This window comes from Leiobunum rupestre, chromosome 11, assembly GCF_980474605.1.
Source record: "Leiobunum rupestre chromosome 11, qqLeiRupe1.1.hap1, whole genome shotgun sequence".
In the NCBI taxonomy this organism is placed as follows: domain Eukaryota; kingdom Metazoa; phylum Arthropoda; class Arachnida; order Opiliones; family Sclerosomatidae; genus Leiobunum; species Leiobunum rupestre.
The window spans coordinates 50527340-50596748 of NC_143394.1; the positions used below are offsets into that span (position 1 = coordinate 50527340).

At 39.4% G+C, this 69409-nt stretch overlaps 7 protein-coding genes across 13 annotated transcripts; 4 read left to right on the forward strand and 3 right to left on the reverse strand.

Annotated features, from left to right (window-relative positions):
* Positions 1-1942: 1942 nt before the first annotated feature.
* Positions 1943-5632, reverse strand: LOC149923212 (uncharacterized). Of its 3 annotated transcripts, XM_090163664.1 has the most exons (9): positions 5375-5450; positions 5006-5221; positions 4703-4946; positions 4389-4640; positions 4178-4323; positions 3990-4125; positions 2676-3887; positions 2587-2612; positions 1943-2526 (listed from the first exon to the last, which is right to left on the reverse strand). In XM_090163664.1, exons 1-9 carry the CDS (start codon positions 5381-5383, stop codon positions 2470-2472), a joined length of 2298 nt encoding a protein of 765 aa, XP_090019790.1. In that variant the 5' UTR covers positions 5384-5450; the 3' UTR covers positions 1943-2469. The 3 variants fall into 3 exon arrangements, with proteins under 3 accessions (XP_090019790.1, XP_090019789.1, XP_090019788.1); XM_090163663.1 differs by lacking the exon at positions 5375-5450 and adding an exon at positions 5526-5632 and having other exon boundaries at positions 2676-4125; XM_090163662.1 differs by having other exon boundaries at positions 2676-4125; positions 5375-5451.
* A 3600-nt stretch (positions 5633-9232) lies between these two features.
* Rpt5 (26S proteasome regulatory subunit Rpt5) lies at positions 9233-11362 on the forward strand. The gene is made up of 11 exons (XM_090164237.1): positions 9233-9408; positions 9502-9708; positions 9767-9937; positions 9998-10044; positions 10103-10193; positions 10258-10330; positions 10393-10602; positions 10660-10766; positions 10840-10985; positions 11057-11138; positions 11199-11362. Exons 1-11 carry the CDS (start codon positions 9367-9369, stop codon positions 11307-11309), a joined length of 1287 nt encoding a protein of 428 aa, XP_090020363.1. The 5' UTR covers positions 9233-9366; the 3' UTR covers positions 11310-11362.
* A 653-nt stretch (positions 11363-12015) lies between these two features.
* LOC149923214 (A disintegrin and metalloproteinase with thrombospondin motifs 12-like) lies at positions 12016-26937 on the reverse strand. 2 transcript variants are annotated; one of them, XM_090163134.1, is made up of 23 exons: positions 26266-26934; positions 24337-24722; positions 18301-18445; positions 17816-17982; positions 17528-17608; positions 17333-17460; positions 16992-17144; positions 16788-16934; positions 16586-16730; positions 16415-16507; positions 15626-15771; positions 15498-15561; positions 15335-15440; positions 15133-15260; positions 14703-15065; positions 14516-14645; positions 14319-14445; positions 14037-14253; positions 13483-13977; positions 13243-13413; positions 13038-13184; positions 12791-12941; positions 12016-12641 (listed from the first exon to the last, which is right to left on the reverse strand). In XM_090163134.1, the coding sequence occupies exons 1-23, from the start codon at positions 26354-26356 to the stop codon at positions 12478-12480; spliced, it is 3945 nt and encodes a 1314-aa protein (XP_090019260.1). In that variant the 5' UTR covers positions 26357-26934; the 3' UTR covers positions 12016-12477. The 2 variants fall into 2 exon arrangements, with proteins under 2 accessions (XP_090019260.1, XP_090019261.1); XM_090163135.1 differs by lacking the exon at positions 12016-12641 and having other exon boundaries at positions 12849-12941; positions 13043-13184; positions 26266-26937.
* A 3492-nt stretch (positions 26938-30429) lies between these two features.
* tos (Exonuclease tos) lies at positions 30430-32957 on the reverse strand. The gene is made up of 2 exons (XM_090163013.1): positions 32858-32957; positions 30430-32767 (listed from the first exon to the last, which is right to left on the reverse strand). The coding sequence occupies exon 2, from the start codon at positions 32762-32764 to the stop codon at positions 30533-30535; it is 2232 nt and encodes a 743-aa protein (XP_090019139.1). The 5' UTR covers positions 32765-32767; positions 32858-32957; the 3' UTR covers positions 30430-30532.
* Positions 32929-34023, forward strand: Pmvk (Phosphomevalonate kinase). Of its 2 annotated transcripts, none has more exons than XM_090163014.1 (4): positions 32929-33225; positions 33299-33377; positions 33446-33743; positions 33799-34023. In XM_090163014.1, exons 1-4 carry the CDS (start codon positions 33056-33058, stop codon positions 33933-33935), a joined length of 684 nt encoding a protein of 227 aa, XP_090019140.1. In that variant the 5' UTR covers positions 32929-33055; the 3' UTR covers positions 33936-34023. The 2 variants fall into 2 exon arrangements, with proteins under 2 accessions (XP_090019140.1, XP_090019141.1); XM_090163015.1 differs by having other exon boundaries at positions 32930-33225; positions 33299-33359.
* A 1821-nt stretch (positions 34024-35844) lies between these two features.
* Mau2 (Mau2 sister chromatid cohesion factor) lies at positions 35845-39230 on the forward strand. Its single transcript, XM_090163511.1, has 14 exons — positions 35845-36116; positions 36197-36214; positions 36410-36481; positions 36538-36636; positions 36699-36821; positions 36885-37116; positions 37173-37337; positions 37534-37637; positions 37699-37776; positions 37838-37903; positions 37967-38172; positions 38237-38348; positions 38406-38496; positions 38560-39230. The coding sequence occupies exons 1-14, from the start codon at positions 35868-35870 to the stop codon at positions 38751-38753; spliced, it is 1809 nt and encodes a 602-aa protein (XP_090019637.1). The 5' UTR covers positions 35845-35867; the 3' UTR covers positions 38754-39230.
* Positions 39231-40017: 787 nt separating this feature from the next.
* LOC149923218 (uncharacterized) lies at positions 40018-44321 on the forward strand. Of its 3 annotated transcripts, none has more exons than XM_090163065.1 (3): positions 40018-40098; positions 41483-43681; positions 43758-44321. In XM_090163065.1, the coding sequence occupies exons 2-3, from the start codon at positions 41589-41591 to the stop codon at positions 43966-43968; spliced, it is 2304 nt and encodes a 767-aa protein (XP_090019191.1). In that variant the 5' UTR covers positions 40018-40098; positions 41483-41588; the 3' UTR covers positions 43969-44321. The 3 variants fall into 3 exon arrangements, with proteins under 3 accessions (XP_090019191.1, XP_090019189.1, XP_090019190.1); XM_090163063.1 differs by lacking the exon at positions 40018-40098 and adding an exon at positions 40124-40268; XM_090163064.1 differs by lacking the exon at positions 40018-40098 and adding an exon at positions 40328-40527.
* The last annotated feature ends 25088 nt before the right edge of the window (positions 44322-69409 follow it).

A 69409-nucleotide genomic window follows, 5' to 3' on the forward strand; every position in this document is an offset into this window, starting at 1 on the left:
GCTTTCGATAATTTGGTTCCTAAATAAAGTTGATATATGATAGAAACTAAAATGCGACATTTTAAAAATAATTACAGGACTTTTGAAAAACGCTCACTTAAATCGTGGAGAGCGTGGCGCCATCTAAGAGCAGAGATCGGGACTAATTGGTATATCTACGATGTTGAAATAATAGATATAGCTACGAGCTTTTATTGTTTATTTTACAATTGATATAGTAATTATTAATTAAAATCAACCGTTATCGAAGGAAATAATGGTCAATATTTGACAGAGAGACTATTTGAAATAGCGAGGCGGTGTCATGGTTGCCAGGGAATAAAATTCAAAATTTTCATCTTGAGCGCGAACCGGAATACCACAAATGCACTACTTCGCACGTAATGTGCTATCCTTATTGTTTAGAAATATCACGTGATCACTAGCTCTTTAAAAAGGGTATCAAGCATGGTGGAAGGTAAAATCTGAAGGCAGTGATATACTTTCTCCCCCTATTTACTTTTGGTTTCGGTAACGGTGGTAGGTTTCGGGGTCGTTCCGATTTGAAAGTCCCGTGGCTCTCTCGGCGTATGCTACTCCCGTGGCCTTTATGCATCAGCCATTGGATAAAGGGGGTTTAAAGGGGGAGGTCGACTATGGGGTTAAGGGTACCATGGAAATTATCGCATGGGAAAAAAGAGAGTAGGTCTTACTGCGGTGGTTCGACTATGGGGAAAAGGGTTGCCCGGCGCTTCAGCCGCCCCTGGTCAGACTCAGAGGGGCAGTTGTTGCTCTGAAATGCATATGGTTGTGCTCCCTCCCCTTGAACCTGAATTATGACTACGCGAATAGTTTCCACCTAGTAATTATATAAACCATACAACCATAGCCGCTGAAATCTTGGGAGTCGCTGCGCTTATAGAGATGCAAAACTCTATATTCCCGCGTCAAACCCAGTTTTTTCCAATTTTCGCCGATCTCAGAGCCGCCTGTAAATTAATTGTTTTTGGCTAACGCTAACGAAGAAGAAACTAAGTTGAAACGGAAATTTATACAAATTTGTACATTTAACATACAGTAGGCGCTTAAATAAAACATCGTTAAGAAATAATATTTCCGAGAGCCAGGACTTGTAAGTTACTGTTTAGATAATGGAAATTTTTCACCTGAACAGTAAGCAACAAGTGTTTCCTTTTAACCAGGTAACTTTTTGATATATTACGGCTTAGCAAAATTACGACCTTCTTTTTATAGGTGAAAGGTTTCCATTATTATAAACAGTACCTTCCATCTAGGAGTAACAAACACAGCACCCCACCCAAGGAGAACGCAACCCGTCAAATATCGTGCATTTTCTTGTGTACAATTTTCATTTGTTAGACGCTTTAGAGAAAAATTCGGAAATTCTCTTCCCCCTTTCTGTAAAACGTTCAGCGTAAAGGTTTGTCCAATGAAATTTGTACACAACACGGCATTAGCGTGTTTAAAGGCTAGCTGCGTTCTCCTTGTGTTTGTTGCTCCTAGCTTCCATGTTCTGGCTCTCGGAAATATTACTTCTCTGCGATTTCCTTGAAGATGTTTTATTTCAGCGTCTATTCGGGCTCCATGAGTCAATTTGGTTGCGGTTAGCATGGTATGGTAACTATGGAGCTAATGTTTTGGAGACCCGACCGGAAGTGGGTAAACGCTGTTGATTACCCACAAGGCAGTGATTTCGAATATAGGGTACGATGTCTCTTGATTTAAACTAGGGGAATCGCTGATAGAGATAGTGGCGCTATCTCGTGGTGGTTGAAAATTAAATGAACTAAATTTATGAAAGGATATTCCTTTTTCAAAATCGACAACCAAATTTGTTTTTTTTCCCTTTATCACAGACGCTGCACACATGGAACTAATCAAGACTGATAAATCGCTGAAAATAACTAATTAAAACTGTTGCATCACATGATAAAAATGAAAGTTCTTTCAAAATTTATATTTTAATTAATCTTCACAGCTAAAAGGCCATAAACTAAAAAAAAAAATCGCTTATTTTTTTCTTTAAAATCTACACTATTCATCATGATCATTGAATGTTATCTCAAGAACGTTTTGTCATATTGAAAAATTATTGAAATGTTTGAAAAGGCTAAAAAAATATTAGTGTTCAATACAATAAAGAAAACTTATTCAAATACTAAACATTTAGTAAAGTTCAATAACATTAACTTCAATATTATCTTATATTTTTAAAATAAGGCAAAAACGTTTTCTTATGTTAAAAAATTTACATTTAAGTTCCTAAAAATTAGAAAAAGTCATGATTCGTTAGTATTCACTACAGTAAAAAAATGATTATAATACTAAACTTTTAGTATCATTCTAAAACAATAACATTACTTAAAAAGAAACTTTTACTTAGGGAATTATACCAAGTTTCCAGTGGTCTAAAAACAGAATCACAAATGACCTTAAAATTTTGTTTGGATAAAAAAATTGTATTTCTCTTCATTCATCTGAATCTTGTTTTCCCTTTTTCTTTTTCTTAACGTCATCATTCTTGGCCTAAATTCAAAATTAATTATTAATTTTACACTGAAAAATGATGTGGTATTTCAAACGTACCTTCTTTGGTTTCTTTTTGTTCTTCGCTAATAATGTAAAAGACAAATTTAATTAATACTGATATACTGGGTTAAAACTAATAAACTCACAGGTATTATGCATCTCTTCCCTTCCTTTGGCCCTTTTAAAAAGCCAACTATCGGGATGGTTTTCTGGAAAATTATCTTGAGATTCTCCTTTCAATGTACCAAATCGTTTTGTATACCAGTCGGACTTTGAATTAAACTCATTCAGAGTGTCTTTTATGTTATCCTTATTTTTAATATCATTTTCATCACAATCGGTTGAATCTTTGTCACAAGTGTCTTCTTCGTTCCAAGCCTTTTGCAATTTCTTCATTCGTTTGGCCAATTTTTTTGAGTTTTCTTCCCATTTTTTACGAAGATTATCACTAATGTCGCGGGCGTCACTCATTCTACCCTCAATCACTTTAGCCAGCTTTTTACGGAATTTCTCCAGATGAGGGTTCAAATTATTTGCAGTCTTCTTTAATTTCTTCCAAACTGAATCTGGAAATAAATTACCCATGCTGAGAAAATCAAAAGATTCTTCAGTTTCTTTTTCCTTTTCTTGCGCTGTTTCCTCTTGCTTTTGATCTTCAAAAACTTTCTTCAACTTCTCATTCTCAGTTCTTTCCAGATCATAAAGATTCCTTAATTCCTCCATTTGTTTTTTTAGAGATTCTACATTTAGCTTTTCATCGATTTCTGTTCCGTCATCACTCTCAATATCTTCATATTCATCATCCACTTCTATCTCATCATCAGATTCATCATCCACTTCTATCTCATCAGATTCATCTTCAATATCAGAATAAGGTTGTCTTATGTGATTGGGCATTTCCTGGTTTTGACGTAAAATTTCTTCCCTTAACTGCTTCTTGCTGGTTGAATCTGCATCAAATTCTGGGTTATTAATATATGCATTCTTTACCGGTAATATATCAGGCTCCAATTTCTTTAAAAATTCACTTAAATCAGCATTAATTTCACGGCTTTTATCTACTGTTTCAAGTGGCACCTTTTGTTCAGTGGATTTATCAGCGGAAGTTGATTGCTCATTTAGTAGAGGACTCTTCCGTCTCAATTCCTTTATCTCTTCAACAATCGATTTCATTTCATCAACCCAAGATAAGTCAGAAAGAATCTCTGGCTTTTTTTCTATCAATAAATTTAGTATTCTAAGCTGTTTATTTGCAGCCTCTAGTAACTCCAATGTAGAATATTTAGAATCAGGAAAATTTTCTTTGGCTTCATTTTTAACCTTTTCTAAGTTTTCTTCAATTGGATTATCAGGAAAAGGTATATTGACTATATTCTGACTTTCCAGTTCTGCATTCGAATCAGGAATAATTTCTATTGTTTCAATTGACACCTTTCCTTCGATAGGTTTATCAGGAAAAGGTATATTCTCATTATCTGTTTCAGCGTTTCCGTCAACTTGATTGAGCTTTTGTATTAATTTTGATATGCGCTGATTTTCATCCACAAGTAATTCAATTAACGACTTCTTCCAGAATTTCAAGTTTAGTTTACAATCCTAAATAGAAAGACGTGAGCGAATATTATAAAAGGAATTTAAACAACCTTACCATTTTAAACTGCCCTTTTGCCTTCAAATCAAAGCATTTAGTAAACTCTTTTTCCAATTCTTCTACATCAGTAAATAAAGGGGTTTTATCAGAAGGAATTGGTTCAACTTGATCAAAATATCTTGCAAAAAATGCAAAAACTAAACCTGTAAATTACATAAAATTAAAATTAGGGAAGTACCTTTATTTATAAAAATTATTTAAAACCTACAGGAAAAGGCAATAATGCACGAAATTAATATTAGGCAGAGTAAAATAGTTATAGTTCTTTCCATAGATATAAAGCTATCGTCTGAGATTTTATTCCTTTTGGAATTTTTGTTTGACTTCCTATAAGTTCTCCTCTGCTCTGAAAGGCTAGTTAGCCCATCATTAGTTGATTCAACACTTGAGTGACTCGAATAAGGAAATTGTTTTAAACGTAGCCTGAGTGTGCTGGTTTTTGATAATGACTTCTCCGATGCTGTCAAATTTAAAATTATACATTAGCTATCTCTATGTGTAATAGTTAGATCAAAGTTATACCTGTATCAACTTGGTTTTCATCACTAGTTTTGATAGATTCACTGAGCACATTGAGATGAGATCTATCTTTTAGAAGGGCCAAACTGGATATACGTGGAATTCCATCTATATCAAAAGTATCTTTCTGTGCCGTTTCATCTACATCAGATTCATTTATCACAGCTACATCACTGCTGGAGCAATTACTTGAACAGTCAGCAGGAATGTTAGAGATATTACTGCATGTACACACTAATTTCTCCACCTTTAAAAATAATACATCATTTAAATGTTTAAAGGAAATTTTTATCATTTTATCCATACACCAAGACTGCTTGGTTCATCTGACAAGGAACTTGGAGAACTGCAACATCTGCAAGTTACAACAGTCCATTCTCCAGACTGTCGAAGGTCCCCGTAAGAATGTGTCATGTTATCTGAAGATGACAATGATTCAACAATAGCTGCTCTATCATTTTGATAACCTACTGCCCCAACTGCACTAGTAAGCGGTGCTTCACTTGACATACTTATTTCTACCTATAACATTACAAAAAAAATTATGAATTTCTTTATAAAAACCAATATTACAATTTCTTCGTTAGCAAAGTAGCTTCATGCATTCCTAACTGCCCAAATTGCTATGTCCTTTGTTTACTCTTGGATTAAAAACGTTTTTAATCCAAGGTTTACTTTAGTCATGCTTGATTTCAGTTTGGGAAAAAATCCAGAAATCCAGGTACAAAAAATTTAGCTAAATAACATTAAACTCCGTTGCCTCATAACAAGTTTGCTTTTAAAGTGCAAGTTTGAAACCTTATGTTGAAAAAATAACACTTCTTACCATAGATTTTTATTGAATGATTTTTCAGCACAGGTAAAAAACACGTTGATCCACACTCCAAGAACCACGTACCTGCTTTGTTTATTTTCATTTTGCGTCAACCCAGACCAAAGATAATCTAGACTACGTAGACCAAAGACTATCTATCACAGCGTTGCCAGATCGAAAATCTGAAATTAGCGTATCGATTTCCCTGGAAAATTATAACACTTTTCTGTTTGGCGCTAAATTTTAATTCATACATAAATGCGTGGAATTTAGATAATTTTTTTTTAAAGCACTACAGGAGTTTTATTTTAGGAAAATAAACAAAATGCTTATTATCATTATTAACTGAACTTTAAATTGTTTAAATATGTAAAAAAATGCGGTAACAGCTAGGAGTAATAAACTCACACTCAGGACTACGATACACTAATAATAAAATTTAAATCGTTCGTAGGTTTTTCAAAAAATCTAAAAATTATCGTACATTATCGTACGTTAAGGCATAATTATCGAAATAATGGTACGATATCGTACACCATGAAAATTACAGTTTTTAAACTGGCGATTGGCCTGTGATAGAGTGATAGACTGATAGTGCCTTATTTCTCACACTGAGCCTGTCTCCCAAAACTATTCGTCGAGAGCAGAGTTGCCAGTTGGGGTATTTTCTCGCCCAATTGGGCTCCTTTCCAAAGCACTACGCGGGGGGAAATCATAGAAATCTCATAGGTAACTAGAATGCTGCCGTGTAACTGGCAAATGGGCCAAACGCCGTGGCAGACGATAGCCAGATCTCAGCCAATTAGGGCTCAAAGAGTGGTTCTGCCAAGAATTTATTGTCACCAGAGAGAATGACGTCACCTATCTCCCGCTATAGTAGCGGATCCAAGGAGGATTATTATCCTCCTTGGCGGAACCACTCTACGGCCTCTCATTGGCTGAAGGTTCAAGGCGAACTGGCGTCAAGCTCGGCCGTAGGCGGCAGCATTCTAGTTACCTATGAGATTTCTATGGGGAAAATGGCTTGGTGGGAGGCGGATTTTTGGGCGTGTTATCATGGTTTCGACCGTTTCCGCGAAATAGCGGCAACGCAGCGGTCCAGGGGGTAATTATATCAAAAAATGGTTAAAATGTGGGGAAAGTTGAAAGGAAAACGAAGTGAAAGCGGCATCACAGAAGTGATGGAAGTCCAGGCACTTCAGGTGGTAAAAATTATGTGTGACTAAAACCTCAACTCCGGCAAAAACGGAGTGAGAGTTAAAAGGGAGACTAGAGGATGAAGTTGAGAAAGGAAAATTTCATGGAAAGCACAGGAATGCCTTTATCGTCGAGACTCGAGCTATCATTTCCGCTGTCTCTTAAGTGCCATAAGCCCTAAGACCCAAAAGTGTGTCAGTACGGTATAATGTTTAGTGAGAGCTTGTCGCGAAGTAAAAAGAGGGAGTGGGAGAGGGGGTTGAAAATACGTCATTAAAATTTAAATTTCCTCCCCTTCAGCGCCGCCAAGTGAGGCGTTTTAGAACGTATGTCTACGGGAGAATAAATCGAATGGATAAAATCGCGCCAGACCATAGACTAAATATATCTTTGCTAATACTATTCCAACTAGTAGGTTTCGTAGTCTATTGTGAGACTAGCTCTCAGTAAATATTTTAACGGGTGCAAAGGTAGAGTTGACACACTTTTGGGTCTTATGTCACTTTTGCTAATAAGTAACTATCCATTGACCAAGGGGAAAACTGTTTCTTGGAAAAATATGGAGTTTTGAGTCAAAATATTATTATTATTAAAAAACTTATGAAAATACTTGTTCTTGTGTTGTTATTATTTATATACGGTAATTATTTGAAAAAACTTCGCGCTACTAGATAAAATTTGTCTATAAATTATGGGCGAGAAGTTGGGCTCTATTTTGAAAAACATTTTCAACGGTGGGCGGTTTTTGGGCTTGGTTAATTTCCTTTTGGGCTGCAGGACGTAAATTTTATCTGGCAACTCTGGTCGAGAGCATAGATATAGGAAACGTATATAAAGGTCTAGATAAAATATTTTAAAGGGAGTGAATACGGAGGTGACAGCTTGCAGAAACGCGTAATTTCTGTGGGCTATCCTTATAAGACGCTATCTATCGATAAGAAAGCTCGTGCTATCGTCGCGAGAGCCATTGTCTCCTGCTTAAAAATTATACTAAAAGTCACTAACAGATGGTGTCTAAAGACTACGGCCTGCAGAAAGGTCAAGCACTTAGTACTAAAATGCTCGCGCTCTTGGTCACGTGCCTTCCTCGGTGTCAGCTAGGTGTCAATTCCGTATTTTATGTTAGGCTTAGACGCCCCGAAATTTATCTAGACCTTTATATACATTTCTTATATCTATGGTCGAGAGAGGGCCAGGAGAGCATAGAAATCTCATAGATAACTAGAATGCTGCCGCCTACGGCCGAGCTTGACGCCAGTTCGCCTTGAACCTTCAGCCAATGAGAGGCAGTAGAGTGGTTCCGCCAAGGAGGATAATAATCCTCCTTGGTTCCGTTACTATAGCGGGAGATAGGTAACGTCATTACTAAATTTACAAAATTATTAAATTCTTGGCAGAACCGCTCTTTGAGCTCTGATTGGCTGAGATCTGGCGTCGTCTGCCACGGCGTTTGGGCCATTTGCCAGTTACACGGCAGCATTCTAGTTACCTATGAGATTTCTATGCAGGAGAGGGCATTCGGGGCTGCCAGTTGGGCTTCTTTAAAAGCTCACTCACGAGAAATTTGAGGTTGGGCTGTTGGGCGTTTTTTTGGGGTAGTATTGTTTCCTCTCTGTGGAATTACTATTTTTAGTAAAAAAAACAAGTTGGCAAGCCAAAATATACCTCTCCTCGGAAGAATTGACCCTAGTGGTATTAATTTCTCGAGATGACCCTTAAAGATATCTCCGCAATTCAGAGTTATTTACTAAAAACGTAATCCCAGTTCAATCCCGCCCGGTATAAAATTTTAATTTTAATTAACATAATTGAGACGAAACAACCGAGTTTAATTTATTCAGAATAATATAAATTAAGTAGTTACAACAGCGAGTTAGACGTACTAAAACAATGCACAATTGAATTTACCCTATTTACAGAACAAGTTTATCAGTTAAATATAATACGAAGCAAATTGTAATGAAAGAATAAATCTACAGAGGGTATTTATATTTTTCTCGCTTACGAAATACTTGCCGCATCTTTAACGCTCATTTTATTTCAACACTCGCCCTTGATGAAGATACCGTAGAATAGCTATATTCATCATCTGGTAGTGGACGACTCGTAGACTTCCTGTTGACGTTGTGAAACCTACCGCATGAAAAAGACCAATACCGTCCAATTTCCAATATCATATAATGACTGCATTAGGAATCGTAGATGTCCAAATATCCACACCAATAAAAAATGTATTAACAAGAAGCGAAACACTTACCATTCACAAAGCACAGAAAGCCACTTGACTAAACGACAGCTCGTATATCAATAAATGACCGTAGACGGAATAGTTAGGGCTCTTTATAAATAAAAACGAACGAACTCAATTGATGAACTGCATTAAACATCTTAATCAGTCGAGAAAATGTTTAAAATAAGGTTTTTCGTTGGGCTGGAAATTGGTCTGATCTTCCTTGATTTATATTACACGACAGCCCTGAGAGCATTCGATGAATCGAGCGCCATCTGGGAGCAATATTCGACGAAATTCGTCTGCTCTTCGGCTTGGAGTCACGGAGTGACAAGCAAAAATTTCACAACGTTTAGCTTCTTTCGAATTTAAATTAAAGTTAATTTAATCTAAGTTAGGTTTTAGGAAAAGGTAAAAATTATAGAAATGAGTACCCCTGCTGCTGTGGATAGTGTTGAAAACACTGAGGTAAAATTTCCATAAATGGACACTATATTTAGGCCCGAATTTCTCTCATGTCATATTAAAAAGTTAAATGGAGTAAAAAATTTGTAAATATAGGAATCTTTGGGTGAAGACGTTTTACGTATGTCAACTGACGAAATAGTCAGCAGAACCAGATTGCTTGATAATGAAATAAAAATAATGAGGAGTGAAATCCTCCGCATCACCCATGAGTTACAAACTCAGAAAGATAAAATCAAAGAAAACAATGAAAAAATTAAAGTTAATAAAACCTTACCATATTTGGTTTCAAATGTTATTGAGGTATATAAAATTATTGGATTTTTGTTTGTACCTGGTATTTAATGTTTACAAATTATAGTTGTTGGACGTTGATCCTCAAGAACTGGGTGAAGAAGATGGAGCAAATGTTGACTTGGATTCCCAAAGAAAGGGCAAATGTGCCGTAATCAAAACATCAACTCGACAAACTTATTTTCTCCCGGTAATTGGCCTTGTAGATGCTGAAAAACTCAAACCTGGAGATTTAGTTGTAAGAAATTATTAGAAACTTGATAGGAACTTGGTCATAAAAACCAATTAAACTTTGCAGGGAGTAAACAAAGATTCTTATTTGATCCTGGAAACTCTTCCTCAAGAGTATGAACCTACAGACTAACAAATTGTTATCAAATTATAATAAAATATTTAAATTTAGGTACGATTCGCGAGTTAAGGCTATGGAAGTAGATGAACGACCTACAGAACAATACAGCGATATTGGAGGATTAGACAAACAAATTCAAGAAGTAAAAATTGATGGGGGAAAATGATTTTTGTTCTACCTAATCTTAATTGTTACTTGAAATCTAGTTAATTGAGGCTGTAGTTTTGCCTATGACACATAAAGAAAAGTTTGAAAATCTTGGAATTCAACCTCCAAAGGGTATAAGAAAAATAATTTGCGAGTGTATGAATATTTACAATCTCTATCACTAAAAATTCTAGGTGTTCTTTTGTATGGACCTCCTGGAACCGGTAAAACTTTGTTAGCTAGAGCTTGTGCAGCTCAGACAAAGTCTACATTTTTAAAACTGGCTGGACCTCAGTTGGTTCAAATGTTCATTGGTGACGGAGCTAAACTTGTGAGAGATGCCTTTGCATTGGCCAAAGAAAAAGCTCCAGCAATTATATTCATAGATGAATTGGATGCCATTGGTTAGATAAAAAATTTCAATTTTTGGCATTTGTAAATTTTTTTTTTAACATTTTCAGGTACAAAAAGATTTGATAGTGAAAAGGCAGGTGATCGTGAAGTGCAAAGAACTATGTTAGAACTTCTGAATCAGTTGGATGGATTTAGTTCTAACTCAGATATTAAAGTATTTTAATAACTAATAGCTTTTTTAATTAGATATTAAATATTTACACAAATGGTTTCTGAAATATTCGTAGGTTATCGCTGCCACTAATCGCGTAGACATTTTGGACCCTGCTTTGTTGAGATCTGGGCGTTTGGATCGTAAGATAGAGTTTCCACACCCTAATGACGAAGCTAGGGCTAGAATTATGCAAATTCATTCCAGGAAAATGAATGTGGAGTAAGTTTCTTCTCGTATTAGAGTTGTCTCTAGATGCGGTAAATGTTGGGTTAATTTCCATTTTCCTTAAGCCCTGATGTAAATTTTGAAGAACTTGCTCGTTGCACAGATGACTTCAATGGGGCACAGTGCAAAGCAGTCTGTGTTGAGGCGGTAATTTGTCATGGGTGCTTTTTGGTATTACTCAATAATAATAATAAATGATTTCTTTAGGGTATGATTGCCTTGAGAAGAGGAGCCACAGTTGTTACGCATGAAGATTTTATGGATGCTATTTTGGAGGTACAAGCGAAAAAGAAGACCAATCTTAATTATTACGCATAGAATTTTCAGATTATTGTTTGTTTTGATGTCTTGGAATAAAAATAAAATGCTAAGTTGTTTTGAGGTCATTAAAATTAAATTAGAAAACTGGGAAATTTTGAATTTGACTAGCCATCACTTGGCTGGAACCAATGAACAAGAATCTGTAGGTGTTATCTCAGGGTCACTGAGAGCAGTAAAACAATTCCCGTTGCCAAGAAAGCGTTTATTACAAGAAATAACTAAACGTTGTCAGGGTAAAACTTGGTGTAGTGCTTTAACCTGAACTCTGGTAATTTGTATTGGCTTTCTCTTATCTCATCAGGTGTGTAAGCAAGGCAGACTAGACCAAGTGCGCAGGGCCTACGAAAATTTTAGGATAAATTATGGCCTACAAAGTTCCGAAAAGACGTTAAATTAAATTTTTGCCTAAAGACTACTGAACGGTTAAAACGGCAGTGTTTGAAAGTCCTATATCTGTTGTTCACCTTAAGCATAGGCATTGATAGACTTATGGTAATAGTAATAGTCTGACGTCATAGATAAAAAATGGCGGCTACGGCGAAAGTTATCGCTCGATAGTGCTAGTATACATCCTGCTGCATTTGTCTATAGTAAAACGCCGGTTAAATGAGCAGTAGCGCTTTATAGGCATGTCCCCTATTTTGGAATTGATGGAAAAAGCATAATAGTGCCTACACTGTATAGATAAATATTAAAAAAGGCATTTGTAAGACGACCCCACATCATCAAATATTTATTAATTTGTCAAGGAATTGATCAACACCAAAAAACACTACCAATAAATATAAACAAAATAGAGTGGGGATAGAAAAGGTTTTCAAAAATTCCAGGCAATAATTATTTAATCCCAGAACCAGTCTGGTAAATCCATCTAGCAAGTCTGGAGTCGACTGCGCGTCACTCAAAACTACAACTACAACGACCGTATAAGAGGATAATACAAGAGTATATATTATCGCTGATGACCTTATATTGGGGCTATATCTTCGTACGAATTTTAATACTGTGACACTAAAGTATGGTATATGCAATTAATAAAACCCTATCTTATCTTCTAAAGACTGATGTTTCAATAAATAATATAATAATTAATATTTCCGAGTGGAGCCCATCAGATCAAACCTAATTGGCGGAGTAATATTATCAAATCAGATCACCGAAAATTTTACGCTATTTGTCTGCCTATATTTTTCAGCAAAGTCTGTCTATTTCTACTAATGGATCTTTTGCAAGTTTCGCAACATTTAGCTTGAAAATAAAACGTGTGACACATGTGTTTTAAACTTTTACAAGTTTTTTGGTCCATTTTGTCCCTGCATTGGCTGAGAGCTGTACGCGTTAAAGAAAAAAAAAAACAGAGAACATAAATCAGAAAAACGTTTTACACCCACTGGCTAATGCCGACAAGGGTAATGACTAGGGAAGGGGATATTCATGCGATTAATAGCGCAGAGGGAGGGAGATTTAAAGAGCTTTACCAGCTTTTTCCTCGGGGCAGTCGGGCATATTGCAGACCATATGATGAGTGGGCTTGCTATCTAGGGGGCATCCTGTTGCTGGAATTTGAGAAGTTACGTTGATGCATTTGATGTGCCTCATTTGATACCCTTTCCCGCAACTAACGGAACACTTAATGGGAAAAGAGGGCGGGTGGAATTGGCAGTGATTAACAACTCTTGTTTATTTTAAAAGCTCTTGACCTATTTAAATTGTTGAGTAAGTTACCGTACTCCACGACCCGGCGATCCATTTTAGGCAAGGTTGCGCAGTGCAAGGTGCTGTTTCTTTCGGTTTCTGATTCAAACCGCATTTGTTAGGCTCGGGACACCACACTTTCCGACGGGTCAGACCATCGCCACACTGAGCCAAGCACTAGCCCAAAGAAATGTTAGTATAAAAGACCTTAAAAAGTCTTCAATTTTCGGCTTACTTTCCCCCAATCGGAGTACTTCCAGTCTAAACAGGGCTCTATATTGCAAAACTCTTCCGTTGGTTTCATGCGGAAAGGGTCGCATAGTTCCGTCGTCACTTGATGTTCCGTTACGGTATGGATGCACAAAGAATCCCTGGTGTGAACGCCTCCACCACAAGCTTTGGTACACTAGAAAATCATTCAAATTCGACGTGATAAGATTTAAAAGCCACCCCTCCCCGAGTTTCGAGAGCTCACCGCCGACCAATCACCCATCCTCCACTCGTATTTTTCCTTCTGTGTGACCTTGATTCGTTCACCGTCCGCGGCCACTACGGGTGGTTCTTTCTCGACGGACTCCCCTTCGTAATCATCGGAGGAGCCGACTGTCCAGTCGACATCCTTTCCGCGGTCAGCGAGCAGCGCCGGGTATGGTATTTGTAGGGCTACAGTGTGTACCACGTCTTTTACAAAACCATTCGGTCTTTCTTTGTTGTTGATCTGCTTGGAATTTTTGAACCGCTTTCTGGTTTTTCCGTTATCTCCATCGTGATGTCGATGTTTCGGATTCCTCTTCAAACTCTTGCTATCTTCGTCGGCGTAGTCGTTCGGGTGAGGATCGTTCTCCGTAGCTGGACAAGGGTTCAAATTGCACGCCCGGACGTTAATCGGTCTCGACGGTTGATGACACGACTGGCCGACTTTGCAGGAGACGTTCCTTTTTTGCTGTCCACCTCCGCACGTTTTGGTGCACTGTTAAATATTATTGAAACTTTCGCGCTAAAGGGGTATTTTTACTTTGGAAGACTTACCGGGCTCCATTCCTCGACGGACCATTCAGCTTCACCCGGGCAGAGATGCTTATGATGGCAAGGTTCGGTGTCGTCGGGTCGGTCAAGCCCCTCACAATCGCTGTCCATCAGGGCTAGTTCGTCAGGACCCAAAGAACGCACGCAGATGACGGTTCGTTTTCGGACGCCCGATTTTCCGCAAGAAGCGGAGCAATGTTGCCACGGACCCGACCACCATCTTCGAAGATCATATTGTTAATCGATGATGATAAACGATGAAAATTTGGAAACAACGCGGCGTACTTAGCGGGACAGACGTGTTTGTTACAAGTTCTGCTTCGATCGGAAGGTTTTTTCTTAGAGCCACAGTATTTGTCTTCCACGTGGCCAGCTTCCTTCTCCATACATCTCGATTTGGATACTTGCAGCCCTTCGCGAAATTGATTAATGATAATTGTACGATAATGAATATTGGAAAAATTAACCAACGATATCTATACCTCCACCGCAAGTGGCGGAACAAACGCTCCAGTCCGAATATTCCCATTGGAATTCCGGTACTCTGGTGGCATTCTCGTAAGGTACCGTATATTCGTACGTCAACCCCGGATTGGTAGACTGATAAAGAAGCTGAAAACGAGGCTGCTTTAGTAAAAATGGCGAATAAACGAACTGATATAATCGTACCAGGATTTGCAAATCTTCGTGTATGGGTCCCGGTGCGTGAAGCGATTCTTTCTCGCCCTCCCGATGGTAGTAGAGAGTGGTCCCGGCCACTTGGTACTCCCCGCTCCACTGAATGAACCATTCGCCGTTCAAAATGAATTCCCCTGCTGAATTTCGAACAGCGATGTAGTTGCTGGCGTTACCCATCTCGTCGACGCGGATGTTCCGAGCGAGCTTGGGAATTTTGACGACCTCCACGTAACCCGCGCCATTCTTCACCGTGAAGTTTTCCTTCTCGGTGCGACACTGCGTCCCGTCGCCGTGACAAATGCCGCAGCGGTCTTCTTGGGCGTCCGAATCGATGGTCCAGTCGCAAGTTACTCTCTACGAAAGGCAAAATATGTGATATAGTACCCGAAAACAGGCCAAACCACTTTCGTAGAAATAATACCCTGCATTTTCCGTTTATGCACATATCTCTGGTGCCTGGGTTACAAGGTGTTCCGTTTTCTACCGTGTCTGACAACATAACGGAGAAGAAACGTCCATCGGGCTTACAATGAAGTTGACAAGGCGTCACTAAATGGCAGTTAATTACCAATTACTTAGATACGGAACAGTTGAGCGTCTTATCAACGATGATTTGAACTTACACGGCGTTGAAACGGGAACCCATTTATAAATCTCGTTCTTGTAGGGAACGTCATTATAGGCGCTACATTGAATAGCCCGGAAACTTTGTCTATTTTCGAGGCAATCCTAATAATAACAATCGATTAATGGTTAAAACCGTACCGCGAATGAATTGATACGTACTTCCGTGTTGCAAACCCTATAACGTTTTCGTTCCCCTATGCAATATCTTCCTCCGTTTCCTGGTCTAAACACGAGGCGATACATTGAAAGATAGGTCTACGAACGGGGGCTTGTTAAAGAAAACATACGGAGGATTATCGCAGTGTCTTTGAGAGGAACTAACTCCGGCTCCGCAAGGACGGGAACAAGAACTCCAGGGGCTCCAAGCGCCCCACTCGCCGTTGATGGCTTCGGACCTCTCCCTTATCGTGGTGCATTGGCCCATATAGCACCACTTCGGGGGAAAGAAAATGTAGATATCATCGTAAGGGTGGGAAAAATAGTAAAAGCCTCTCCGTTTCGCTAAAGCTTTTAATTCCGAGAAAAAATGGGGTAAAAATAAACTCGACTATTTACGCCAGCTGGATTTTCTCATTGCCAGCTCTCTTTTAATTGCCGATGACCTTTCCCCGATTAACCTCGAAATTTGGCCAACTGAATCTCGGTGATTCCATTACGGTCGTTATCGAAGGAAATTATCTTCGCGTATTGCCAAATTATTTAGCTAAATAGCGCGCCGACCTTTCGCGGAAGGGTGCGAGGCTTATTTACGAAAAAAAAAAGTCCGTCATCAATTTCAATTTGAAACACTTTAACACTCCACAGTTGATAAAAGTTTTTACACGCGAGTCTCAGAGTGTCAAAAAAATGACGTAGACCTAAGTGTCGAAACAGTTTGGAGTTGGTCCAAGAACCATTCGCGTAGGTATATTTTCCCCTTCTTCTACAGTTTCTTTCGCGGGTTTCTGTTTTATTCTCGAGTCTTAATGAGTTTAGCCGCGCGTATCGGCTGAAACTTAGCGCTCATTATATGTGAGCCCACACGCCGCTATTGTTTTCTCGCGAGATTTTCTAGAAAATGCATCATCCCCGCTCACCTTATTTTTCTCGCAACGGGTTCCCTCGGCCGCCGGATCGAGTCTGGTGATGCATTTGCCGTCTACGCGGCACCACAGTGTCTGGCAAACGTCCTAAACAATGATGCCATAATATAAGGGTTTTTTTTTTAACAAAACGTTTATTGTTGGATGTGAAAATTCGTTTCGCACCTCGATGCCGTCGCAAAATTCGGCGTTGGATCCGTACTGGAGTCGACATTGATGGTTGACGTCGTACATGGCACCCGGGGGCAGCAACGGGAACGCAAAGTCGTGCTGCGATGGCGTGTCGTCTAAACAGCTTCCCCAATCGCGACTAAATTGATCGAATTACGATTACTTTAAGTAATTATTCCATAAACGACGGACGTACTCGAGGAATTTCGTAATTTCGACGCGGCTACAATTAGACCAGACTAAAGGACTGGTATCGGAGTTGAGTTGCGGCGCCATGACGTGTTGTCTTTGTCCAACGAACGTCTGACAACCATTCTGGGGTCCATCGTGGCTCATACCGAAACTAATAATTAAGCGATATTATTCGATATTGTTAAGTCTTTTTTTAATCAGACTGTACTTGTGTCCCATTTCGTGCGCTATCGTGTAGGCCAGCGTCAAACCGGTGTCTTCGTTGACGTTGCAGCTTCTAGACGGTTGACACATCCCGGCCACTTCCGCCAAGCCCAAGGTGTTGCAGCTGGACTCGTTCTGTTTGTTGCATATGTTATGCCTGTTCGCGACGCGAATTCGCCCCATCAAAATTGCGTTTATTTTAAAGCGCGCTACAAATAGGTGGCGCGAAATAATTGGTCGAGATTGACGAGAAGCTGACGACGCGTTTTAGAAATCGTAAGGACAAATTGGCGTCTCTCGTAAACCTCGCTTCGATATGAAAAATTGCGCTTACCACTATCGTACCTGGTGAGAAGTATAGCGACGTCGTGGTGGTAGGGATCGTTTTCGTCGATGGGGTTGATGGCCTTTTGCCACTGACAGAAACTTTTCAGCGTGTGATCGGCTTGTTGATTGATCTCCAAATCGTTGTGCTTCAAAGAAAATTCTATCTTCAAATACCGACGGGAAATCCTATTGGGGAGAAATTGGCTGTCTTACCTCGTCCTCCAATAACATGATTCGCACCAGAACGACGTTGATGGCATTTCCAATGCTGGCGTCGTGGTATAAAGAGGACACCTAATCCCCGGAAATAAAAAGGTCGATTTCTTGAGACGCCAAACAGCCCAGTCCTAAACTAATGGCTACGAACGCTACGGGGAATACTGCTAAATCGCTTTCACCCGATATATTGGGTTCATAAATCGCTATTTAGTCATTTACGCGTCTTGCACGTCGGAAAACCTATACTGAAAAATATCCGCTAAAAAAGAGAAGTATAATTACCATATTCATAATGGTCAGAATGTAGGTCCGTATATCCTCGTCCGAATAATAATCCAGCATCATTTTATCGGCCACAACCAGGGTTTCCACGTTTCTCTCGACACTGACCGACCTTTTAGACCTGCTGTTCAACGTAGAAACTGGCGGAACCTTTTCAAACTCTCGGGCTAGTAATTTAAAAATAATTCTACGTAAGTCTTTTACGTACGACCAAAGATAATTTAAACTTGTACCCTAGATTCGAATACTGAGAGCTTTCCCATTGACGGTTTTGTTACGAAGCGTTTACCCTTTTCCGGCACGTGACCTCAGAAAAATCGGGCTCCATCGGTTGCGGTAAGGCGCAAACCATGGAGCGAATTTTATCTGAGTTCCAGCGGGAAGTGGGTAAGCGCTATCGGCAACGCGCGAGAGAGTGACTTCGAATCTAGGGTACGAGTTTAAATTATCTTTGGTACGACTCAATCCGGGCATCGAGCTGTTACCTTGGTTTCCGCACGTGGAGGGTGCCTTAAAAGAAGAGGGACTCTTTGGCCTTTGATACACCACGTGCGGATGCGGCTTGGTAGGGTCTGGACTCTTCAAGGGCTCGATGAAATACTCCCCTTCCGTCGAAGCAATCACTCCTCTCTGTTAATTAGAGAAGTTTGCGCTAAATGCTGATATACCGAGTAATGGATAACGTTCGGAATAGGCCTGATTCATACGCAGACCTAGGCGTCATTTATACCCTATGCTTCTATACGTACGCTATATATACAAAACTGGATGGAAGTTTTTCGGCGAGCGGCGCATTTGAAGCCCCGTAAAACAGGATATCACGAAAATGGCCAGAATGAAGTGTTAATTAAGGCGCTATTAAAGGAGAGAGGGAGCCTCATCTTGTTATTTCGCAATTGCTTTGGAAGCGATATACGGCATTGCGTGAAAAAATCGACAGGAAGGGGCAGTCAAAAATGAATGTAATTAATGCGTTTAGTTTTGTCGCGGAGAAACGATAAGGAGACGTATTGATGCCAGCCGGTGAACGGAGTTCGCGAAAAAGGAAACATATCGGGTCTTATTACGCGCGTGTAGCGTTAACACCCCGTTTGGTCAGGCTCGTTCTCTCTCTGACATCACAGGGACGTAATAAAATTATTGTACAGCACGACTCCTTACCTTTGCTCCATTTGGGATTTTCTTAATAAATTTGCCGGCGTATAAGAAAAACCAATAGCTATTAGGATGCGAATAATTAAATCCTTGGAAAGAAAGTTTATTTTTTTGGGGTGGCCAACAAGCAAATCCCGCGAGACACGCGAAACGCGGAGATATCTAGTGTGGCAGGTAAGATGGGCGGAGGGGGTGGTCTGGATGATTCACCATCCAAAAACGCGCGCTCCAAAAGCGTCTTTTACGGAACTGTAGAAACAGGGGTAAGCGATGAAAGAAGTTTAATCAACTCGGCGGGTTGTTCTCTCCGCGCTTTTCTGATTATTTCGCTCGGTTTGTTATCAGTCGGTTTTTCGGCTCTAATAGAATCCGCGGCTGTCTCTCATTAACTCCGCTATCATTTCCGCTCGTTCGCCTTCTTCTCTTTTTGGACAGTCGAAACGGATGTTGTATTCTTTCGCTTCTTACACCCACTACGATCATAAGTCTATTATTATTTCAAAGGCGTATCAGCTAGTCGAAATATTTACTGACAGCTTTGTGTGGAGTGACGGAAATTGACGTCATACCTCATATGATAAGCTTATAGCGTATGTAACGTAATTACTCATAAGTATACCCCTAGCTCTTATTTCTTCACTAACGGTTTGTTTCGCAGATATTGCGTCATCCGTACCCTACGTAATATTTGACATCATCGAATCTCAAATGCTGATTATGCCGACGCGCAATTAGCTCTAGGTCTGAGAAACCGACGGCCATTATTTTAGTAAACAAACCGGTTTTAGGAGCTAAAATGAACTACAATATAGTGTCAAGTGCTGTTAAATGCAATTAATTTGCAAATTAATGAAGTTCTCGGAGACTAGGGTTCTAAAATAAATTTGCATTGTCAAATAAAAAAAGCAGGTTTATTGGGAAAAAGTAGTTAAAATTCAGGTTGAGCTTTTCTGGGACATCTACAAGGTTGGAGTCTTTGAAGATACTTTTGAGCCTAGGCCTAAATCTTCTAGGCTTGATATGGGTTTTAATAACGCTGGTGGAATATTTTCGGAAAGCGATCACTGAACCGCATTGGTCATTTTCCACAACCTTTTCTTTTTCTAAACTACTCATTATTTAACTTCATCCGCACAAACCGAACGAGTTTATAAATTTCAATCAAGCTACATTGGGCTGACTAAAATTCCGACACCAAAAATTCCTTCTCAATTTAGAGGTTTTCCATTGGCTTAAATACATATGTTAGTAGCCAATAGTGTGACTCCCAAAATTACTAGGTTAAAATCTAACGTAGTCCCCCTTTTTAATGGTTCGTGGTGAAACAAACCGTTAGTGAAGATTTTTGAATGGAATAAAGGTACAGTGGCATACTTATGAGTAATTATTTTGCATATGCTTATAGTTATAACGCGTCGTCAAGGCTCCACTGCAAGCGCTCACTATGTCGACGAAGCCTAATGACTTAATCCGCACTTATTAGAAAATATGAAGCCTAAAAAATGACGAGATCCACCGTTGACAAAAAAGAACATTAAACTACGCGAAAAAGTAAAAAAGATCAAAGATTAGTTTAACTTTTTCGCGAAGTTTCACGATTTAAGCTTTGGAACTTCGAGATACATTTTTAAGCCTTGTCAAAGCTAGAGTGGCTATTCTTGTACGTATGGTCATTCTAGAAATTAATATCGACAAAGATTTAACACGCCGAAGATAAGGAACTGACACACTTATGTGGAAAGTAACTATAAACTTCTGGTACGCGCTATCTCCGAGAGCGCGATAACAACCAGAATATCAGGGCGTAAACAAGTAGCTGCCGACTAACGGGCTCCAAAGACCAGCCCATTCATCTCGCACTAGATTGCGTACAACAAGATCGATAATAATTTTGAAATGTTACCCGTATTCTATTGAATAAAATAGGCCCAGAAGCGTCGAATTAATAGCCTTTAAAATAACCACAAAATTATTTTGAAATTTTGACCAAAGGTTGATAAAAAATTTAAAACAGAATGTATTCGTGGCTTCTCTTCGGGCTTATTACAATCATAAGTAACATATTATCATTAAGTATGACACTTCCTATTGCTTTAATGCTAATTTTCTAACCGAACCTTTTTTCGGCTGTGACTTGGACTCGCGACTTACAGTTTTGGGTGACTACTTTTTGATAAAAATTTAAGCCTAATATCGGAGAGCACGTTCTGGAGTCGCGAGGGGCTTTGGCTTTGTTTGGAAGCGCGCGTGCGAATCACGCGTGATAAAAAACATGAGCTCGTGGCGCCGAGAAAAACTATTTTAATTTTTATAATTTTAGCCTAATATTCCGCCTATCGATCGGAAACCAGATATTTCGGCTTAGCGGAAGTCTCGCGTATCTTAGACATTAGAGGGCTCTGTGCTGAGAAAACATCTTGATTACGCAATAACTATGAAAATCAGTTTGGTTGTAAATCTCGTTAATTGTCATACTTATTGTAATTATGTTACTTATGTTACAACGCAATGAATAATACAATAATTTTCTTTGGATACTTTTTCTTTTCTTATTTTTTAAAAACTAACATATTTTTTGCTTGCTGTATAATTTTATTATATTTTTAAAGTAAACTACACTTAAAACTACGAAGTATCCGTCACTTTTAGTCAATTTTATTTATAACCTTTACTGTGGTTACCCATGGAATCTCAAATTTCAAGTTTATGATTAATAATAATAATAATAATCAGCTAGGCTAATACCCACCTTCGGCCCAAGTCATCGACTCATCGAGCGACTTATTATGCCTTTAAACAGGTGGCCGGGTTACAACGCGAGCCAACAGCTCCCTACACCAGTGGCGTCGCCTGGGATTTCATTTTGAGGGGGCCAATCTGGGCCAACTATTACTAGTAGAACTTAGATAGGATGAAATGCCGATTATATATTTTTCCTTTCGGTTTTACAAAACACCAATGAAAAAAAAGTAAAAAAATAAAAATATTTGTACGTACGACCATACAACTGCAAAACAAACTTAAGCAACCTGATTCCCTAAGATCAGCAGTGGCGTACCTATGGGCGGCATTGTTTATTCAATTACAAAAAATTGCGATTTTTTGTCATTCTTGCGTTGCACAATAATACGTTTATTTAGAAACGCTACAGCTGTTTCGGGACGTGCGAGTCGTCCTTAAATAAACGTATTATAGGTCGGTTTACAGTTCGTTCGACGCAGAGTTTGCTTTACAGGGGTACGCAAAAACTCGGATTTTTTAGCTTCTTTCAATCGAGAGATGGCGTCAAGAGTTCCTAAATTGTAGCGAAAACGTACTAGTGGCGCCATCTCAAGAACTTCTGAAATTAAAAACAAAATTCTTACATCGCCCTGCCCCTGTGACTTACTACCCAGTTATACATCAGTAAACCCACCTATTGTGCAACAGTGGTGTGATTATTTGTTAATTGAGTACTAAGCACGAGTTAGCCAGTAAATAGTTTAAAATAGTATTATAGTTTTTACTGCTTTAACTATTAAACGATTCGGAGGGGCGGTAAATTCGTGATCCGCCCCGAGCGTCAAAGGGTCAAGGTACGCCACTGAAGATGTGCTGTTAGATCGATAGTAGTAGTTCAGTAGTCTATACATTCTTTTGCAGTTGAGGGAGCTACGGCATACGGCCAATTTTGAATTTGGTGGGGCCATGGGAAACCGAAGAACTCGGGGGAAAACACCTTAAACCAGTGGGGTAGAGAACTTGCAAACTCAACGCGGAAGGAGTTGTTCCGAGTTTTCACCCAGTTAGGATCGAACCCGGCTCCTCTTGCTGCGAGGCGAAAGTGCTAACCACTCCGCCACCCCAAATCAAATCAATTTGTTCAAAGTGATATTAATTACCGTTATGTAATTATGCCACTTTTGGTCTCTCTATCATTGGTTCTCTAACACTGACATCTTTCGAAGAGATTGAAGCGAATGCCGGTGACGTATTTGCCCCCCCCCCCTTTCTCGTGCCAGTAGGGAAATTGGACGCGCGTGCAAAATCTACTAATATATCAAGAGCGCGCGCCCAAAAAATTAACTCTTATGTCGATATTATATTTCAGAATCACCTATTCTACGAGGGAAAGATACGGAAGCGACAACTAGCAGACAGCGTGTATTTTCTAGATGCGCCATCTTCCCACCAAAAGCCAACAAAACAAACCAACTCCACGTTACTCCAGGGCTATCAACATTATTAGGTCTAAGTTACCGAGTTCTTTTTTTCCAAATACTAATTTTGGTCACCGATAGATGGCACTATTACGTAGCGCATCTAGAAAATAAGGGTCTTCCGCTATAGCTGTCTCTTACGTGTTTTTCCCACGGGCCCGTGCGCAGCGTAAGGTATCTATGCTATTTCATATATCTATGATTCGACCTTGATGCCCACGGATCGTCTCAAAATAGTCATTCTCCATTAATATAAACATATGTAAAATAGTCACTCAAAAGTATGCCATAAGAGCATTTTCTTTTATGAGCCCTTGTTCACGGGATATGACCTAAATTACGTCACTTCCAATTCAGTGACGAAATACGCGTCATCAACTATATAGATGAGAAACGGAAATTACAGAAGTGGATTTTGAAATCGCGCGGAATTCCTCGCGTGATTCTGGCTTAGCTTAGCTCCCGCCCCGCCATAGCGCGATAATTAATCGAATTTTCCCTTTTCGGGGTACTTATGAGTAATTATGTTACATATAATATCATAAGACTATCAAGGCTTGGATTAACAATAGTAGTGCCTACCTGGATATATCACATGGAAAAAACCTGACTACAAATGACTTTTGCGACAGCAGCGCTTCTTCGGCGAAGTTAACGGTGAATTTTCACAATGCGTAGGAGGGTGGTGGCAAGCCCTGCAAGCCACGCGATCCAACAGCTCCCTACACTAACTATTACCGTTAACCTCAACAAGTTTTTATAGAAGGGGAAACCGAAGAGCTCGGGGAAAAACCCCTTTAACCAGTGGGGAGATAACTTGCAAACTCAACGCGGAAGGAGTTAATCCGAGTTTTCACCCAGTGCCACAAGCTGGGATCGAACCCGGCTCCTCTCGCTGCGAGGCGGAAGTGCTAACCACTCCGCCACCCCACAATTGGCGAGGGAAGGCAATTTCCGAATTTCCCCCTTCCGACGGCAGCAGGCGCTAAAGCGTCTAACCAATGAAAAATGTACGCGAAAAAATGCACGACTTTTGACGGGTTGCGTTCTCCTTGCGTAGGGTGCTGCGTTGGTGGCTCCGAGGGGGAAAAGGTCTTTGAAGGTCAGCTTAAGACGTACTAGGGGTCTCCAAACTAGAAAACGTATGCTTAGGAAACGTGCACCCACCAATCCGTAGCAGTTGCTCAGAACAACGTTGGACTTGGTATCGTTGAGCACTTTTCCTTTGTAAAAGCAAAGGCGGTCGCTCTTGGAAATGGCCGCGGCTTCTTTGGGTTTCGCCGCCAAGCTGGCCGACCGTTTCTCGACGATCAAGCCAGGCCCGAAGAAAGCGTGGTTAGGCGTCAACTCCACCAGATACTCTTTGTCAGCTATCCTGACTTGATAGTGAAGCGTTGGATCTGTCCTCTCCGCGTCCCTCCGTCGCCGCTTTTTCGAGGATCCATCCTCAACGTCACGATCTTTTCGGAGGCTGTAGGATACGAATCTGCCCTGTGCGCTCACCGTCACCGGATAGACGACCTCTCCGTCGTACCCTTTCGACGAAATACTACCTAAACAATGGTAAAAGATTCAAGTCCACACTATACGAATTCGAGAAATATCAAGGACATTTTCGCGAGAAATCCGCGGTTAAGAATCCAGTTTGTAACAAGTATTTTCAGAAGAAAATAGGGGAAGTACGTATCTGTAGCTTTGAGCTGTAGAAGGCGTCGTGTGACCCACGAAAACACCTTTTTACGCATAATTAACCAAAATGAAAAAGTAGTTCCACTTTTGTTTTGTTTCAACACGGCGATAAACGACGAGAGTAAAGACGCCTTAGCTCATTTAGCAGATAATGAAAAGGACAATATGTTACGATTGTTCAATTTGATAAAAATTTATTATTTAAACGATGTATTCATCCGCGATTCCCCGCCAAACCGTTCTGGCGCGAAAATTCGTGAAAAGTGACGCCTTTCCAATGCTGACTAGAAGCGTACTTCCCCCTATTTTCTTCTGGTATTTTGTAAAAAATGTCGCGAATATCATTCCAGGAAAAATAAGCGAGTACATTTCCCACTATCTCTCACTTTTAGCGTATTTTCGCTCAATTGTTTGATGAAGTTTTGTTTGGAATTTTCATCCGTAAATGATATTCTTTGATCGCGAGTTGAGCTAGCGCGATTAAAAACGGCGAAACTTATTAAAATTGCCTCAAGCTCTTCGCGGATAATCGCTCAATCTTTCGAAATAAACGCTTTGCGGTTTTCGCGAAGTATATACGCGTATATAATGATCTTGGAGTCTTTTTAAGCGCATTTTTTCTCCTCATTTGTCAGTAATGGTTCCGCGGTTTTTCTACCTAAAACGCCGGCTAGATTTGTACGCTTCGATAAGGAAACAACTATATTTCGAACGTTAATAGTTAAGGGCTCGTCAAATTACGCATTCAAAACAGGATCCGCTTCCCCCAAAAAAACCCACGGATAGAAAATTATAACGCGTCTCAACTTTCAGCCAGGGAAATACGCGTAATCATCGCGTTCGGGGCTAATCACGATTGTACGTCGAAAGAGGTGTAAATCAAATTGTATATACGTAATGATATAATAATATTTGCCCCGGCTTATGTAATGATTAGATTTGGAGATATTATATCGGCTAAAGTTTGGGAAATAAAAAAACCGCTTAGGATTAGGAAACGCGGATAAAGTTGGAAATCGTCAAACTTTGCGCAACGAAGTGCCAGTTTTATACTAATAGCGTTTAATTTTAGTTTCCGCCCCTGTAACGAGAGAAGGCGCCACACGCCTTTTTACAATTAATTGAAAAAACAGACGCGAAAAATAGCCGACTAATTGCCAGGACGAATCGACCATGACGCTTTCCAATTTAAAAATTCCTCGGTAATTTGACGATGTTGATGAAATACGAGCCCTAACTCGGAGACTTTCCTCTATAATTACGGTAACAACGATTAATTATTTAAAAATAACATTCCGTTTCCCCGTTTTAGGATGAACAATTCAGCGATTTCGTGGAAGAGACCGAGGAAGACGCGAAATAAAATAAAATAAAACAGGCGTATCAATGTATTAATTTAAGACTTACTTTGTCGCGGGTTATCCAACAAGACGCGACAGTAATAACATCGGATACTTAAGAACAAAGTTAAGATACCAACGACTGGAGCTTTCCTCATCGTATTCTTGGTTAGCTTTTCATTCAAACAAATTTTCTTGTTTTGCCAATTTCTCGTTCTACTACTATTCGAGCGCCAACGAAAAAAAATTGTTTTTATTTTTAGCGAAGAAAACGCTCCAAGGATGTTTTCTTTTTTCCGTCTTTTAAAGCGAAATAAATTTTTGTTTAGCGTCGGGGGAGAAGAGCGCGACTTTGCTTTCAACGACCAAATAGTTTCAGTTCGCGCCAGGAGCCTCTCGGTCTGTAGTAAAGAAAGTGTACTCTAACTTTAGCTGGATGGAAAGGCTAAGCGAAGGAACGTCTTCCTCCTCGCGTTTCCCGCCAAAGTATCCCTTTCTACAGGGGGACAGACGCCCTCTCGCGTTCCTAACTAGAACTATCATCTCGCTTCGTTCTCCGGCAGCGACGACACCCAGTCTTTGGGGGAGAAGCCCGTTTTCTCTCTCTTTGCATTCGCACCTTTTCGTCTCAATGGGTCGGTAGCTTATTTCGAAGGGCGACCGCTCGACGCCACGCGTCTTTCCGCGGCCATCTAAATACGCGAGAACTCTTCGGGGGCGTAGCGAAGGGTTGTCTTGTACTGCAACTTGCGAGTTCCAAGTTTTATCAACATCTGTCCCCTTCTACCCGACTACTCTCATGGTATTATCATAGAGGAACTATTTTGAATTTATTAAGCGAATAAATAAATATTTTGTCTATAACGCAATTTACGCAAAATGAAATCTTTTAAAAAAGGCGGTGTTTATCACGGACATTTCAGTCGGAGGACGCGCTAACGCCATCTGTGGCGAAGCTAGTGTGCACGAGGGTAGTCGCCCTAATTTTAATATTTTCATTAAATTTTTCAATTTAGTCATAAAAAATATTTATCGTCATTATGATTAAAAGTCTTTATAATAACGAATTTATTAAAAACCCTAGCTTGACTTAGAAAAGGTGATAAACAGAATAAATCCATTGTGCAAACGCTATTTGGTAATTTAGAGCTTAGTTCAATCGATGGTTCTTTTACGAATTGTAACCCGCGGGCTACCTGAATTAATGGCTTTTTAAAGTCGCTTGATGACTTAGGCGTAAGGTGGTGCCTAGCTGATTATTGTTATTATTGATTTTGATTATAACCTCTAATATTTCCCACCGCCCTCCCGAGCGTAGAACAAATAACGCCACCTGTTTTACTACTTTTCAACTAAATGTATGAGAAAAGAGCCGACGACTTTTGGATTTGAATGTTTCTAGGCTGTTGTACAGATTAGAATATTGAATGAAACTACGCACAAAGCCTATATTGGCGGTTCCCTCAAAGCGCTTTTCACATTTTCGGTGCTGCTTTCATTGCGCCTTCCGCAATTAGTGATTAAATTTCCTATAACATACTTTAAAGTTTCAGACGGGATTTCTGGTGTCTTGATCTTTTTGGCTTTTCTTTCAAATCTATTTCCCGATACTAGCGACATACTAGCAATTCTATGGTACTATTGATTATATTGAAATTGAAATTTTAGGTATAATAATTACAGTACCAATTTAACCCAGCCACCTGAATTAAAGGCAATAAAAGTCGCTAGATGACAACAAGGGCCTAGGGTGGTTCCTTGGGTATTAGCCTAGCTGATATTATTATTATTAGGGTTCATAATCAAGTATATATCGCTACGCAACCAAGGTTCGTAAAAACACTTCGTACAATGCTACGCCCCCTTTGGTTCTCCATTGAAACCTAGATAGGTAGTGGCATAAGTGTATAATATTATTACATAAGTGTGACACATCCTATTCTTCACATGCATAATTTTACTAATTGCTATTCACAAAACAGATTGCATTACGGTCTTCGTCGCCGTTTTGCGTCCGCTCGCTAATGCGGCACACGTAGCCATTTACAGCGCGCCTCGCTAGGGGTAGATTTTCTTCTTGTGATGTCGTCACTCCGTTACTAGCTCTCAGTAAAATATTCCCCAAATTGACAAACTTATGGAACAATATTATAGACTTATGGTAGTTTGATAATTTTATTTAAGAAAAAACATTCTTGTGACTTTTTAATTTGTCTGTAGCACACGCTAGATCTTAGGCGCAACCTCGGAGAAGCTAGCGCCGTTACGTCATCTAGACTCGTTTCAGTTAGTGAAGGGAGCTGTTGGCTCGCGTGGCATGAAGGGCTTGCCAGCACCCTCCCACGCATTGTAACCCGGCCACCTGTTTAACGGCATTAAAAGTCGCTAGATACCAGACGGGTCTTTTTCACTCAACGTATTATAAACCACTGGAATGAGCTCCCCTCTGCCGTCAAAACTAAATCCTCGGTTGGTTCTTTTAAATCACGTTTGGACAAGTTTCGGGGCTGGACCTTCTAGTCATTCCACATTTCCCCCTTGTAAATATCTGATTTAGTTTTATATTATTGTATAGTGTGTTGTATTATGTACCGCTTAATCTATTTAGCTTCCCCAATTCACCTGTTCTTGTCTGTACAAAATTTTTATACTGTTCCGCTTAGTTTTCATATTATCCCCTTTGTTTGTTTTTATCTATATCTCTGTCTTGTGTTGGTAATCTTGTCTTGTATTATTTTGTTTTATGTTAATATTGTTTTTGAATGCTTGGTGTACGTAATATAAGTGCGTATTCAGGAGCCCAATAAGTGTATTTCACTTTCTCTATCCTGACAATAAAGTATTATTATTATTCTCCTGATGGTGGGCGGCATCCACTCTTTAACTTAGGATGGCACTTTATATATCAAACGATAAGAAATCCCGTAGCCTCAACAGCTTTTGTATTAGTTTGCCTACCTGTGTCTACTAAGGGTGTATGGGTTTGCCCACTCGAATACACTGATGTGGAACTAATATTACGGCCTGGGCCGACTTGTTTCCCAATTTAATACGATTTTGATTTTGTGCTCGGAGGTTACCAATGGAAAACGCTATAAAAGGAACACGCAAAAATTTGCTCCGATCTCGATCCGTTGAAATCGGCAGATCGGTTTAGTGCGATCTCGGAGCAGCCGAGAGCGGGAAATGGAACACGCGAAACTTGCTCGGAGCAGATCCGAGCACGCGAAAGATGCTTCAATAAATCATCCTCCCAGGAAATCGCCAAGAAGTAATATTTCAGAGAGTCACCTTTACAAAGCAATAAGCGTTCCCTATGGCGTTCCTTTTAACCAGGTAGCTTTTTTGACATATTAACGAGATATAAGGTCCTAACTAAAGGGTAGTTTGGGGGCTTGCCCAACTTGTTTAGCTCCGGGGGTCCAAATTAAAACGTAATAACTTAATTACTTTTAAATTTAAAATTGTCAAAATTATTTTAGTCACTAAACAAGATGTTGTTAAAATACAAAATTAAAAGAGTTCAGCTGGGTGAAAACTCGGAACAACTCCTTCTGCGTTGAGTTTGCAAGTTCTCTCCCCACTGGTTTAAGGGGTTTTCCCCCGAGTTCTTCGGTTTCCCCTTCCATAAAAACTTGTCTAGGTTAACGGTAATAGTTAGTGTAGGCAGCTGTTGGCTCGATTTCGTGGCATGCAGGGCTTGCCACCACCCTCCTACGCATTGTAATCCGGCCACCTGAATTAAGGGCTTCAAAAGTCGCATGATGACTTAGGCCTAAGGTGGTGCCTTGGGTATTAGCCTAGCTGATTATTATTATTATTATTATTTTCTGGAAATTCTTCCGGAAAATTAACAACACTAGTTTATATCTATAAGATATGGTCCCCTCTGCATCACGACTTGCGTTGCCCTTTAATAAAACCGTTTTTACGTTTGACAAAAAAATCATTAAGCCATAAGCCCATGTTTTTCTCCATAGCGTGAATAGTTCATTCGTAGCCTCCGTTATTATTATTATTTTGATAATAACGGAGGCTACGGTTCATTTTAATGTTTGGCAGCATGACGTAGGTAATACGTCACCCACGCTTTTTCCGGCCATAGCCAAAGCTATGGCGTGACGTCACGCTGCCAAGTCCCTGTAAAGTTGCGTAGCCAGCAATAATAATCATAGTTATTATGTCAGCGAACGAAAGAGCAAATTATTGAAGTTATTCAAAGAGTTTCTGATTTAAACTATAAAAATTTATTCGGAAATCATTAGTTGTAATGCAATTATTTAAAATTATACAGTTCGACGTTAAAACAATAGACGTAAAAATACAATCGGTTTTTACGGTTTCTTATACCTGTAATGATCCAACATTTCTTTTACGGACAGTTGTCCCGTCGATAGTCCGAAGGATTTACCATTTTTCGGCCTTCTCTTGGAAAGACCAGGTACGCGACACGTTTTCTTGACACTCGCGAAACTACTTCGCGTTTTGACTACTAACTTTGGATCGACTACGACATCATCGTCCGATATCACGTGAATTTCCCGCGGTACCTGAACTTCCGGAGAACTCTTGACGTGGTCCGACCCAGTTGAGTTCAAAGAACAATTGCCAACGTCGCTTTTCTGAATAAGGATCGGTTTGAAGGAACTTCTGGTCGCGATCGTAGAAAACAAGATTGGCCCATCGGTTTTGGTCTCCGTCTTCGACGTCCACGCAAACTCTTTTAGTTTGGTGAATGTGTTTTCTTTGGCACTTTTATCAGACCCCTTTCGTTCGAATTCCAAGTGTTCCGGTTCTTGAATTGTGGGTTTAAAAGTGTTTTTGTCTTCTACAACGTTTGTCTTCCCATTCGCGTCTTGTTTTCGGCATTCCTGCTCGAGTTGGTCCAAAAGGGAAGGACCGTGGATGCTGGGGATAGGGACGTTGGAAGTCCTTTTATTGAAAAATCTACTGGAAACGGCCCGTTTTTCGCTACTCTTACTCTTTAAACTGAATTTGTTTCGGATTGGCGTAATGGAGTCGGTTGTGACGGGTTCTGGTCGCGTGGGTAAAGACTCAATCTTTTCTCCGCTCCAGTCGACACTGTTCTCTATCTTTTGTCGCTTGCGAGGCGTTTCCCCCGCTGAAGCCGAATACAGCTCCATCAGGGCGTTATCTCCAGGATAAAACGCTTGTCCACCATCTCCAGATTCGTCTTTTACATTGATAATACGTTTTTTTGGGCTAAGTCTCCTGGACTCATCGACTGGCTCGTTTTGGGGTTTATACAAGTTTAATAAAACGTCGTCGTCCGCAAGTTCTGATGGGGTCTCCTTTGAAACCAGCTCTTTGGCCTTTTTCTCCGGAGTTTTCTTTTTGGGTTGGAGAAAGCCATAATCTACAACTAGTACTTTCCCGGCTGTACTGGTATCAATTGGTTGATCTTCGATGGCAATTGTGGTTCTAGGTCGATAAGTTTGGTCCCATATACTTTGATACTTTTTACTTTTTACCCCTTTGTGACATTTATTTTCGCCAAAACTGGAAAATGAAGAGCTGAACGGCTTCTTCGTGTGGTAATTTAAATTCCCCATAGATATCGCCAGTGCTATTTCATCAGAGAAGTACTTTCCAGCATATTCCATCGAGTCTGGGTTCGTGATGTCGTTTGGGTATGGATTTAAAGGTAAAAGTTTTCTTTTCAAAGGGCAAAATACAAGCTGGTAGAGGAATGTATTGTTGGCACGAATGAAGCCTGCTTTATAATCGCTGGTGACCTTATCCACTAATTGGGGCATTTTCAAATATATGGGAATTTTTGATAAGACGAATGAAATATCTGGGTTTGTTACTTGGCTGAAAAACTTGACAGCTTTTACTAAACCAATACCAGGTAGAGAAGCTAAGTAATCACAACCGGACAAAATGCAGGAGTAACGGAACTTTTCAAATGTAAAATGTCCACCTTTACAACCCAAAGATTGATTTAGCTGGTTTTTCTCAATAAGTAGACCTCCACCTTCAGAATCCATTTTGAAAAACACTTTCTCGCAACCAAATAATATCAAGTCTGAATCTTCGGTTATTATTATATCTGCTATTCCGCATAAATTTAGATACGCTAGTTGTGCATCCGCTTCATAGGGAGCAACTATACAATCCACTCCCATATCTTTGCATGCCATATAAACCTGATGAGCCATTTCTGGTGTTACATCAACGCAGCGCTGAAAGCATTCTCTAGCTTCTCTAAATTTCCCCTCTTGTAGAAATAATCTTGCTTTTTTACGATTTATTTCTCGGTTTTCTCTTCTTTTTGCTTCAGTTTCTGATTTTGAAGGTAGACATTGGCCGTCGAATACTAGTATTGGTTTTATTCCAAAACTTAGAAGCAAATTTATTCTTTTAACACAATACAACACAAAACCATTTGTTGGTTCGCCCTTTACCAATTTATCAGCACAGGAGAAGGCGCCTTTATGTAACCAACAATATGCATCAATAGCCACAGTACAGCCAGAAAATGCACCGATATTTACCGTTTTCGAAGACTTTTTTAAAAATGGTATTAAACCAGTTATTCCCATAGCCTATAAAAGTGTAAATACAATTAGGCCTTTGTCTGTCAATTAAAATTATATTAGGAACTAAGTATGCAGAAGTATTTAAACTTTACTTACGATTTTTAAAGATCAAATATTCTTTCTTAGTAAAATAAAATTACAAAAGAAAAATTTAAATTAATTTTTTTTAAATCGTTCTTTATTCTAGAAAACAGCAAGAGTACCAAAAACAACTAACTCATTTTTGGCGGGAAAACCAGATGAAATTAGTGATTAGCCAATAAGGAACGCGCTCCTAAAACACATTACACATGTATGAACGATAGGGAAAAGGTGCACGAGGAAATGATGGAAGAAGCTGCTCAAGAAACAAATAGCCTTAAATTATTTACTCATGGTGAACTTTTACAACCAAAATTAATATTAGTATTAAGTGGGAAACGAAAGTGTGGGAAGGATTTTATTTGCGATTTGCTAGAAGAAAAGTAAGTTTTTTACATTACTATTGATAAGCCTTGGGCTGTCCTGAATGATGTAAATGATATATTTGTTTTGTAGATTTCATTCTTCAGTTTGTGTTATTCGTTTGTCTGGTCCTTTAAAAGAACGTTTTGCAATGGTATTACAAGCTTCTTATGTACACAAATGTGTAAAAATGTTTATTAAATTTAAATTGTTTCGTTTACTAATTCCACTTTATTTTAGGAAAATGGCCTCAATTACTCTCAGCTCTTAGATTCAAGTGATTATAAAGAAATATTCAGAGCGGAAATGATATTATGGGGAGAAGAGAGAAGGAAGAGAGATCCGTATTATTTTTGTAATCATGCTTTGATTCAAACCAGAGATGTAGCAAAAAAAACTCCAATTTGGATTATAAGTGATGCCAGAAGAAAAACTGATTTGAAGTTTTTTAAGGAGTTTTACAATTCCGTTACCAAAACTGTCCGAATAGTAGCTAGTCCAGAAACACGCAGAAAGAGGGGCTTCCAATATACCCAAAGTATGATGTTCTTCCCATAAAATGTTTTGTAAATGATTTGTATTATGTATTTTAGGTATAGATGATGCTGAATCTGAATGTGGATTGGATGATATTATTAATTGGGACTATATAATAACGAATAATGGCAATAGAGATGAACTTAACACATCATTACAGCCAATTTATAACCTTGTACACTCCGCCCAGTAATGATATGGAACATTATTTTATTATGGAATTATAGAAATGGCTAGTTCGGAATGTATTTTTATATTTAAAATGTATAAAAAATTTTATTTTTAAGGAATTTCTTTTGTCTTAAGTCCAATATTTGGCAGCATAGACCATGTTGGCAGTGAATGGCAAACCTCCCTAATTACCAGTCATTGAAAGCTGGGTGCTCATAGTCTTGTGTTTTTTTTTGTTTCTTTTTAGCTCCTATTTCAGTAAGAGCTAGGGCTATATAGCCATAACAGCTCTGATCACATAACAGTGAGTGAAGTCACGATCAGGGTTTACATTAAATAACAATGATACAATAAAATAAAATCTTGAATTCCAGATGCACCGAAGGGAGGGGCCTATGGTCTCCAAGCAGCGTTGCCAGACGTACGATAATTATCGCACAGTGCGATAATTTAATCAAAAATTTTAGGGCGTACTATAATTTTCATGGCGTACGATATCGTACCATTATTTCGATAATTCTGCCTCAACGTACTATAATGTACGATAATCTTTAGATTTTTTTAAAAACCTTCGAACGATTTATATTTTATTATAAATTTATATAACTTTTCTACTTAAAATGAATGATATACATTTTCTGTACGCGTAGTCCAGAGTGTGAGTTTATTACTCCTAGCTATTACCGCATTTTTTAAAACATTTTTAAACATTAAGCTCAGTTAATAATGATAAGACATTTTGTTTATTTCCCTGAATTAAAATTCCTGTAGTGCTTTAAAAAATCATCTAAATTCAACGCATTTATGTATGAATTAAAATTTATCGCCAAAAAGAAATATACGATAATTTTCCAGGAAAATCGAAATTTTTTTGGCCTAGATACGATAATTTCAGATTTTTGATCTGGCAACGCTGTCTCTAAGGAAACTGGGAGGGCGATCAAAAATTCAAACCATTTCGCGCGTAGCTACTAAATTGGTAGCCATTTTGTTGGTAATATCGTCAAAGCTACAAAACGTATTAGATTTATGCTTTAAAATTTTAAATGGGCCCTAAACAAAGCCAGATAAGATTCTAAGGCCGGGTTATTTAAATAAAAAATCAAATTACGACAGAAATATCTACGAAAAGAAGTTAACAAAGCTTATCAAAGTTAGGCCTTTGCGGTCATCCTTTTTACAATTACCTTCACTATCGAATAAAATAAACAATTTTCGCTCTCCCTTGGTAATTGAACTACTCGAACAATTTTTAACCAGGCAGATAACCATTTTTAACGTGAAAATAAATCCTTAATCATTTGAAAATAATTAAAATCTGCAAACAGACGATTGAAACTGTTAACCCTCCCGTTTTACTAAGAAATCTACACCTTCAAAATGGCGGCAAAGAACCATTTATTCTTGCTCAAATTAAATATTTATTCTTGGTTCTTATATCTATACTTGGAACTGCGTCATTGATGACGTAGGGATGCAAACTTATAACCGCCATGCAATAATTGGTGAAGAATTTCACTATAAATTGCAATGGACTGCTCACATATATATTAATTAATATAATATATATTAATATGTTTATTAATTTTAAGCTTTTCTGATAACATTGCCTGTTGCAGTTATATTAAGAGTCACAGATGTAAAAAATATTTTTAATACGTTTCTAAAATGCTGGTCATTTTGATAGTAATGAATGTCATGATCTAAATATCCATTTGGGCAAAATTATTCAAATGTAAGTAGTTTTGTAATAAATTAAACCTTATATTTGGAATTATTTTCAGAATTAAACTGAATATTTATATAAATTAGTATTATAGTGAGGGATAAAAATGGGAATTTCGAAGTCAAAAAAGGGGAAAAAGGGATTTTCATTTAATTAAATTATCGCAAACGGAAAATTTTATATATCAAATGTGGAAGCCCTGTTGAAACAGAACTTAAGTCCCTCAACATGGAGGCGAACGTTATGGCGGCCATCCCGACGAATCAAGATTCTTGCTATTTAGCATTATTAGGGCTTGCGGAAGAATTTAAAACGATGAGTCCACCGAATATTAGATGTTGTGTGCAGTGTTTAGCTGCAATCTTCAATCTTAAACCACATCAAAGAATCGAAGCGAGAACTCATTTGCAAATTGGTAACATCCTGCTTCAATACACTAAGAACACAGATCTGGCACAATCGCATCTCGAAAAAGCAGTAAGATCCATATAATATTTTATAATTGATATATTTCTAATTCGATATATACCATTTTCATAAATGTCCTTGCAACACAGTGGTTTTTGTCACAAAATGTATCCTTTTTTTCATCAATTGACTAATTAGATTATTAGTATATATGTCTCTTAGAGCAAAGTGTTAATTATCGTGGTTTGGCAGTAAAATTGCATCATTCCCTAGTTGGGTATATCTCTCTTAACAGATATATTATAAATGCGGTTATAGTTAATGCCTCCCAATGATAAAATTTCTTTAACTATCTGACAAAGATGGAGATGGTTGGTTATGAAGATATAAAATTTGAGTCAGCCAGTGTTCTTTCTGAAATCTACGAGAAAAAGGTAATATTCTGAAGAAACTTTTGTATGACAGTAACATAGCGGTTGTTGTTTTTCAGAATCAATCGCAATTGGCTAAGCAACTGCTCCGTAAAGCTATTGAAATTTCTCAACGAACATCTGTATTTTGGCATTGCCGACTTCTTTTCCAGTTAGCCGTAAGTGTAACATTGTAACAGCTACTTTTAAGAGAACTATCCAATTAATAATTTTTTATTAGCACATCTATGCCAATGAATGTGACTTCACATCATCGTGTAGTGCATTAGGAGTAGGTGCGGAATATGCTTACCTTTCCGGAGCCCATTATACCAGGATATTATTTTTGCTGTGTAAAGGAATGGTACACATTTCCAATCTAAGGGAATTGCTAATAATGTAGAACTAACTTTCATTATTTTTGTAGCTCTTAATGATTGATCGTAAACTTCAAGAAGTACATCAAGTTTTGACTCTCGCTGGGCAGTTAGTTGAAGCTTGGCAGGGAGGAACAACCCAGAAGGAGGCTTTAAAAGTTTTCTTTCTTGTACTACAAGTTTGTCACTATTTAACTGCTGGCCAAGTGAAAAGTGTTAAACCCTGTTTGAAGCAATTGCAACAAGGAATCCAAACTATAACGTCAATGCACGCTGAAGATGGTAATATGAAAAGTAACAATGAGTGTAGATTATGTTTAAGATTGTGTGATTTTTAGAAATTTTACCATCAAATCCCGGTGATATGTTTCAATGGATGCCCAAAGAACATATGTGTGTTCTTGTATATTTGGTGACGGTTTTACATTCAATGCAAGCTGGATATATGGACAAAGCTCAGAAATATACTGAAAAGGCTCTTATGCAAATTGAAAAACTAAAAAGTAATAACTAGAGTTAGTTTTTTATAGTTTTTGCAAGGTGGTGATAACCCAAACAAATTTGATTACTGATTTTTTAAAACATTGTGATTTATTACAATTTTTTGCGGATTACCTATGATTTGTACACCTGATTATTTAAGCGCCTACCTCGACGGTTTTTTGCAGAGCAAGTTATAATTAATTTATTAAATTTCAGTTTTAGATTCGCACCCAATATTGTACTCGTTTCAGCTGCTTTTGCTGGAACATATTGCCATGTGTCGACTCGTAATGGGGAACAAAACTTTGGCAATTCGAGAAGTACTTAGACACTATGATATTTATACTAGGCCTTTGTTTTATTATGGCTCTTTTTGTGTAGGCTTCGCAAGCACTTCAAATCTGTCGTCAAGAGCCCAGATTATTGAAACGTCATAGTTCGCAATTACACGCGCTTTTGGTAATTTTAAATAAGTAAAAAGAAACTTTACTGAAAAAATAATTTGGTATTCATTACTTAGGGACTATATGCCATGTCCATGAACTGTATGGAGGCTGCTGAAGCACAGTTTGGGGCAGTTCTGAGAGTAAATAAAATTTATAATTTATCATTCATAATATATAATTCAATTTTTTTTTGTACATATTAGTGCAGCACATCCACAGAGTTGTGGATTTTAAGTAGCTTGAACCTGGCAATCGTTTATTTAAGAAGTAAAAGAGACAAGGAACTGGGAGATATACTTTCGAGGCTAAATCCTGAAGTTTTGCCTTCATCATCTCACAGTTTAAGAGCTGGTGCATACTATGTACATGGCTTAAATGCTTTTTTCCAAGCGCGATACAATGATGCTAAGTAAAGTTTTTAACCATAATAGCTAAGTTAAGGCAATTCATTTTACTATTATTATGGCTCTTAGACGCTATCTGAGAGAGACGTTGAAGATGGCTAATGCGGAAGATCTTAATCGGTTGACTTCCTGTTCTTTAGTTCTTCTGGGACATATATTCTTTTCCCTTGGGAATAGCAGGGTATATTTCTTAAGTTTTTAGTGTATTACGTAATTTAATTATTTCCATAACCTTCAGGAAAGTATGAATATGGTCACTCCAGCATTTCAATTAGCTAGTAAAATTCCTGATGTTCATGTACAACTTTGGGCATCAGCTTTACTAAAAGGTGTGCTTGTTATGAATAATGTTACTTTACTTTTTCAATGTTTACTAAAATATTTACTGTCAGATTTGTATCGGCTGTTTAATGACCCTATGAGAGAGCAAGATGCGGTTAAAACTCACAGCAGTTTTTCACAGCTGTTGTTAAATGATCATTTTCAAGCTTCACAACTTGTAGAACACAAATTAATTCAGTGGATTGATGGAGAGCCTCCGATTATGCCAATTCAAGTTCCTCCTCCAGCCACTACAATTCTTTAAAATTTAATTTATAAATAATTTGGACATACTGAGCAGTAATCTGCGTTAATTTTTTAAAACTAATCATTATTTATTTTTCCATATGTATTGGAAGTTTTTATTTTAAAACGTGCAATCAGGAGTATATAATATATCTTTAGAGAAAAGTATTCATCTCCCTATTTATTTGCTTGAAGTTAGGCAGGCTCCCTCAAACTTTTCAAACTAGGTTTCTAAAGAAAAAATTGTGCAGGGGAAAGTACATCCTGATAGTAACTTAGTAAAACTATTGTGGAGGGGAAAATAGGATTTATTAATAGTAAACAAAACTTAAACAATCCTATGCAGTTATAATTTTATGTTTTACACCAATTTTTGGAGTACTATATATGGCATATTTTTGCCAATTTTTTTATCATAATGTCATGTATACTAATAAATAATCTTATAATTATATTTCATACATTATTATGTGCCACAGTTTCTTATCTTCCATGCATTCATGGACTTTTTATACAAAGAATATCTATGGTGCATTAATTTTTTACTGAGGCCTTTTTTTTTGTGAGAAAACTGAGGCCATTTTAGAATGACTGATCATTTTTGGTGACTCTCAGAATACGTCATTAAGCCAAATACATGCTCTTTGTTTTTTTTGGCAATTAAGCCCCATTTTCATGCTCGCTGGTAGCGGGTAAAAATCGACAAAACCCGCTTCAGCTATACACTTTTTCACTTTCCGCGTTGATCTGTTTCAAACAGATATTTTAGCTTCATTTTCACGCTTGCGAGTGGCGGGAGCGAATTTTGGCAATTTTTATCTGCTACCAGCGAGCATGAAAATGGGGCTTTAGTGTGTGGAAAGGAAGCTGTTCCAAGGCTTTAGGATTGGTAGGATTTTGCTCACTAGAGGCGCTTTTCTTTTTGTTATAACATCAATTCTACTTTACTCTACTATTTTTACTAATAACTGATACTCTTAGGAAATAATTATAGACATGGATATATTATATACTTCTATGCAATTTTTTGTAATTAATTTTCAGTTTTTGTACAAAATTTGTATGACTTTTAATAATAAATTTTAAAATCAATAAAATGTCTTGGAATTTTAGCTATTTCTAAATTTGACTTTTTTATTTATCGAATACTTCTTACCCCCCCTTGGCTATGGTGTTGGTGTAGCACCAGACAGCTTAGGGCAACGAAAGGTGTTCTAATTTTCTAACTAAACCGTCGCCATAAACAGATTTTATCACTTACCAAATATGTAGCTCAAAATTGGTCATAAACTGCTTGGGGGTAGTCCAAAAGTATTCGCATAATAGAGCTGCTAAGTCATAACTAGAGGACGCCACGTTCTTGGGTACTTTTTTACTTAAAATAAAGTAAAAAAAATTGTTACGGCTAAACTACATTAGGCCTAACGTATGAAAGTTTAGAAGACATGATTGTCGGTATTATTTATAGCTAACTATTATTTTTATATATTAATAAACAGTTTATAATACCCCTTTGCCAAAAAGCGAAGCTGTGGTAAGCATTGAGTTAATATATGGTTAAGTTATAGTTATACAATTTTGACCAAGGCTTAACGTGAGTTGAACCACCGCGAATCCAATCCCTTTAATATATAATGAATATGATATGATTGGCTTCTATTACTTGGCCCTAAAATCCAAGGCTTATATTTATGTTTTGAAGAGCCTGCGCGTCGAAAAAGAATAACAAAAAAGAGGGTTTTTAATTGCTAGTTTAACAAAGAATATTATCCAAGATGTATGATGAACATAATGTAGGCGTTTATTTTAGTTAAGGGCTTGGCCTTTGAAACTGTTGGAATGATAGTACTAGTACAGGATTGTAATCCAAGATCTCAAGGCTTACTAATCGCTTGGTAATTATAGGCCTACAAATACTTCTTAACAGTTGACTTTTTTGTTTGATATAGTCTATAATTTTGTAAAATATCCATTTGCATATTAATATGTAATTTACTTAAACACTTTTAATGTGTTGTAAATCCTAAGCGAGTTGTTAAGTAGTTAACACGCTCATGTACGAGCAGTTTTAGCTCTGGTTCTCTACCAGCTTAGAACCTCTCCTGCTCAGAGTATGCAAGTTCTCACAACATTTTTTAAAAGGGGTATTCCTCTTCAGGTTAAAGCAATAGTTAAGTGTAGAGACATAAGTGGTTAGTTGACTGTCCTCGACTCTCCCAAATGGCTCAGACCACTCCTCTGTTTTATATTCTTATAAAGAATAGAAAAATTATTGTAACTCGCGTTATTGAAATATGAAATAGTTTTGTTTAATCTAAACATTTGAGTTTTACAAATGTTATAAGTGACTATTTAAGTCTTTAGTAAGTTTTATTTAGGTGACCTGATGTCCTTGTTGGGAATTTTTATTTTTAACGAATCAAATTATTTCAATTATTCAATACAGAGAGCAAAACGTAGATGTACTTAGGGTTTTTTATAAAGGCTTGTACATAAAATTAACCATTTTGGGTTTAATTCTTTAATTTTACATTTTGTGTAGATTTCTTAAGTAAAGTCAATGCAAAATCTACAAATCAATTACCTGAAAGTGATCAAACCCAATTTTTTTATTAGTTTAAGTAATATTTAGTATTTGGTTTTTATTATACCCACACTTTAGTTAAAATGTGTAGTACCACGAACTAAAGGTATAAGGTGCTGGGGAATTTGTTATATTAACTTTAATTTTATTATCATGATTTAAAGTTGCAGAAATGCTGAAACCAAACTTCCTAAGCTGTCTTTTAAACAAGAATCAAAAGAGCACTGAAATAGTCGTATTATTGTTGCTTCAATAAGACATGGAAATAAGATGGCGGACAACCTTCTGCTCAAGTACCTGAAAAGGACTCCAAGAGTTCAAGTGGAGAAGCTTTCGGATGCAAATAACTTGAGCCAAGTGAAAGTCAAACAAGAAAAGAAGGATAATGAACCTTCTAAATCTGAACCTACGAAAGTCATTCAGTCCAATTCGAGCAACAAAAACTCAAGTTCCTCCTCGAAGGATAATGCAAGCATATCACAGAACAAAACGCCCGTGGCAAAGCCTCCGGAAATCGCGCCGGCTCAAGATGAATCGCAAGAAATTGATTTCTCCAGCATCATGGGAAAATTTGGATGGGTTGTTATTGGAGATAATAACCTGCCCTTTATCCTCAGAGGTGATGAGAAATTTGTGGCCGTCCGTATTGTGGAAAGCGAAATTATATCCAAGTATACCAAACTATTACCATGGCACGTTTTTACATCAACGAATATCAAAAGCTATTACGTGACAGAAAATGAAGCCAAGCTACTCAATGAAATCAATGATTTTCATTCTGATCACCGCTTTGGCCTAGCCCAAATCTCGATAAAAGACGTTGTGGTCTCAGTTTCTGATGCTGTCAAATTTGAAGCCTATTTAGAGGTCTGTAAGGCTAAGCTTTTTCCTGAAAGAACTTCAAGATCAGAGAGGTACAGAGGGAAATGTGGCATATTGCAAATCAATGAGAAAATTTTAAGCCCGTATCTGGTGAATAATGGAGTAAAGCTAGTACCTCAGGATTTTCTATCCGAGGGAATGTTTGTCTCCAAAAGTTCCGTGGCAATGGAAGACTGGGATGTGGCCTATCTTAAATTCATTTGTCACGTCACTGGTCTTGACACCTTAAAAATCAAAACTGGATCTATGCTTTGTCCAGTTGAAGAACTCGAAGATCTTGTAACTGGGAAATTGGTTGAAATTGAAGAGAAACCTTTATCACTGGCTAATCAGACTATCACTGCTGGAAGTTCAGAGAATTGGCTTCAGCAACAAGCGTTGAAGAATGCTGCTAATATTAGCAAGCAGTTGTCCCAAATGTCTAAAGTTGGGAGTTCCATTGGAACCCACGCTGGTAGTAGTTATTGGAACTCTACGTCTCTTCCAGAGGGCTTGAGAATGAGTGGTGCTACGTGTAGTAAAGTTAATGATAATGCTTCGGATTTATCATATATATTGGAGAAATCTTCGAGTGGAAGTGTTCCCTCTAGGTTTATGGACCCACCGCTTGCAAAAGTATCCACTAACAGAACACCCGTTCGAAATTATTTTCCTGGACAAAACAATGTATCAAATAATTTATTTCCACGACCTCCTCCTCTTATTCGGTCTGGTAGACAACTAATTAATTCCAGTCAAAGCGCAAGTGGTTTACCATCCTCCATGGAAAGTTTGAGTAGGCCTCCGCCTTTGCAGTCTACATCCAATTTATCCACCTCAATAATCGATGCTCACAGAAATTCTTCACTGACTAACCTTATTTCAAACGGAGACTCCTCTGCTTTCCACAGTTTCACGGGTCTCCCAGAAAATTTTATTGGTTTTCCAAATGGAATGACTTCGTTAAAGAGTCTTCAACTTGGGCGGTATGCTAGTGGCAGTGAAGAAGTTCCTGAGCGGTCAAACATGAGGAAATTAAATACAGGAAGCTTAGTGATTCCTCCTCATCACTATCCTACCCCACCTCAGTCATCTCCCCTGCAAGCCTCAACTACTCCAACCCCAGTCTCTTCTTCCTTACCTCTTAGCGTACTTGATGGATCTTTAGCTCATCAGGCCATGCTCCAGAGTGAATTCATTGATCTTTGTAGTCCTCCACCGTCTCCTGATTCTCGGAAATTGATAGGAAATGGAATGTTGTCTAGCAACAGTTTGCATGTTGGACAGTCCCACCATCAACTCACTCCTCCTCATTTAGTGCAGCGAATGGAGGTTGATGGAAAAACAATTATTGTTACAAATTTAGAACCATATAAGTATCAGTCCATTATGGTGACTGCTTTGTCATTGGTTCAGAAGCTTTTTTTCCCATCAAATACACTCCAGTCCTGCCATTTTGCCCTAAAAAATGTTTTGGGTGTTCAACTCTATAATGGAACGGGGTAAGCAATCATTGAATTTTTTCTAAAAACCTAAACATTTCGCATTTCAACTACAGGCTCATATTTTTCATTTCAGACTGCATTATTTAACTCTAAATTGCCAAGGGATGTCTTCACTTGGAGATGTTTTAATTGCAGTTAATGATTTACAGAGCTATTTACCACATTTAACGTACATGTTTCAACACAAAGACAAACACCTGAGAGAAAACAATTATTCTGATGATAACTTGGTTTCTAACTCTGCCAAAAAGTCAAGATTAGACTTTGGTGTAACGGATGATTGAAAAAAAAATGTGGGTGCCAATGAGCGCTTGGATATGTTTGAGTTTTTATCCGAAACAATTTTGAATACATTCTGTACTAGGATCAAATTGTATTACACGTACAAAGTAGTAAAACTATATAAATTTTTTGTTATATTAATTTAAAATGTAATTTCTGGTTTTACAAATTTTTATTTAATACAAATGTAATTTAGAAAAAAAATATCCAACATGCCAGTGTTCATACTAAAACTAAATAATGTAGTAAATTACTACCTTGTATGGAGATAGTAATTCTTAATTTTCTCTGTCAAAATTTTTATAATTTTTTTAATCTCAATTACAGATGGTTGATAAATATTGCTTTTATTTAATCGCATTATAATTTACTGCTTTTTAACTACCACTTGACATTTCCTCTCATGTTCTGTAAAGTATTTACATATGTAAATAGAAAGTTTCATCGTGAAGATTAAACTGTTGTTTGTGCCTTTATCCTAAAGCGAAGCTAGTTAATTGTTTTTCCAGGAAAGGTGCTTTATGCTCACTCTTTACTTGAGGGGCTATTTTCTCTTTTTCTAGAAAAATTTCGGCAATTTAATTAAAACAGAATGACCATACGCGAATTTAAAAAAATGAAAGATAAAATAGAGGCAGTCAGAGTTGCAAATTACTTATTGGACTCATCTCTTCTAGGTTTAGAGTGTTTAATTTCCTATACTGTTGATTAGGAAGTCCTTAGATAAGAACTTTTATCTAAGTTCCATTATCAAAAAATGTTTTTCCCCCAAAATATTTGTTAAATTGGACCCCTTAGCAGCGATTTTATCCTGATGCACGCCTTTAGGTCCTTTGTAATGTATCAGCCCTTATTATCCTGGTGACATAAAGGAGCATCTTTGGTAACTTATGATTCCTGCCCCATTAGATATCAGAACAAGGTAGCCCAAGCCGTAATATGAGTTGCACATTGTCATCAAAATAAACTAATGACGAAATATTTGGTCCCCTATTTGTAAAAATTTAAATTGTCATTGCAAATGCTTTTCATTTCCTATTTACTGAGGTATCATTTATATTTTTTGCCTTATAAGTTTAAGATATGTGCTGCCCTAATTTATGGAGAAGGGGTGAAATTTTAGTACAGCCAAAGTTACACCGAAATGGGGGTTTGGACACGGAAACCCTCCCCTTGTCTACGCCACTGCGGCATAGGTGGCACCGGAGAACCCGATGGGCTACACAAGGCCGGGAAACAGGGTCACAGCGCCTCATACGGAGACCCTCCGCCCCACAGCAGGCTACCAAATCCGCCGAGGCGATAAGATGCTTGGCCCCTCTCCCCTAGCTTGAACCGAAGCCCAGTTTCCAGCCCATACGGTCATACCTGACTGAAGTCGGAGGTGGAGATAGGACCATCACAGCTAACATCTCCCAATGCTCCACCGCCGTTATGAGTTACCAGTGGCGGATCCATATGGGGGGGGGCGCCCCCCCTTGACGTGGGTGGCCCAGCACCATACGCGGTTCACGGCAAGGGGGAGGGGGGGGCACCCCCGCCATGTGACTTGATGATTTGTTATTACACCCATAGCTCAAGATGTCTTTTAGCGCCCCTACCCTTGAGTTGTTTCTGTATCCGCCACTGTGGGTTACAAGAGCCGGACTCCGAGTCCGACTCAGAGTAAAAGTCACCGGTTATTACACACTGCGACCCTTTAAGTTCCCACTGAGGGAGGGGGGAAATTATTTATACGTCACCGTATTACAATCTCTCGCCATCTACCGAGTTAGGCGGCAGAAAATTTCTTATTTAAAAAAAAAGTAACTTAAAGCAGCCACCATTTTGAGGGAGACTCGAATCTGTGCGAGGGGTCAGCCACTTCAAGGAATCATGTACAGGCCCTGATTCCACTATTCCGAATCACAGGAATTTGGGCGGGAATCTTCAATTTTTCCGGAATCAAAGAATCATCTCCGAATCTGGAATTCTAACCGAATCATGGAATCTTACAGGGTATCAAATTCGAATCATTAAATCATATCAGAATCATGGAATCACCTCGGGAATAAAACTCTAGTGATGGAATCTTTTTCGGTTAAAGGGAATATAACCTCACGTATTTGGTGTGGAACACCAACGTTTGCAACTCTGGCCGCTCTTGCCTTTGGCTTTAAAAATGTTTGGCGCCACTGTACAGGGAAATATTAAAAATTGAAGTGGTCTTCCATAAAGATTGCTTTGCAGGTTATATTCCCTTTAATCATGGAGGATCGGAATCTGCAGAATCGCGCCCACTCAGCTCGATCGCGCCACTGAATCTTTGCTTCTTCGTCAATTTTTTCTTTTGTTTGCTACGTAGATTACAAATCCATAACGAGGTCGGTGTGGGGATGCGGCGTTAGCCTTCGAAGGCCGGTGCGGGTGGTGCGGGCGAGTATGTCTTCCGAGAGAGGTGAAGTTTGACCCCACGTTTTATTTTAGGTAGTATATCATTTTAAAGGGATCATGAACAATATAAGTTGCAGAAAAATGGTAAAAGTTGGATGTAGTGGGAATACGTAGTGAACGCTGGTGGAGGGATACAAAACATCATTATCACTGATAATTTCAAATGCTGCAACGTCCCCTGTAGCATTAGGGTGTCGGTCAAGAGTCGGGTATGGGTCTAAAAGTCGTTTTCAGGTCGACGACCGTATGCCGACTCAAATTGTTCAATTTTTTCAAACCCCAAAAATTACAAATTTCCATTTTGAGACTTTATAAAGTCGGCAAGTCGACTTTAATGTACAGTCGATATGCCGACTTGATAAGGACCACACATGTATTTTTTTCATATTTTTAAAATAATTGTATTTTATTGTATAATTATACTTGAAGTTAATTTTTACTATTTATGATTAAATAATTTTTAGGAATTAATTTGCATAAGAAGTTACTTCCCCTGTAGCAAATTAGAGTCGGGCCGATGTCGGCAAAAGGTACTAAACACTAAAGTCGGCCGACCTTTGGATTGAGGGTCGAAATGTCGTAGGGGTAAAATGGTCGGCCGACTACAAACGTCGAATCTTTACCGCCAATTAATAGACCTAAGAACCGACTCCGAAACGACGTCGGGCCGACTTTATGTTAATGCTTATTTCCGACCCAAAACTGATCTCATTATTAGATTTTCGAATACAAATAAGTTTGAAGAAAAATTAAAAGTTAATAAAAAATTCATCATCATCAAATAGTCAGAAAATAATTAAAATTTCCCCTTTTCCTAAATAAATATGGTCGGTTTCATAAAGTTAATGTCGAATCCAATAATTAAATGTAAGGTCTATTTTAACTTTTTAAGTTGGATAATGGTCGGCATACCAACCATAAATAGTCCCAAAAAAGGATTTACGGTTTTAGTGTCGAAAAACGTTTCGACGTTTTTAGGTCGGCATTTGGTCGTCGACTATAAACCATTGAATTGGGAATAATACTGCTAGAATTAAAATTACGATTTCAGTTGCCATGGTTACGTGGGACCTAGTCTGATAAGACTGTACGAAATTCATCTCTCTAATTATATTATATTAATTATAATAACTCACCGTAACTTGAGTTAAAAAGAATCGTGTTGACAGAATAAAATTATTTTTAAACAACTTCAAAGGTATGTTTGTTACGAGAAATCATACATTCCAATTTCGCATCAGATTCGCGAAAAAATTCAATTGCAATAGTTGCCACCAATAGAGACAGATGCCCCCACGGTACAACGATAAAGTTGATAAAGTCTCTTTATGGAACGAAATTGATCCCGCGCCAGTCAGATTTAGTTCTACCTCTATTTATTCCCAACTCAATGCTATAAACCGACTTTTCGACGGTACCCCGACTCTAAACCAAAGACTATATATAAATAGACTGGCGTGAATGGCTTAACTTGCATACGATAGCAGACGCTGGTCAAAATGTTCCCCGCGCTTCACAGTGCTACTAGTGGCGCCTCTAACGACTGGTCAAAGGCTTCTCCCGTGTTTCGAAAGTGTTAATAGGTTTTTTGTATGGAGACGCCTGTCTAGTAAGCGAAGCGTATATAGTCTTTGCTCTAAGCCGACTTCATGTGTTACAGGGGTTTGCGATTTACGATATTATTCTAAAATATTAATTCCTGATTTTTATTGATATTGATATTGATTAATTATACTCTAAATAGATTAAGAAATTTAAAATGTATTAATAAATAGGCCTATTGATACGAGCACAAACGTTTTTCAAACGCTTCATAGTTTAAAAAATTCAAAAGCACGCGCCAGTTGATACTTTCGCAGCGCCATCTGTAGACTAGCAGCATGTTAGAAGTTTATTGGCGAACTCGCTTGAGACTAGGAGTAGTAAACACATTTACTACTCCTAGCTTGAGATGAGAGGTTGTAACCCTTCAGGTTCACCTTCTCCTCAGACATACCTATTTTTTTTATTTCCTTTTGTTACTAGTGGTATTTACTTACGCTGCATAATTGCTGATATATAAAAATCCCCGCCTTCTAGAAAATTACTGGTTTTGACCATCTTGTTACAATATTTATGTTAAAAGCCCCCTTTTTTATAGTAATGGTTAATTAATCAATACGCTCGATACATCAAAAGAACGGAAATCATCACCCCCAACCGATAAAAATTATCCTAAATTGACTAAATTAATTTACAATTAACATTAAACTTAAAATTAAATAACTTCGGAACGATCTGTTGGAATTAAGTGAAATTTATACGGATCATAGCAAATGATCTACCCTCGCCCTTAAACATAAAATTAAGTCGATCATTTAAATAGTATAGGTCAAATAAATTATAAACTAAATCCCCGCCTTCCACAAGGCTAATATTTAATCCGTCGCCAAGGTGGTGCTAATTAAAAGCTTTCCTCTTCGTGGCTCAGTATTTCCCAACGTACGTAGACTTGCTGGCGCGGACGCAAAAAAGACCTTCAACAATCACGAGGTGCGCCCGGGCAAGGTCTACTTTAACTTCTCAATACCCCCAGCGGACCGCGACTCCATGGAGATATTTCCGAGTGGCTATTCTCCGTTCAGGCTTCCAGGTAACCCTAAAGAGACCAGAGAAGCGAGTTTGGCCTACTCCAAGATAGAAACCGATACCCCCGCTTATATCCGTTGTCAAGGGCCGAATTTCAACCCCGGATGTTTTCTTCAAAAACAAAAGTAATGGAAAGACCTCTGAAACCCCCGCAACCACGTGAAACCAACCAGCCAATGACCACTGGAAAAAGGGAAGTCACCAATTATTTTTATTTGAACTCCGCCCCATATCCGTTAAACAAAACCGAGGAAAAAGACCGAAAAAAGACATTGCGAACCGGAATGAAAAAGGAACAAGACGAATAAGCTACCCGGAAGTCCAGCGGGACCCATGATGTACCGCCGCTAGAAGTCCGGAAAGAAAGGGACCCAGATCACCCTCGCCTCACCGGACCAGGCCCTCGCAATTCCATGGCGATAAACCAAATTGCCCATGAAAACCAATCAGCTGATTCCATCCAAAGCCATCCGACATCAAAGATCCTTTCCAACGCCTAGCCGGAAACTCCAGAATCAAAACCCTTGACGTATCTACATCCCCGCCAACGCCCCTGTCTTGAAGTTCGACGTAGAAATCCGGACGTCCTTGCCGTAATCCGTGTCCCGTGCCGTAATCGAATCGAACTGTCAAATCCCACGCCCGCGAAACCAAAACCACGTGTGTGAGCATCTTGCGCAATCCGGACCCCAATCGTACCGTAACGAAGTGCTACAACGTCCCAGAGAAAAGCAAACTGACGAGCCGAAAATAACCAGTGATGAGTACAATTTTCCGTTCCTTCCCTCACCCCGTAGATACCTAGGGTCCGAGTCTGTAGTAGCCAGTAAGAAGCAAAAAGGGTTTTTCCCTCGCCATGGTCCGAAGAGGATAAAATCAGGCCCCGAGTTTGAGAGCTCATTTTATCCGTAGATTATCCCTTAGGAGGTCCCACTATTTTCACGGTCGTTCCGAATAGTTTTCTGTCTCATATATATATATAAATCTTTTTCGTAGTGTGGTGTATTTCTTTTTGTTATATAAGTCTTAATTGTAGTGAAGTTAATTGTAGCATTTTTAATTGTAGTTTTATTTAAGAATAGTGTATTTAGTATTTGCATTTCCCTCGCCTAAACAAACCGATGGCTTTCGCCCGAGAAATTGGGACTGATCCCATAAATAATTGTGAGTAATCTAAATATTTAATGTTAAAAATTGTGGTCAGAGCATTTGAATGTCCCGCGCTGATGACAGGAAATCAGAATTAGATTTCCATTTCCCTTTCATTTATTATTTTTGTGTTCCGTAGAGTGTATAATATTAACCCACGCCCTAATTTACTGTATTGCATTTTAATTCCCGCGCTATAATATCCTTACAGTCTGATATTTGTTCATTGTATGTATATATATTTTAATACGTAAATAAAGATTTTTGGAATTTATTCGCAGCCTCGCAGGCAAAGTGTTACCAGACTGAAATCCGAACCTCCCCCCTTTTTTCCCCTTCCCTTATTTTATAATCATTCTCTCGCTCCGATATCTTTCACCCCACCAAAGGCCACGACTTGCAATTACCATCATCTTCCCTTAGCCTTGGAGAAAGTATCGTTGAGATCGTTAATTGGTTAAACAATAACGAAAACGAGAAGAAGAGGTTATAAGGTATAATTGTTGACTTGTGCGCTTAATTTTCTATTAAAAATTAATGGAAAAATCATTGAAATCTTGAGAAATACATTAAATCGAAACTAACAAAGTAAGTTTTTCAATAATATATCAATATAAATAATATCTATATCAATTAATTATAGCTTTGTGAACAATGTTTTGCATGAGTGGTTAGGCCTTGGCAATTACAAGGTCATGTGTTTTATAAATAACATATAAAATAGACTACAACATTAAAAGATAATGATATTTGTTAAAAGTATTTGAATTGTAATTGTTTTTACGTATTAAAATCTATAAGCTTAATTAAAATGTTTCTTTTCTATATCACTACTATATTAATTCTATGTACTTCGCCAAAAGATTTTCAGTCTTGTATATTGTTTGGATTAGTTCTATTAATATAAATAGCTCATTTTTGTTTACAAAATAATTGAAAATTATTATCGATTCAATCTCAGCTAAATTACTGTTAAGGCATCAAATTGGTATTAAGTGGGAGTTCCGAAGTGCGATTTAATTTGACGTCGGCACAACGTCGTTTCCGAGTCGGAAATATGCCTTTGTGAAGTCGGCCCATAGTCATTTCTGAGTCGGGCCATAGTCATTTCTGAGTCGGCTACAGGGGGTAGGTTGCGGATCCCTTGATATGCAAAATGTTGCATTTCCTGTTCCCTTTCAATATAAACAAAGAAATAACCTTAATCAGAATCAACTAAGAGTATGAGGGTTCAATTAGGAAATACGGAATTTACATAAAATTGTGATTATTTGGAATCTTAGCAGAATCTTGAAATCAAGCAGAATCCACCAAGGGCGTATTTAAGGGGGGGGGGGCGGGGTTTGGGGGTCCGACAACCCCCCGAAATGCTGATGACTGGGGGGGGGGGGGGTGCCTAATAAAAGTCAGTGAAACTTCCGACCGCACCCCCCTTAAAATTTCCCCTCAAACCCCCCCGGAAATAAAATCCTGGATACGCCCATGGAATCCACGGTTTTTTGAAGGAATCTACGGAATCGAAGGTGAAATCAGAAGAATTAATTTGGATTACGAAAGAATCAGAATGGAATCTTGTACCCTTTTTATTTCGTGCCCACCCTTTTAGTGGGGGGGGGGGGGGGGGAACGAAATTTTGCGTTTACTCAATAGCGGTACAAGTAGATGGTTAGCTAGTAGTGCCCGTAAAGGCGGGAGAGAACCGTTCGACATTGCAGAGAGGTCTACGGGTAACCTCTCTGAAAGAGAAGTGGCGGATAAAACTGGAAATCAGTCGCGCTTACTGCTCCAAATCCCGAAGAGCAGTATCGGCATAAGTTAATGATACCTCTAAGTACACAAATAAGCCCTTTCAAGGAGGAATCTTTGTCCAGAAAATGTGATGTCAAATCTTGTCCCTCCGATTCCCGCGAAAATGAAAGATTTGAAAAATATTTCTGACCCAGCGCCGCTGTGCGGTCGAGAATGAAACTATATTGGTAGGGGCTACTTTTACTAGTCGTACCTTAGTGGGGGTGCCTTAGCGGGGTGGAGGGGGAGAGGGAGAGGGAGAGAGTTCATTCGTTATAATTTCAGTCACATTAGAGAAATAAACCAATAGCAAAAAAAAAAACGTTTTTCTACCTCTGCGGGGGGAACGAATTTTGTAAGGGAATATCGAAATTTTCTTTTGGGGAAGTTCAAGCTAGCCTTGCACCAAACAGGATTAAAGAAACGTAAGCTTCGGCAGTTACAAGTGTATGTTAAGGCTACTTTGATACGCAGTACGGAGAGACATAGGTCGATTTGGACAAGCATATCCGCCATAGGCAGCATAGCCATTTGTGTACTTAGAGGTATCATTAACTTATGGTATCGGTTTACCTATAAAAACGCTGCAATAGTCTAAGATGTTAACTCATTTTGATATCAACAAGGAAGTACACTTGTCTTGCGACGCCTCACCCTATGGGCTTGGAGGAGTAATCTCACACATGGTAGAAGATTCCAGCGGCGAACTGATAGAGCGTTCAATAGATTTTGCATCAAGGAGCCTAATTTAGTGATGCATCTATGGAAAGAAGTTTACACTCTTGATTGACTACCAACCATTGGTTTCACTTTTTGTCAGCAAATAAACCAGTTCCACCTATGGCAGCGGCAAGAATCCCAGGGGCGTATTAACCCTTTCGGCGCCTCTAGGCCCAGAAAAATTTGCTGCCCCTTGGCCTTGTAAATATATTTTAGTTTCCCCAAACGTTGATGATCTTTTTTACCTTTTCGGCGTTGTTTTAATTAGGAGAAAGTCAAGTACTTCGACCGTGGGGCTTTATCAGAGTTTTGGCGCCCCTAAAAAAACTCCGCCCTAAGCACGTGCCTACTCTGCCTAATGGTTAATACGCCCCTGAAGAATCCACCGTTGGGCACTGCTACTGGCAGCTTTTCAATATCGAGATCAAGTTCCGAAAAGGATCATTAAATCAGAATTCTGATGCTTTAAGTAGACCGCTGTTTAGTCGTGTATTCAATAAAGAGACTTGTTCCAAAACTTAACTATTTATTAAAAGATAATCACATTGAGATACATCATGCACTATGTTACATAGTAGGTCGTCAGAGGAGTACGCCCAAGGGCTGATACCCAGTCTATATATAAGAAGCATATAGTGGGGAGTACGCATACCATGCCCTCTGTTGAGTCCCTTAACAACTGCCATTACCGCATACGCAAAATAACACACCAGTACCATCTGAATACGTGCTTCGAATGAAGGAGATAGATGAAAGTCCAGTAACAAGTACAGAATTGGAGAAGATGACTACACTAGATCTAGTTAACAAAAGTCCACGAATACATATGCGTCAAGGGTTTCCTAAAAAAACTTGAAGGAGAGATGGAGATATACAGGCTGAGAGAGAATTAATGAATTATCAAACTTCGACAAGATCCTGTACATGGGCAACAGATTGGTAATACCATACGCTTGCCGAGATAAATTCCTGAAGGAACTCCACGATACTCATCAGGGTATGGTACAAATGAAATTCCTGGAAAGATCTAGAATTTGGTGGCCACGAATTGATTTGGACATCGAAGATATGGTTAAACGATATGTCAAGAAATTTCATCGCTACCTCCATCAAAATTCCAACCATGAGTTGATCAACCCTGGCAACGAGTTCATACTGATTTTGTGGACCAATCGAAGGCAAATATATTCTTATCACTGTGAATGCCTACAGCAAGTGGATGGAAGCAGATATTACCAGATCAACATCTACGCGGAAGCCGTAATAAGATGTTTCAGAAATCACATTTCAAGATTTGGAATCATGCTCAACTTAATCACAGACAATGGTACCTGTTTTACCAGTCAAGAATTCAACGAGTTCTCCATGTCAAATGGAATCAAGCATATGACAAATTACAGCTCCGTATCATCCACCATCCAATGGCCAAGCAGAGAGAAGCGTAAGAACTCTAAAAACGAGGCTCAAGAAGTTATCTGGAGGAACCACAGTAGAGTTAGAAATCATGAACAATGGAATGGACCAATTCCAGATTGGAAGCCTAGATGCCAAAATAGCCAGAATCCTAATCTAAAACCATCTAGACTTGGAAAAACGCCTGCTGAACTGATGTTGGGAAGATACATAATTACCAGACTTGACCTATGTCATCATCACCTAAAAAAAAATCCTGCGAAACAACAAGAAATTTTGAAGACAGATAGTTCCAAAGCTCAGCTGATGACAACTAAATTCTCTATTAATCAGCCAGTATATGCCAATAACTTTGGAAGGGGACCAAATTGGAGAAAAGGAAAAATCATCCCACACCTAGGTAAAATGATGTTTCAAGTGGAAACCGCACATTACATAGTAAGACGACATCAGAATCAATTACGATCACAGTCACAACCAGCAGCGCATGCCAATGTTCCTGAAACAACATCCAATGATGCTCCAGAAATAGTCACACTAACAAACCAACCAGCTGATGTATTTTCCTGGATGCCAAAAGCTAGCCAAACATCAACTCTAGTCACTCAATCAAAAAATTCTGCCTTGATCATTCCAACCAGAGATCCGGATGGATAGAGGGCGGTTAAAGATAAGATAAGGACAAAGTACAAGGTGATAAGAATATATATAGACGCCCACCCTTAGACACGGGCAGTTAGTTAAAAGGGGAATAATCAGCTAGGCTAATCACCACCTTAGGCCTAAGTCATCAAGCGACTTTTAAAGCCATTAATTCAGGTGGCCGGGTTACAATGCGTAGGAGGGTGGTGGCATGTATGCTTTTGAACCTTAAATAAAGTCATTAAGTTGAATAAGTTCTACCCTAGTTTAATAAAAGCTAGTATGATAAGTCGAGGGACTTTTTTTCAAATTTTTATTTTGTGCATGATTTTATGAAAATTTAAAAAAATCTTTTATTTTATTTTATGTATCCAGCAATCTTTCAATTTGCTGCCTACAAAATGGGCAATGGTTTTGTAATTCCCTCCTTGTGACGCAGCCGTTATGTAAACATGGGATTATAAAAATTGGCAAACGTTTTACTAAAAATAATGGTCATTGAAATTATAATATTCAACTGAATTAAGTAAGAATTGCATATTAACAAAAAATTCATTTAGATAAGCCGATTTATTACATATTATTGCGTAATCAGTAGGCTTTTCTTTATGCATTTATTCGCGACCAAAACGGGTCTAGGTCGCACAGCGGCGCTGAACCGTTTAAGAATCCAAACTGCGTGAAGCGTTTGCTTAACACCAACGTCCCGAACATCCACAGTACATTCAATTCAATTTAGTCCCTTTCGAGTAGTTACATCCGCCGCCGCTAGGAACGTAGAAGCGTAGCCATAGTTTTCGGTCGCGAATAGTACAATATTGATGTAATTTTTAAATAATCATTTACCACAGGTTCATCGTGAGCAACCTCTTCGACATTTCCCTCAGATTCATTTACTTGTTCAACCACTGCAGCTGATTAATTGGGGTATAGCTTGTTCAACATCTGCTACCGGGGGTAAATCTTGAACCACCACTGCAGCACTGCTACTGGATGTGCATTATCACTTATCAGGGTAGTGAGGTTCAAAAATGAGGTTGCCATTTCGGTTCCTCGCCAACCTGTATGGCATGCAGCGGGCATTTGATGGCCGCGGGCTGGTAGTCGATGTATAGCTATCGCAATTCGTCTGTTGTTGTTGGGGTCCACCTATTGAACATAGTTATCACATGTTAATCATTGAAGGGGGAAACTTTTAAAGTTATTAACGTTTGCCGAAGGTTCAAGGCGGCGCAGCTCTCTAGGGTACGTTTGCAAGTCCTTGGGGCCTGACCAGGTTTTGAACAGCTTGTTGGGGTCCGCCTATTGAGCATTCGATTGGAAATAGTTATCACATGTTTCTCATTGAAGGGGGACACGTTTAAAGTTATTACCGTCTTGCAACAGGTCCAAGTCTAATTACATTAAGTGCCGCAGCTATCTGGTGTCCGCCTGCAAGTCCTTGGGGTCTGACCAGATTTTGAAAAGCCTGCTGATATAAAACTGATATTACAGTTTGCTTCTTCATAATTCCCATCTACAAGTGCACCGCCAGGATTAATGCAGTGCTTTGCCTTTTCCAGAAAGCGCTCCACATTTATTTCACCACTTTCAAACTGCTCCGAAAGGTTTTGGATTCGACTAATAATAAAAATTATTATAAATTTTAGATCTGATGAAAACGAATTGGTAGAACGTTCAAATAGATATTTCCGAATACAAATATTACGAGTTAATTTATTTATTTAGTTACATGGTGTGTAGAGCTACTAAGCCAAAAGTCTTCTCTGTAGCCATAACAAACAAGATAAATATATATATATATATATATATATATATATATATATAACTACAAAGGAGATGGGTCTGGCTGGTGAGGAGGGTAGAGTTAGTCCTGTACCAGCAGCAACCGTGGATGGGTATTATTGTATCATATATAAAGTAGACTTTCTTATCATCGATTATCTTATCTATGTAAATAAATATGTTTTTTATATCCCGTATAAATACAAAGCATAACGGGGACTCTCTCTCATCACTTTCATTTGTAATCACGACGAACTATTTATCTCAGTTAATTAACTTTTTATCGTAACCTAAGAATGTAGTGTTCTTTGCCTAACGAGTAACACAACATGGTGTCAGAATAAACCTGTTCTACGGTACCTCCTGTCTTGGGTCGTCTGCGTCTACATCTGTTCTGGAATCTGTATCCTGTCTACAATGGTCACTTACGGAGATGAAGCAGCACCAGTGACAACGTCAGCCACGTTTCAAATACATCCCCCGGAAGCCTTAAAGGGAATAAAACCTCTGGTATTTCTGTCGCCCTCCGAGGGTTCCAATATTGTCCGCTGCCTCCCATGGCTTTTCACACCTGCGGCGCTGATAATCGCTGATTGTGAAGGGAATAAAGAAAATGGATGGGGTCTTCCATAAAGAACGCGTTGGAGGTTCTATTCCCTTTAACATGTCCCGGAGAGTGGATGATGTGGAAACGACGGTTCGATCGATTCCGTCGAGCGTCGGGATTGAGTAAAAGCTCGGATACTGAACAAGTTAACGCGTTGGTTTACTTCATGGGTCCGTAGGCAGCAACCATCTTCGAGTCATTCAAGTTGTGCGAGGAACAACAAGACCAGTACGACAGCGTCCCCCACCGTTTCGATACCCACTACGTGGTAAAAAAGAACCGCACGTACGCTGGCCAAACACTGCGAATACGGGGAACTCCACAACGAGATGATTTCCGACCGAATCGTCGTGGGCATCCGCGATAAAGCTCTGTCCGAATGACTTCAGTTGGAGACCAATCTCACATTGGAAAAAGCCGTCACCATGACAAAGTAGCATGAGCAAATAAAGCGTCAACAGAATGAGCTCCATGTACACAACGAGAAGGTCACTGTCGATCGCCTACAAGCTCGAAGAAGCCGCTCAGCGACCGACACGCAGTCCGGACCAGCAAGAAGAGCGTCCCGTCCCAATCCGAATCCTGAAAAGCGAGCACGGTGACAACCTAATGAGATCGCTCCCCAAGACGGGTGTTCAAATTGCGGAAGTGCGAAATCACACCCCCGAGAGAAATGTAAGCAAATAATGTCATATGCTACAACTGCCAGAAGAAAGGCCACTTCAAAAAGAATTGCCGAAGTGCTAAAGTAGAAGAAATCCTAAGCTCAGAGTACAAACCTGAAGCCTTTCTAGGAGCAGTCGTTGCCGACCAGGGCACGAAATGGACTACCACGATCAGAGTGGATAAGCAGCTGGTAAAATTCAAGATTGACACCGGTGCGGATATCAGTGCTGTATCCAGTAAAACTATACAGTCCTCAAAACTATTCAACCACGTACGAGAGTCAGACAAACGGCTGATGGGGCCAGGCCGAAAGGAATTGCGATGTATCGGGATGGTTCCGGCTCAACTCGAGTACCAAGGCCGTACAGTGGATGAGAAGCTCTACGTAATACCATTTCTGGAAACTCCGTTACTCCGTCTGGAAGCCAGCCAAGCGTTAAAAATCATTGCGCGGATCGACACCGTTGAAGATGATACTGGAGATACGGATGCCATTTTACGAGCTCACCCAAACCTCTTCACGGGCCTGGGAAAGGCGGATAAGCCATACACAATTTGCCTTCAGGCAGGAGCCACGCCGTAGCCCTTCCGCCAGCACGACGAGTCCCGCTACCTCTGATGCCGCAAGTCAAAGAAGAAATTGACGTATGCTTAAAGACAACGTCATATCTCCATTAGTAGAGCCAACTGATTGGTGTGCCCCAATGGTAATCGTCCGGAAGCCATCAGGTCAACTCAGAGTATGCGTTGATCTCACGGAACTAAACAAGTACATCAAAAGAGAACGTTTCCAGCTGCCAGCCGTAGACTACACGCTGGGACAGATTGCAAGTGCCAAAGTCTTCACGAAGCTCGACGCCGTCAGCGGCTATTGGCAGATTCCTCTCGATCCCGAACTGGCGCGTCTTACAACGTTCATAACGCCCTTGGGAAGGTTCCACTTCAACCGCCTTCCGTTTCGACTCAGCTCAGCGTCGGAACACTTCCAGAGAAGAATACGAGAATGCCTAGAGGGTATCAATGGCACAGAAAACTTACAAGACGACATACTAATCTGGGGACAAAACCAAGCCGAGCACGACGAAAGACTCCGCCAAGTTCTGAAACGACTGGATAGTGCCGGTATTACTCTGAACAAGGGAAAATGCTAGTTTTCGGTGTCACAAGTCAAGTTTCTGGGTCATGTGATTGGTGCATCTGGAACCCGACTAGATGAGGAGAAGACAGCCGCAATAATGAAGTTTCCGAAACCAGAGAATACGAAAGACTAGAAGCGCCTACTCGGAACAGTGAATTACTTGGGAAAGTTCGTCCCAAAAATGTCCAAAATACTCCAACCACTCAATTCCCTATGCAGTACTAAGAACACATGGCAGTGGGGACCGATGCAAGAGAACGCATTCGAGAAAATCAAGTGAATCCTATGTAGCAAGCCAGTACTACGATCCATCGAAACCGACCATCGTAGCCGCAGATGCATCATCCTTCGGCATTGGAGCCGAGCTTAAACAATAGCAACCGGATGGACGTGTACGTCCAGTGGCATATGCTTCGAAAACATTGTCTGAAACAGAAAAACGATACGCTCAAATAGAGAAGGAGGCGCTGAATCTAGCATGGGCATGCGAGCGTTTTAAGGACTACGTGACGGGCATCCGGATAGAGCTGGAAACCGACCACAAGCCACTCGTTTCGATATTACAAAGCAAGCACCTCTACGACATGTCACCGAGGCTACAACGTCTTCAAATTCGCATGATCCGCTACGATTATAAAGTCACCTACATCCCAGGGAAGGATCTAATCGTAGCTGATACCTTATCAAGACGTCCGTTACCAAACGCAGGTAATACGGAATAGGAATAAGAAATCGAAGCTCATATACAAATGGTCACGACAAACTTCTATGCCTCTGACGTCAAACTCGCTCAAATCTGGAAAGCGCAAACGCAAGACGGGGTTTGCAAATAACTCCAACGATACGTCAAAGACGGATGGCCAATGAAGAACCGGGTGGAGAGCAGTTGCACACTGTACTATGCACATCGTCACGAAATTACAGTCCAAGATGGACTCATGATGTATGGATCAAGGATTTTCATACCAGCCAGTCTTCGGGAAGAGGTACTATCAAAAATTCACGAGGGACATCAAGGAATAACAAAATGTAGGGAGCGTGCAAAAGCAGCCGTATTGTTCCCGGGTCTCTCCAAAGCAATCGAGGAGACAGTCAACCGTTGCCTTGCCTGCATAAAAGAAACCAGGAATTTGCACGAGCCTTTGCAAACGTCCCAGTTCCCAGACCGACCGTGGCAAGTAGTGGCGATGGATCTGTTCTATATGGAGAAGCAGTGGTACCTTGTGGTCACGGATTTCTACTCTCGATATTTCGAAGTCCGACCCCTATTCAATCTCAAGTCAAGCGCCGTCATTACACACGTAAAGTCAGTCTTCGCCACTCATGGGATACCAGAGATTGTTCGTTGTGACAACGGTCCTCCATTTGAACGGATCCAATCATCAGAGTTCAGCGCTTTTTCAAAGGCATATGGATTCGAAATAGTAACGTCAAGTCCTCGTTATCCGCAAAGCAATGGCTTCGTGGAAGCGGCAGTCAAAATATTAAAAAAACAGATGAAAAAATCTGAAGATCCATATTTAGCGTTGCTGTCGTACCATACCACTCCACTCCAGAACGGCTACAGTCCAGCAGAGCTCTTGATGAGACGAAAGCTTAGATCTACCATACCCACCGTGCCTCAACAGTTGGAACCATCCATCCCACCGCGAAGCGTCGTCCTTGGAAAAGAACAGCGACGTAAAGCTAAGCAGAAAGCGAACTACGATCAACGACATAAAGTCAAACTACTTCGACCGTTGAAGAAAGGAGAGGAGGTCTGGATAGTCGACTTGAGGCGACAAGGCACAGTCCTGGAAGCAGCAAAAGAACCTAGGTCTTATCACATTCAGACCTCTACGGGGATCGTGCGTCGGAACAGATACCATTTAGTTCCAGTTGCGGAGCAATCATTGAGTAACACCGGCGAAGATGATCAACTGTCCAAAAGGAATTCAGACCAAAAGACCAATCAACCAGAGCACTCACGGGTCAAAAATCATGCAGCCACGTTCACGTGCTACCGGAAGCCGAGACCGAATGCCCAGTCGAGAACCGATGTCCAACAGCCAGATGTGTCCCCGTCGGACACCAGTACGCCAGGAACATCAATTCGAACCGAGACCAGGGAGATTGCGGCCCCGGAACCGACAACTAACAATTGGCGTACCGACAAAATCCGGGCGCGAGTGTAAGAAGCCATCGAGATATATCACTGCAATTACTTAATTGAAACTTAAGGGAAAGATGTTGTATAATAGATAAAGTAGACTTTCTTATCATCGATTATCTTATCTATGTAAATAAATATGTTTTTTAGATCCCGTATAAATACAATGTGTCAAAGCATAACGTGGACTCTCTCTCATCACTTTCATTTGCAATAACGACGAACTATTTATCTCAGTTAATAAACCTTTTATCGTAACCTAAAAATGTAGTGTTCTTTGCCTAACGAGTAACACAACAGGTATGAGGGTGATTCAGATTAATATTCATCACTACAAGGCAGCCTCAGCGGTTCTCTGTCGAAGGTTTGTGGTGGAGGGACTAAATATGGCCCTCATACAGGAACCTTGCAGCCATAAAGAATCCTGGGACTAAAAAATGCAAATACTGTATGCTATGACTACCAGTCTGCTGAACCTAGGGCATTTATTTGGATACGAAAGGGTATTCATGATCTTCCTCTTTAACTATACCAATCTAGGGCCACTTTGACCATAAAAATAATCTCCTCGTCAGCTGATGGAGAAGATGAACTAACGATGGCTTCGGGCTATTTAACTTCCCCTGTAGCAATTTTGGATCGGCCCGACGTCTAAACAATTCGAAAAATGCCAGGTCGATCGACGGTCGACTGACCGTCCGATTGTTAGTCGAAATGTACTAGCCGAAATAGGGTCGATCTACTGTCGACCGACCGTCCGATTGTTAGTCGAAATAGGGTCGATCGACGATCGACCTACCGTCCGATTGTTAGTACAAAAAGGGTCGATCGACGGTCGACCTACCGTCCGATTGCTAGTCGAAATAGGGTCGATCGACCGTCCGATTGTTAGTAGAAATAGGGTCGATCGACCGTCCGATTGTTAGTAGAAATAGGGTCGATCGACGGTCGGCCGACTATATAATAAGCTTTAACCCGTAAATAATCCGACTGTAAAATAAACGTGATAGTACCTCAAAACAGGCATGGGCCGACTAGGTAAAATTCAACAATTTCGACCATAAAACGACGTGTTTTAGTGTAATAAAAATATGTCTAAGACAGAATACCATTTAAAATATAGTTTATTGACAAAATTTAATAAATTCTTAAAAAAATACATTTTTTTTCAGGTTGTGCTTCAATCTTTTAACATAAAAGTTGCTTAGTTGATAACTTTCAACTTATTAATAATAAAAAATAATAATCACTTAAATGCCACCAAAAATATTTTTGAAAAAAATATTTAAATTATTATACTTTCATCTTTTACCATTAAGACGTTTGGTTGAGAACTTTCAACTTTAATTAATTTTTAATAGAGAAAAAAGAGCTGAAACTGATCTTTAAAATCAATAGTTCCTTTAGTATGATACCCTGTTTTTGACTGGGAAAATTCATCCCCCCCACGCATGTATGAAAGCGGAGATGGGCAGAATTTGCAACGCCATCTATCCTTCCTATGTTTACATCAAATGACAGTTGATTTCCAAAAAGTCATAATGTATTTCATTTCACCGCGCGTCGATGGCGCCACGTAATCTGCCCATCTCATGGCTTACTACATTGGCGAAAAGGGGGTCAGCAGTCGCGGTCAACTTCGCCAGATACAATAGTGCCTCTATTTCTTTTATATCTCTATGGTTGGTGTATATAGCAATGAGCCTTCTGATCACATCAAGCGCACCAGATTCAAAATAAAACAAATGGAATATTAACAGAAATACATGAACCGAAATTATCAGCGTCCTATTCCTCTAACACGGGAGGCAAGTTCCCCGTTTTCCCCCACCTTAGTGGCCACGTGTCATCTTCCCTTCCTCGAAAAGAGAACCTCCCCACCTCCGCGGCGAAGGTTTGAATACGCTACCTGGCGACGGCCGAGCGAAACTTTCTCGAAAAACAAATAAATAAATAAAATATGTTGCTGGATAAAAATTACAAGCGCATCATGTGTCTGTGAAAAAAAGGCTGTCACTATTAGAAGAAACGTCCAAGGAAAGAATAGCTCAAACAAATATCATCGTAATCAGTTAATTGTTATTAATTAATGAAGCCCAGTTAACGACTAATAAAAACTAGTCTAACTTGACTACGTTAAGAATTATAAACAATACATATTTGTATTATTTTGTTAAAATAATTGTACTTGTTTTATTTGAAATATAAATCTGAATAGCAACATAAATGTAGCCTTACTCGTAAACGAAATCATCATTTCTATTGCTTATTTCTACTAGTTATTTTCTCGTGGTTTATTTCAGTTTCTTCTTCTTCCGTAGCCTTCTGTTTATTTGGTCTTCCCATATTCTTTGCTACTGCAGGCCTAAATATTTTTATCTGGGATGCATATATCTTAAGTAGCTCCAATGAGTAATTGGTATATTTTCTGATTCTAATAAAACTATTCTTTCATACATAAATGGTCTGTTAAGATTAGTTGAAAAGGTTTTTAATTCATCTACTTTTTCCATATTGAACAGCTGCTGCAGCTACCGCCTTCGGCGCCTTCCACAGTTCCACTGCCCTCTATCAAAAACAAAACACCGCTAAGCCTTGGTTTACAGACCACGTTCCTCACGATCTTCTTCGATGAAATAATTTATCTTAGCCTCACTAGATGGCGGTCTAGTTACCCGTGGTGCATTCGAAATTTTCCCTGTAGTCGCGGGAGGCGGAAAATTAACAAGGCCTCGCTATTTAACCCTCCCCTTTCGCACGGGGAAATTGCCGTTCGACTAAAATATGCTCGCTGATAATTTCGGTTCATGTATTTCTGATATTAACAATCACTAATAGCGAACAGTGAAATAAAATGAACACACAAACAAAAAATTAAAATACGTGACAAATCGAATAACAAAACAAAAAAAAAAGAAACGAGATAATAATATTCCGAAGAAAGTTATCAAGTCCGAACAGCGTTGTGAAGTATAGCGCAAGTGGCAGAAATAATGTCTGAAAATCCGGCGTGGACCGCTTTCAAAACACCCGTCAGAGAGACGGGAAGAGCCCTCTTATGGAGACTACTAAGAAGACCACGCCATGATGCAACTTGGGATGGACAGGCGAAGAGAATGTGCTCCGCGGTATCTACCGCCCCGCACTTCGAGCAAGAATCCGAGCTACTCAAATTAAAGCGGAAGAGAGTTGCTTTCGTGGGAAGGCGTCTGCAGCCGAGACGCGCCAAAAGAGTGTTATCCCACCTGGGGAGCTGAAGCCGCATAATCTCGCGAGAGCCCGGATTAGGCTTCGCCTCCCTGAGCGCGCAGGAGGTGGCTCGGGTCTGCCAGGAATCCCACCAAGCACTGGTAACCACTTTACTACACACAGATTTCAATTCGGAGAGCGTAGCCGGGAGGAAAAAGTCCACCTTGGAGGGGCGCGGAAGACTGGTGACGTCCGCGAGACCGTCCGCCGTTTCATTGCCCACTACTCCGACGTGAGCCACCACAAAAGAGTCACTGAGTAGGAGTACCCGTCGCATAAGTCATGAATAGCGGTGATTACCGGATTCTAGTATTTATAAATCCTATCGTTTGGTAGGTGAAGGCACTATTTTATTGTAGGCCTATAGCAGACGCATTGGCGATACGTTTATTTTCCTGCAGTAGTAAATAATATCTTAGCCAAATGTAGTTGGAAACCTCGCTAATTACGATTTTTTTATTCAAATCGACTTAAAGACTATGAGCCAACTCTAATTCAACCTATTCGAAGTTGGCCAACGGATAAGGCGCCGACTTTAAATCGACTTCAAACTACATAAAATATTTTTGTACTAGTAGGAACGTTTTAAAGTCGGTGTGGGGTCGATTACTCTTAACCGAATGTGCGACCACACCGACTCTTAACCGACCCCTTAATGCTACACGGGTATGAGCCGACTCTAAGTCGACCTTATCGAAGTCGGCCAACGGATTAGGCGCCGACTTTAAATCGACTCCAAACTACAGAAAATGATTTTGTACGTACTCGTTTTAAAGTCGGTGTGAGGTCGATTACTCTTAACCGACTGTGCGACCAAACACCGACTCTTAACCGACCCCTTAATGCTACAGGGGTTATGATGCCTTGTCCCCTCCATCACAGGAGGTTGCCAATCTGGTGAATCAGTGTGAGAGTCTGCAGCGGCGGCGCTAAGACTTTATTCAGGGTAGCCTATAGAAGGTTTTGGGGGCCCCCCATAAATAGGTCAGGGGCGAGCGATTCTACACTAATTGAAATTGTCTTTTTATTTTCTTTAAAATTTTAACGATAAGAGTAGAATCACACCCCAGATGAAATTAATTCAAACATAGATTCAAAAAAACTTTTTATTTTAAAAGTTATTATAATTAGGCTAGAAAAGTTTAGAAAATATATAGGCGCTATTTATTTTACAGCTTAAATTGAAGCCTGCGATTGAGGGGGCCAGATAGTATTTATAATTTTAAAGTATCCTGAGAATCATTTTTGGGCCCCCTTTTCATGAATTCGGGGCCCCCTATTATAGGCTACAAAATATTTGACATAGGCTATAGCCTACTTAGCCTGAGTGTAGCGCCGCCACTGAGAGTCTGGGAAATAAGCTTGTCATTGGATGTGATGCCAATGCTCACCATGTTTTATAGATCAGCCGTGACTGCAACCAACGTGGCAATGACTTTAATGGAATATTTGGTTAGTACTAAACTACATATTCTTAACAAACATAATTTACCAATTTTTGTTACAAGTAACAGGAGTTAGGTTATTGATTTAAGTTTGTGCAAAGAAAATGTTGTACCCTCTGTGACACAATGGAGTGTGTCCAATGAACCGTCACTTTCGGATCATAGAAAAATATGCTTATCTGTTTTTGGTTAAACCTGCTCATTTGATCTTCATTTACGACGATGTGGTTTTATACTCCTCGGTGCTGGAGCATGCAACAGTCCATAATCGACTCCTACCACCAAAATTGTCCAGCTAAATTTACCAACCAGCCAAGGTTAGTTCCATGGTGGAATAATGCGATTGGTAGACTTAGCCAAATTACTCGCCAGCTTTTTAATAGAGCAAAGAGATCGGCTGATTGGTCAGTCTATAAGCAGACCCTCAATACCTATCATAAGGCCATCTGGGAGGCCAAACAGGCATATTAGGGAGGAGGTTCTTAGTGTTACACCCCTCTCTGATGCTCACTATGCCTATTGTTGTATGATTTATTAAGGCAGCAGTCGTTGTATAAAAGAATATTTAAGACTTTATTTACATTTAATCATACATGAAGGAGATCGTTGGTCTGCCCTTAGAAATATAGGCAGGCGGTATTTATAGTGGGAACTAGGCGGGAAATTGTCACGTGTTCTTACAGTTATTAACGCTCATAGTTTTGCGCCATCTAGGCATATACAAAACTATCAAAAGGGAAAATCTACCAACACTATCGTTCATGGCATAATAAACTGCGTTGAACGTGCAATTGAGCTCAAACAAGTGTTTTTGATAAAGTCTCTAAGGCTAGTATCAATGCTAGTGTAGGGAAGTTGGCCTCATCGTCAATCCTGATAAGACGAGCATGGTTCCCTTCACTCGGATGAAGGTACAGGACTTGTTTAACGATATTTTATTCTTTGGGATTACCTTGGTCCAGTCAACTGAAGTAAAATACCTCGGTGTGATTCTCGGCAGTAAGCTAACATGGAAGCCTCATCTTGATCTTAGTATCAGGAAGGCTAAAATGTTATTCTGGAGAACTAGGGTTACCATAAGAAGGTCTTGGGGTCTTAGCCCAAAGTTGGTTTATTGGACCTATACTATGATAATCAGGCCCATGCTGACATATGCAGCAGTGGTATGGTGGTCGAGGGTAGTGCTTAAGTCGGTACAGGCCAAATTAAGCACTGTGCAAAGGCTCGCCCGTGTCAGCATTACAGGAGCTATGAGAACTGCCTCAAGAACTTCTCTGGAGGTGCTCCTCAATATCTTTATTTATTTATTTATTTATTTATTTATTTATTTATTTATTTATTTATTTATTTATTTATTTATTTATTTATTTATTTATTTATTTATTTATTTATTTATTTATTTATTTATTTATTTATTTATTTAATTAATTAATTAAGTACTTGGAAAGCCTCAGGGGTTTATGCCCAAGCATCGGAATACAGGGAGTAGAAACAAAACCAACAATAATATAATTACACTACAAAAGAGAGATACAAAAATTACTAGAATACAAAGAAAAAATAAAAACACTACGAAATACACTAATACAGATAGGGATACACTAGGTTTTCTCAGTTAGGTAGGTCCGTAACAAATTTTTAAAAACATGGTAAGAATTTTGCGTGACCATAGCAAAATGGTTTTGCCGGGTTGCTACACTGGCCCTAGGTTTGGACAGCTTTAGGGTATGACCTCGAGTAGTGGATTTAGAATTGAGGGTGAAAAAGTCAGAGAAATGTAGATCGAGACCATTATAGAAAAACTTATGGAGTAGGCACAAATTATTGAATTTGTGCCTAGTGGAGATGGGTTGAAATCCTAGGGTTTTCAACCTGGAAGGGGCAGGGTTTTTTTTTCCAAACAAGTGACTAACTTTGAAAATTTATTTTGAGCTTTCTGCAAAGAAGAGAGATCAGTAACTAGGTGTGGGGTCCAAATTGGGGAACAGTAATCGATAAGTGGTAGAGCCAGGGAGTTATATAATTGTTTAATAAGGGGTGGAGATCGAAAATTTAAGTTGCGGCGAATAAGACCAGCAATGGAGCATATGCGCTTAGTAATTTTGTGGGTATGAGTCGAAAAAGACTGGGATCCAATGTGATACCGAGGTCACGTTCAGAAAGAGTCGATGAAATAGCGGAGTCCATGATAGTGGAAACATAGTTTGGGTTTTTACGACCGAGATGTAGCACGGAACACTTCGCTGTGTTGAATGATAAGCCATGAGAGTTAGCCCAGACAACTACCGCGTCGAGGTCAGCCTGGAGTACCAAATTGTCGGAGTGTAGTTTAATTTTGTGAAACAGTGTTGGGTCATCAGCGAATAGTAAAACCAAGGCAACACACACAACAGCAGGCAGATAATTAATTAAATTGTTAAAGAGCAAGGGACCCAAGACCGACCTTTGAGGGACACCCTGGTTCACAGCACTCCAAGCTGAAGCCTAACCTTGCAGGACGACCCTTTACTTACGGTTCACGAGGTAATTCGTTAACCAACACAAAGTGGGCCCCTCAATACCAGCCACCTGAAGCGCCTCGAGTAGAATGTTGTGCGGAATCGAATCGAAGGCCTTGGAAAAATCTAGGAAAATTATGTCGACACCATAGCCCTCATCAAGCCAACGAGACCAGGTATTAGTGGCAAGTAGAAGGTTCGTCAGGCAAGACCGCTTGGAAAGAAAACCGTGCTGGGAGGGGGAGAAAAAATTGTATTGTGCAGAAAAGAAGTAATTTGGTCATGGACTAGGTGTTCAGAAAATCCACCGGGGGGGGGGGGGGGCGGTCGGGCCGTGACCACCCTGGACCGTATGGTTGTATGTACAATTTTTTTTTATTTGTTTCCATTGCGTGCCCACCCTGAAATCAAATCCTGGTTACGGTACTGGTTGCGCCAACGGCAGTTCGTCAAGTTGTTGTTCTAGCTCATTGCTCAAGAAAACTAAATAACTCTGGCCATTTAGATTTTGCGGTAAGAATACTGGACCAATTCTTCAAGAGCCCAAATTGAAATTGGTGACGGTGTTTATATCCCCAGTGTGGATTTGTGTCTTCCCAAACATGATTATTTTGGTGATTGTAAGGGCCATCTCTAGCAAACGAGGATTCATCCGAGAATAGCATGTTGCGGAGGAATTGTGGGTCGTCGTGCACGGAATTTAGCAGCCAGTTGCAAAAATACAGCCGTTGTTGAGCGTCTCCATCTCGTAAACCGTGGTGAAGCGTTGCTCTGTAAGGATGGTACTTATGCCTATGTAAATTTTCCCAAATGCGAGTTTTACTGCAAGCCAAATCCTTACTCGCCGTGGCACAACTACTACGTGGGCATGCGGCAAAATAGGCTAAAACGGTGTTTTCAAAGTCCAAATCCCGCTGACCAGGCCCACGAAATCGAGGTTGTACGTTACCATACTGGTGAAAGTCATTTACAGCTCGCCTTACAGTAGTTATGGATGGTCTTCAATCTGGATGTCGTTGCTCAAAGATGTCACTCACTAGTCGTAGATTTCTTCCACCTTCCACGTAGTTAATGGTCACTAGTTCCGTACGATCAGCTCTGGAATATTGAAGCATGATTGTTAAGATTGATTA

What these genes read in the sequence shown, in the direction of transcription:
- LOC149923212 (XM_090163662.1), bottom strand. An exon ending in ATGAACCAAGCAGTCTTGGT is followed by an intron (nt 4,947 to 5,005) that starts GTATGGATAAAA and finishes TTATTTTTAAAG; the next exon opens with GTGGAGAAATTAGTGTGTAC. An exon ending in ACAAAAAGAAACCAAAGAAG is followed by an intron (nt 2,527 to 2,586) that starts GTACGTTTGAAA and finishes TTTTGAATTTAG; the next exon opens with GCCAAGAATGATGACGTTAA.
- Rpt5 (XM_090164237.1), top strand. Translation starts at nt 9,367, where the DNA reads ATGAGTACCCCTGCTGCTGTGGATAGTGTTGAAAACACTGAG. An exon ending in TGGTTTCAAATGTTATTGAG is followed by an intron (nt 9,709 to 9,766) that starts GTATATAAAATT and finishes TACAAATTATAG; the next exon opens with TTGTTGGACGTTGATCCTCA. An exon ending in TCAAACCTGGAGATTTAGTT is followed by an intron (nt 9,938 to 9,997) that starts GTAAGAAATTAT and finishes TAAACTTTGCAG; the next exon opens with GGAGTAAACAAAGATTCTTA.
- LOC149923214 (XM_090163134.1), bottom strand. Translation starts at nt 26,356, where the DNA reads ATGAGGAAAGCTCCAGTCGTTGGTATCTTAACTTTGTTCTTAAGTATC. An exon ending in AGACACTGCGATAATCCTCC is followed by an intron (nt 15,562 to 15,625) that starts GTATGTTTTCTT and finishes CCTCGTGTTTAG; the next exon opens with ACCAGGAAACGGAGGAAGAT. An exon ending in GGTTCCCGTTTCAACGCCGT is followed by an intron (nt 15,261 to 15,334) that starts GTAAGTTCAAAT and finishes ACTGCCATTTAG; the next exon opens with TGACGCCTTGTCAACTTCAT.
- tos (XM_090163013.1), bottom strand. Translation starts at nt 32,764, where the DNA reads ATGGGAATAACTGGTTTAATACCATTTTTAAAAAAGTCTTCGAAAACG.
- Pmvk (XM_090163014.1), top strand. Translation starts at nt 33,056, where the DNA reads ATGAACGATAGGGAAAAGGTGCACGAGGAAATGATGGAAGAAGCTGCT. An exon ending in TGCGATTTGCTAGAAGAAAA is followed by an intron (nt 33,226 to 33,298) that starts GTAAGTTTTTTA and finishes TTTGTTTTGTAG; the next exon opens with ATTTCATTCTTCAGTTTGTG. An exon ending in GGGCTTCCAATATACCCAAA is followed by an intron (nt 33,744 to 33,798) that starts GTATGATGTTCT and finishes TATGTATTTTAG; the next exon opens with GTATAGATGATGCTGAATCT.
- Mau2 (XM_090163511.1), top strand. Translation starts at nt 35,868, where the DNA reads ATGGAGGCGAACGTTATGGCGGCCATCCCGACGAATCAAGATTCTTGC. An exon ending in GACTTCTTTTCCAGTTAGCC is followed by an intron (nt 36,637 to 36,698) that starts GTAAGTGTAACA and finishes ATTTTTTATTAG; the next exon opens with CACATCTATGCCAATGAATG. An exon ending in GTCAATGCACGCTGAAGATG is followed by an intron (nt 37,117 to 37,172) that starts GTAATATGAAAA and finishes TGTGATTTTTAG; the next exon opens with AAATTTTACCATCAAATCCC.
- LOC149923218 (XM_090163065.1), top strand. Translation starts at nt 41,589, where the DNA reads ATGGCGGACAACCTTCTGCTCAAGTACCTGAAAAGGACTCCAAGAGTT. An exon ending in CAACTCTATAATGGAACGGG is followed by an intron (nt 43,682 to 43,757) that starts GTAAGCAATCAT and finishes TTTTCATTTCAG; the next exon opens with ACTGCATTATTTAACTCTAA.